At 37.5% G+C, this 72089-nt stretch overlaps 3 protein-coding genes and 1 pseudogene across 6 annotated transcripts in view; 3 read left to right on the forward strand and 1 right to left on the reverse strand.

The window, feature by feature from the left end:
• Positions 1-16643: 16643 nt before the first annotated feature.
• On the forward strand, positions 16644-19793 carry LOC102700826 (annotated as a pseudogene).
• A 20912-nt stretch (positions 19794-40705) lies between these two features.
• On the forward strand, positions 40706-43936 carry LOC102701102 (ubiquitin-conjugating enzyme E2-17 kDa-like). 3 transcript variants are annotated; one of them, XM_040527770.1, is made up of 4 exons: positions 40706-40832; positions 41013-41062; positions 42177-42394; positions 43419-43936. In XM_040527770.1, the coding sequence occupies exons 3-4, from the start codon at positions 42179-42181 to the stop codon at positions 43647-43649; spliced, it is 447 nt and encodes a 148-aa protein (XP_040383704.1). In that variant the 5' UTR covers positions 40706-40832; positions 41013-41062; positions 42177-42178; the 3' UTR covers positions 43650-43936. The 3 variants fall into 3 exon arrangements, with proteins under 3 accessions (XP_040383704.1, XP_006660503.1, XP_040383703.1); XM_006660440.3 differs by lacking the exon at positions 41013-41062 and having other exon boundaries at positions 43419-43935; XM_040527769.1 differs by lacking the exons at positions 40706-40832; positions 41013-41062 and adding an exon at positions 41080-41410.
• Positions 43937-48629: 4693 nt separating this feature from the next.
• On the reverse strand, positions 48630-53598 carry LOC102701752 (brassinosteroid LRR receptor kinase BRL1). The gene is made up of 2 exons (XM_006660442.3): positions 53246-53598; positions 48630-52839 (listed from the first exon to the last, which is right to left on the reverse strand). Exon 2 carries the CDS (start codon positions 52727-52729, stop codon positions 49091-49093), a length of 3639 nt encoding a protein of 1212 aa, XP_006660505.2. The 5' UTR covers positions 52730-52839; positions 53246-53598; the 3' UTR covers positions 48630-49090.
• Positions 53599-72041: 18443 nt separating this feature from the next.
• Positions 72042-72089, forward strand: part of LOC102722893 (peptidyl-prolyl cis-trans isomerase FKBP43-like) — a 3999-nt gene continuing 3951 nt past the window's right edge. For both annotated transcript variants that reach the window (XM_006661020.3, XM_015841031.2), the window contains exon 1: positions 72042-72089. This exon is cut by the window's right edge and continues 72 nt beyond it. The gene's annotated coding sequence lies outside the window, so the exon portion shown is untranslated.

Below are 72089 nucleotides of genomic sequence, written 5' to 3' on the forward strand. Positions count from 1 at the left end.
ATGAACATATAAAGACATTCATACAGAAATTTAAGAAAAACAAATAAGTTGCCCAGGAACCCGGTTCAAAACCTGTTTCCTGTTGCCTCTTGTTCCCAAAATTTCGTAAGTTGTGGAGCATTGTGTTGTGTGGACAACCAAAGTGTGATATTTTACCAAGACAACAGTTCCTCTCGCAGTGTCTTCTTTGTTTCTTTAATCACATTTATCGGGCCTATCGATCGAAAAAAGCCTAACTCATGCATTTCTCAGCATTAATTACTTCATCTGGTTAAAAATATGTATTCTTTATGGTCAAACATATAAGAACATAACCATCAATTCTTTTTAAAATGCTCAAAATTCTTTTACAAAACAAATAATATAGTGTCCACTCGATAATCACTACCATAATATCGTAAACTTGTTATGTTTTATAAATTATTTTAACACAAAATTGCTCGTTATAATTTTATAAGTTGGCAAAATTTGCTACAAGGCATCGAAAAAATGAATGTGTATATTGCGCGTGTGCGCAGTACCAATTAGATTTTGTTAAATGAATGTATATATTGCGCGTGTGCGCACACGCGCAATACGCGCAATATACTCATCATCAAGAACAATTAGGTTTTGTTAGATAAAAGTTAGCTACTTGCTAGTTACATGTAATTATCCATCTGACTAGGATTTCTGGTTGCATGTTACGAACCCAAACCTTTGTGAGTTAATTCAGATTTTCTTATTTAACGTGTTATTGCTAGTTCTCTATTACTTGCAGGAACTAGTACCCTCGTGGTTGGGTTGATCGTGCTTGGTCAATATCATGAACAACCTCTGGTGTTGGTGTAGCGATCCCTAAGGCGGAATGCTCACGGACAGTTGTAGTTGGGTCGCCAACTCTTCTCCATCTGATCGAATTACCACTCTCGTCGAAAGATCAGAACGCCCGAGTGCATGGCAGTTGGTCTTCTGAAGGAAGAAGCCTCTCCTAGAGAAATTCAACATTTCCATCAGCGAGTTAGGTAGTAGATATGTTTCCTGTGGCATCTTATTCCTTCCATAGATTCGAAGGTTGAACTCGAAATGTATATTTTTCTCAACTTTTCAACTAGTCAACCATAAACCGTAAGGGTATCTATAGACATATGACATGCACCAGTGCAAACGGTCCAAGAAATAGTGTAGAGCAGCTTTTGAAAGTAGCTGCTTGGAATGATAATTCTTGGAACTAAATACAAAAATGACACCGATGATTTGGAATAAGGTCAGTGTATTATTGCACTTTGAGAGTCTCTATCTCCTCCTTTTAGGAGCATGTTATAGGCTATTTAGCATTGTCACACATGGGAAATTACAACTGGGGTCTGTAGGCCCTTCGTAGCAGCGGGCAACTGTTATGTAGATGGCCTATTACGAGTGGCTAGAGTATGACATGTGGGGCAGCCCATAAGGGGCTTCTTGTCATTTCTCAGGTAACAATAGCAACGACCCATTTAAACCTTGGGCTACTTATATCTCGAGAGGATCCTTGACAGTGATATGCCTGCCAAAGTTAAGAATCAGTCAATTTGCTTCGCAGTGGTTGTGCGTGGACATTTCGACCGGCTGTGGTTTTCCTCGTTTTGTTGGTGCCCACGTTGCGATCCCTGGTTTGTGATGTGTGTATAGCAAGTCTGACATGGTAATCAGCTATGCATTTTGACCTACAAAATTTAAGAGTTCTTTAAGATTTCCTTAAACAATTACGAGTTAGAGCAGGTACAATAGCAGGCTGTAAGCATATTGTAAAGAGATAAGAGTGAAGAGAGAAGAGAGGTGAGCTACTAATTTATAGTCAGCTACACACGGCCTCCAAGACAAAATATGTGTATGACACGTGGAACCATGTATTAATGTTTTGTAGGTAACTATTGTATGAATTGGCTATTAGATTGACTATAGATAAATTAGAGCCAGTAGTTGGCTATACTATTGATCTTGCTCTTATCCATTGCTTTTGATCTAATAGATCTAATTTTGTTATACTATACACCATGTACTATTAGAAATTTTTTAGGGGTAAATTGAGATTAAGCTACATATATAATATTTGATATGTATGTGATCCCAATATAAATTGGTAAATCTATCTCACCAAAGTTTGGATTAAAATATTATCCATAATTGTATGTATAGTTAAATTTTACTATGCTACTGCTTGATATTAGAATGCATTGTACCCATGCCTAGATTTAAGGGGGCCATTGAAGAGTTTTAAGTTAATAGGGGAGTTAAGTTGTCAAATGGCCCATGGTTCTTAGCCCAGGAATTGGATTGCATGTCACCAATGGCAGACCCCGGATAGCAAAGAAATACTACCTCCGTTTCATAATATATTTTGACTTTTTTATTAATTACAACGTTTGACCGTTCATTTTATTTAAAATTCAGTATAAATATAAAATGACAAGTAATGCTTAAAGTTCTTTTGATAATAAAGTAAGTCACAAGCAAAATAAATGATATTTTCATAATTTTTTGAATAAGACAAATAAAAGCAAACAAAGGCCGCGATCGTCTTGAGGGGATAAATTAGCTTATTTCTGGCACGAAAAACGTAGTAATAGATTAGTACATGATTAATTAATTATTAAAAAAATATAAAATAGATTAATATGATTTTTTAAAACAACTTTCCTATACAAAATTTTGCAAAAAATACACCGTTTAGCAGTCAGGAAGTGTGCGCGTAGAAAACGAGGAGATAAGTTAACTTACTTGGGGCAAAGGAACGCGGCCAAAGTCAAACGTCGTTATGGTTAAATATTATTTCCAATGCAGATTTTCTTCTTTCAAGCGTTCAATTTTCTCATCAACAGTTGCTCCAAATCTTGATTCTACGAAGGAAAAGAATAAAGGATTTACATAGAAAAGATGCCAATAAAATATAATTTTGCGGTGCTGCCAAGCAAAAAAGATCACACGCGCGTAGTGGGTTTGCAACTGTACTCCCTCTATCCCATAATAAGTAAATTTCTAAAATTCAAATTTATCTTATAAAAAATATAAATATATTTGTGGAGTAGTAGTTATCTCATCAATCATCTCATATTTAAATTCCGAATATGTTTCTGTTTTTAATATTTTTTAAAAAAAATTCTGACCAACAATTACCGTTTCCAAAACGTAGCACACAATCCGAAAACCGAACCATTTTCGTCCAGGTTAAGCTTTATAACCCTTTTATCTCATCTCTGATGCCCATGTTGTGCAATCACTCGATTCGTTCCGTACTACTACCCCATTTCATAATATAAGATTTTGTAGTTTTTCCTAAATTTATCAATTGATAAATGTATATAATTTATATATATATCTAGATTCATTAGCATCGATATGAATCTAGGCAATGCTAGAAAGTCTTGCATTATGAAACGGAGGGAGTAGCGATTAGAGTAGAGAAATCTTGCCAAAACAACGCACTTTGGATTTTATTTACTCTATGCCCCCTATTTTAGCTCTATTTGGTCCCTAATTTGTTCATCGAAACAGGCGCATTCATGGTCTCCTCCATGCAGTAAATGTGTGTCGTAAGACAGATTCACCTTATGTTTATTTTTAAGCAAATTTTACTACTGTTTAGGCAAATTAAAGAAAGGTAATTACGTTAGGGATATCTCAAAATCCTAACAGGACTGAAAAGACTTTCAGAAAAAAAAGGATAATATACCGTGGGACACTTTTTATTGATATACTGTATTATTTTAGGTGAGTTAGAGGGATAAATGTCTATTTTACCCTTTATCCATATATATACAGTCGATTCTTTTGCTATCTCGCTCGTCTCTTTCGTCGGTGAAGCGATGGACATAAGGCAGGAGCGGCGGCGGCTTCCGTGGTGGTGGCCATTTGCAACAGCAGATGGGGATCTTCTCTTTGGAATTAAATTAACACTAAAGAACAAGTACATGTCTTTAAACTCAATTCAGCATTTGGTATGCCCTTCGGTTAAGTAACTGAATAAAATTCATATTATGTAACTATTAACCATAACTGGAATTCATGTCATTCATTAGAAAAAAAACTTATCCTTCTCTTTCTTAACTGGGAACTAATGTTGGATCATAAAAAAAATTAATAAACCACATGTTTCATTATCCTGTCATCTATGTCCCCAATTCGTTCAATCTTGGCCGGATAGAAGTAATCTTGTTAATTAATGCCTTCAGAAGTTACTGGGTGCAACTGGAGTATTAGATATGTATAGCTTCTGTCTTCGGAACTGGACACGGTGGAAGAATTTTTCTCCCATAACCTCATATTCCCTTTAGATTTGTTTCATATCACTACCAAATCACTACCAAATCAGATAGTGTAACACTCCAGCCTTTAAAGCCTGGCAGTAGTGTGGGTTAGACCCATGTGGTCTAGAAGTTGATATGCAGTGTGGTGATGTTTTAATACCACATTGCAAATTTAGATGGGTGAGGTCCTGCTTATAAGTCTTGGTACTCCAATCATAATATTTATATAGTAACTCTATTACGCAAGGCGAGGATGACATGATATAAAAGGTAAAAAGAGAGATCTAAACCTAGCTCATGTAGATCTGTGACCAATACCTTTATCATTGAGCAATAAAGCTCATCGAACAAAACAGAAAGCCTGCATACCATGCGTGATATGGGCGACGCAGCCCGACCGGCCAAGTCACAGGTGAGGCGGACAAACAACAGGAACACTATCAATTTATTTAATAATAGAGATTTGGATTATAGAACATATATAAATAAATTAAATATTAAATGTCATACTTTGCATCGGATTTAGATAATTTTAGTTAGAAATTAAAATAAGTTTTGAAAATAAATTATTCCTGGAGTCAGGAAAAGTAAATTGTGGTCAACACACAATTGATGTGGGAAGTGTGCGTATCAAGAAGTTTATATTTGAGAATAATGAAATGTGTTCAATATTATAAACAAATTAAGGCAGGGATTACGTAGATAAAATATTTATGCATAGATATTCATAAGTTTTGTACATAAATAAATATTTTCGTTCAGAAACTGTATACATGAATAAAATATTTATATATAGAAATATTTTTTGCTCGTCAACTTTGTACAACAATCAAAATAATCTACCCTAAAATCACACTAACAATGATTTAGTTTGAGAATTTATTTATTTAGGTGAAAAAACCTTGATGTCAAATTTTAAATCTATTGTGTCTCTATATTTGATAATAGAAAATCATAACAAATAGAACTATATAATTTAGGACTAAAAAAATCTATATTTTAATCCATAGGGTATAGTGCCGAAATAAAGAATACAATCGTGACTGCGGCACAGGGTTGGCAAAATCCCCACCGGTGGTGGGACCCTGGCAAGGAACTGACCTGACGGGGATGGGGCCAGGGGTATTTTTAAGAGAAATTCGTAAACGTGCCATTATAATTTTACAAAGCTAGAGATATGGTATTGATATCTTAGTGACATGTGAAACCCGTATAGATCAATGACATGTTGGTCAACATGGCATATTTTCAATTTTACAAAATTATAATAATGTTATTTTACAATTTTTCCTATTTTTAACCCACGCGGATCCCCGCGGCCGCCGAATTTTTTAAAAAATTAAAAAAATAAAAACCCCCTATTTATGCCTGGTCGGCTGGCCAATTATATTAGCTCACTACATAGTCCATATATTATTCCAACCCCAGCCACCCACCCCACTCTCTCCCCTTCCACTAGCGCACTCTCTGTCTCTCTCCCACTCGGCAGCCCAGTGCCACGACGCCGAGGGCCGAGGGCGCACGCTGCATCCGGCCGATGCCGCCAGTACCCACAGAACGCCGCGACGTCGTTCACATTTTCTAATTTGTATGCAGTGCGAATTGATGTTCATCTTTTGTGCTGATTGCATTGATATTCGTTGAAAAAGAAAAATAGTCTGGGCAGCAGCACTTCCAGGGTTCAACCCTTGACCTCACGCCGATGGCATTGGCCCTTATCCATCCAGCTATCCAATTTTCTTAGACAAATGTACGCAAAAAAAATTGTTAAAACATCGCTGACAGCGCGGGTGACGGGATGGTGCGGCCAACCGGCTGAGGCTGACACGTGGGGCTCACGACGCAGGAAAATCGAGCTAGAATCACTGTTCCTTTTATAATAGTATAGATAATAATAGAAAGTTATAGTCAAAACATAAGTTTGTAGATATTTCGTTGCCCGAGGGACTAAAATTTTAAAGTAGAGGATGAAGTGGGATCACTGAAATTTACTATGAATTAAGTTAACCTTTAAGGTCCACTAATTTACGCCTTACAGTTTCGATACTATTTTACTTCTAAGTAACAAGAGGCTTTGATACTGTAGTAATACTAGCATTTTGTTGGAAACGGAGTTTCTAGTCAAAGACTTGAGCATAGAAAATTTTAAAATGATTATTAACCATTTTGAGAACTTTTATATGGTGTTTGATCTTAGAGCTATTTGGAGCTGGATCAATATGGACCGTTAATCTGGAGGGGGGCGAGCACGGAATCAAAATTATCGTGAGTGATAGCAGTCGAGTAATTAATTAAATAAGCTATGGGTATTTGCAGTTTGCATTCAATCAAATACTTATTTCAATGTAGTACATGCAAAGCTACTGCTAATATTAAAGACAATTTTGTCCTTTCCATCTACTAGTAAACCATCTTACACCTCTGCCACTAAGTGAATTTGTAGTACTGGTGAATCACCATTTCGATCGGCCGTGCTATGCTCTCACTTCAAGCCCATGTGGCACGAATCATTTTATTCGATTGCTACAACAAATTCAAATTAGAGTAGAGAAAACTCGACCAATGTATGCAGTTTAGGCTCTGATTTCCTCCAGGACACCATATTTCAGCTGTCCCCGGAAACGGCATTTGTGGTGTCCTCTATCCAGCAAATGGATGTGGTACTTTTGATTCACTAGGGATGAACAAAACGGAATCGTACTAGTATAGTATTGAATTATATGAATACGAAATGATTCCTAGTTTCCAGTTGCATCTCATTCCTACTGTATTTTGAATCAGTCAGCAATACCCGGCCCTTTTGTGTTGTTTAGAATCAGTCAGCTCCTTTTGTATCTGATGTATATTGGAGTAAACGATGAGAAATTTTGCGGGAAGAATCAAATAGAGAGGGTTTTCCGTGATTGCTCACTGGACTGATAAACATTGAACGTTAGGCTGCAAAAGGCTGCAATCAACAAGTAATTTAATTTTTCTTTGACGCATGACAATTCAGTCTGTGTGTCTATATATATATATATATATGGAGAGAGAGAGAGTCTATTTATGCTGAATAGCGACTAACGGGCTACTCCGTGAGTCTATTTATTTTATTTATCTATTGGGCTATTACCTTTATATCCGTTGATTCCCATTTATTATTGTTATCCCAGGGTTAATTTGACTAGAAATAGGCTTAGACAATGCTTAGTCATACTTAGTTCAACTAACTCATCAATTATCATTTAATTAACTGTTAGACTTTTATATATCTTTCATGGTTGTGATGGTTAATTTCCCGATGTGGATTAATATAACTAAAATATTGCTTATGGTGGGCTATGGGTGCATGGTTTTGAGAGTCGTGCCCATGGCAATTAAGGACCGGTTCTCAGGAAACCGTGGAAGTCTTACACGTACTAACCACAAGCCAGAATGGGCAATGGTGAGACTCGTAATTTAGCCTGTCCCTTTTCGAAGTACCAAGGTAAGGGTGAGCGTGATGGAGTATGGACGGGAAATCGTGGTGTAACGAAAGCCTCTGCTGCTTCCGGATTCACCAAGGCACAAGAGGGGACTGCCTGACTTGGTGTAAAGAAGGGGGTGAAACCTGAAGTGCGGTGCGATTGTCTAGGGAGGGTTAGGTGAAAGGTCTTATCATGGTTTCCGTACTGAGGTATCGTGGTGATACGTTGGGGCATGGTAACATGCTTGGGAGCCATGTCTTGTGGGTAAAGTTGTACACCTCTGTAGAGTAAAACTATTTGAATAGTCGTGCCCGCGGTTAATGGGCGAACTGACAGATTCACTGGGATTAGTTGAATCTTTTATAATCTGATTAGTCTTGGAACTGGTTTGACCCTGTCAACGTGGTGTAACGTTGGCAGTGGTTTGGGTCTGTCGCAACGTGGTGTAACGTTGGGCAGACGGTTGATCCTGTTGCAGTGTGGTGTAACGTTGGATACTAGTTTGGGCCTGTTGCAACATGGTGTAATGTTGAACAGTGGTTGATTATTTTAAATGTTTACTTTTTATTTCAGTCTATTTTATCTACTGTTTTGCTAAATTACTACAGCTTTGTGCAATTTAACATTAGCCTATCCTTATACCCTATTGCATTCGTTATTCTCCTCTCTTGGGTGTTACTTGTTGAGTACGGTGGTTTGTACTCAGCCTTGCTTAATTTTTCCCCACTAGAGAAAGTGCCAGAGCAAGTGCCAGAGTTCCAGTCAGAAGGTTGTTTCTAAGGTTGAAGTGAGGTTCAGTCTGTCGTCGAGAATGTCTGTGGTATGGAGCCGTCCTCGCCAGCTGAAACTGAAGATTAGATGGTTTAGTTGTTTTTATTTTCCTTTTCCGCTGCATTTCGATAGATAATTGTTTTTATTTGTTTTTAAGTCATGGAACTGTGTATTAATTTGTCATAGTGTGTACTCGGGCTGATTCTTGGACCGAGATTTAATACATGCTATTGTTTAGAAATTTAGTGTAAATTTTTGGGCGTGACAGGCTCCTAGAGAGGAAGAGAAAGAGAGGGAGATGAGAGAAAGAGTGAGATGAAGAGAACGAGTGAGGAGAATGGAAGTATATCAGAGGAGGGGAAAAGATAAAAATTTTGAAGTGGTGAGGTGGGAAAATTTTCATTGGAAGTCTTCTATGTTATCTTTGACGGACTATAATTATGGCCCGTCAAAGATGTATCTCATCCGTTACGGGCACTAATTTTGGCCCTTCACGGATGACTCATTACATCTTTGTCGGGCCGCAGTTATGGCCCGTCACGGATGACTCATCCGTGACAGGCTTTTATTTTGGTCCTTCTCGAATGAGTATCATCGGTGACGTGTGTTGATTTTGGCCCTTCACGGATAAATCGTGTCGGGCGTAAATTTTGGCTCGACACAGATGATATGTCATCGGTGACGGGCCAGACTGAATAGAGCCATCTACAACAGGCCTTATTTTGGCCCATCACAGATGAGTGTGTGTGAGTATGACGGGCTGTTAGATTTCGTCACGGATGACCCGTCAAATTTGCTAGGTTCTGTAGTTGTGTCTCCTCTTTCTACTTTATTCAGATTGATCTATATTCTCTTCTGTAGTGCCAGCGGAATCTAATCTAATCACAGGTGGTTTTCATGATATATACGGTCTACGGGACGCCAGCGACACTGGCTGGAAACAAAGCCCTTCCAGCGGTAGATTAGTTGGCAGTGGAATTAGTGTTTATGGATGGATCGCGGAACTGAGCATCTTCCAAGTTGTACCTTTCTTTTTTAACACGCTGGTGGATCTCGGAGGTTTTTTTTCGGTTACTGTCTCTATTTCATGCTGTAAGACTTTTTAACTTATTTAAATTCATTAATTAATAAATATATATAATTTAAATATATGTCTAGATTCATTAACATTTAAATAAATCTAGATAAAGTTAAAAAGTCTTACTTTGGTGGAGTGCAGGCTGTTGTTGTTTCGTGGGTGTTTGGTAGCCTAGATAGCCTAAGATGAATTGCAACCGCAACTTAACGTTTGCCGTTATATATCGTCAAAGTCAAGACGATACGGATCCGCCGTACGTAGGAGGGCTAGGGAAAGCACAGGAAATTGGTGAGGACCTGCATTATTCACACGATCGATTCACATATATAGTATCGTAGAATGCAGTCGGTTAAAGTGGACATGTTCGCCGTTGCCACACGCTAGCTACTTTCACATGATATATACGGAGTAGTGCTGTAGCTGGTTTATTTTTTTTCCCACCAACCTGGTACCCTTCTATTTTTTCTTATTTAACGTGCTTGATTTATATATATATATAATATGTGTAAAAAATTATATATTTGACCATTGTTTTATTAAAAAAGTTAACAAAAGTATTTTTATTTTTATTTAATTTATTACCAAAGATCTTTACGAGTGACTTATAATTTTATATATTTGCAAAAAATTTAAATAGAATGTATGGTTAAACGTGAATCAAAAATCAATGTCGTCGGATAATAGGAGATTTTCTGCCTACGCGCCCAGCCCACATGTGTTCTCGGTGTAAGATGGCAAGTGCCGACCAGTTCATATCTCTAAGCAGCACTCAGGTGATACATTTTATTAGTGTCGACTAATTCATAAATAGAACCGCTACCGCTATTAATTAATTACTGCATGTTCATGGCTAGAACTGGCACGTAACCTCGACGGAAACGAGTGTTGGCTTTTCAATATAAATGTAACTTTTTATACAAACTCGGACGAATTAAGATAAACTTTATACGAAAATAGTATACCTCGTAATTTTGCACTTGACAACTTTTTCTTCGGACGTTATTTATGTGCCCAAATATATGTTGTAAATATCAGATAGTAAGGATCCGAAGGAAAAATGACATAATTAATGTGTAGTAGGTCAGATGGCAACGAGGGGGAACGTGAGGGAGATCTCCAGAAAGTTTGAATCACGCCATGACACTTTATAATTCAATATTGAAAACCTTGACAAAAGGAGTAGTAAATTCGTATACTTGGTTGTTGTGTACATGTGCTTTTGATTAATTTTTGCATGGTTGATGGATGCGTGCATGAGGTCAGCAATGGGGGGCACCGGTGACCATGGCATGACACGCTCATGGATTCGCGGATGGCAACATTACATTTAGCTTGAAAAAACAAATTGATGTCACTATCTAGGCGAGGAAGAAATCCATTTTAGAGAGACGGATTGAATAGTAGATCGCCGATGGCTTATTTGCTGGCCGCCTACAAAGATCGAGATCACATGACTGTAGCCATGAGCTGTCTACAAAAACCATTTCGCACGTTCCGATGAACGAAATGTGTAAAGTGGCCTTCTATAAACCATTTCACATATTCCAGTCAACAAGATGTGTAAAGTGGTTCTCGTTGAGTGTTATAAAACTAGTGATTTATTGTCAGCCTATCGTATATGTTATTATCAATTTTTCCTATCCACGCAAAACAGTAACACACAGTTATATGGATAGGCATCCAATGTTTGTTGCTTCTCTATATGTTGACTATCCATTTGAGGTCCGTATTCTCTGCCTTCTAGGGCAAAGGCAAAGTTTGCCATTCTCTCATCCGGCCATGCCATCCATCCTTCAATCAAGGGTGCAGGTATGTCTTGGTCCCACCTCAAGGTCTAATTATGTGGATTGGTTTAATCCCATATAACTATTTAGCAGTAGGTAATAGTATGTTCTCTCTATAAAAAGAAAATCAAGAAAACAATCTCCACGACAAAGTAGGGGGAAATTACATTATTTTCACATAATAATATTTTTTTAGCCTAATGCGGATTTATATTGATGTTAATATATATATATATATAATATGAATAAAACATCTTATAATACGAAACAACGGAGTATATAAGTAGCATCTCCTTCAACTTATAGATATATCGTATAATGTATGCGGGATGTTAGATCTAAGAAGTGACCGATCGATATATTCATGGAAACTTATCGATAATGCTTTCGCATGGGTGTCCAATCTAGGTGAAAAATGGAACGTCCGTCCGCGTCACTACGTACCCATTTGGCCATTTCTGTTGTTGTGCATGCATGCCACCGGAGGCCACTACTTCACAGCTTTGTATGCATGGGACTTATGATACACGCAGCCTGCATTCTCCCACTTATATGATCAAACAATCGTACATAGCACTATAGTAAAAATCTTTAAACATATCTTTCTTATAAACCATAAGTTCCATGTATGATCCGATTATATTGCAATGTGCCAATGTTTATGATGTTTGTAGTAATTAATTATTTACTACCAGATCTTATACGATTATATTCCAATGAAAATATTATTTTGTAGTTTTTTTTTGCAATAGGTCAATTTAGTGTTTTAGATAATATTGTTGAATGTTTTAGTAAGTATGCGATGATGTTTCACTAGGCCATTTTGAAATGTTGCGGCGAGTTTTTTGGCATTCTGTCATAGCTTTGTGCTCGACGTTTCATTGGTTGATCGAGTAAAAATGTTTCACATGTAAAAGATAAATATTTCAACCGACGATTCAAATATTTCCAATATTTTGTAACATACTTAATATAGCAGTGAAACATTTTTATAGCAGCTTTGAAACATTGAAGATTGATGTTTTATTTTTGAAAACTTAATATTTGATATCTATCAACAAAAATATTTGAGAGTGTGTTTTAACTGTGCGTTGTCATTCGAATAGTCGGAACATTTTGGAGTGAACAATGAAACATGTATTTATTTAGATGTAATGAAATAACACCAGATTTATTACAAACAGATTTGGATAAACGGTCAGAGACTGAATGTTTCATAACGTAAGATGTTTGACTTTTTAATTGCAATGTTTGACAATTTGTCTGATTAAAAAAAAAAGAAAATATCATTTATTTTGCTTATGACTTATTTATTATCAAAAGAACTTTAAGCACACCTTATCACTTTTTATATTTGGACTAGATTTTTAAATAAAACGAATGGTCGAAGATTACAACAAAATAATCAAACAACTTATATTATGAACGGAGGTAGTAAAACAGAACCAAACTTAATTAACAAATTCGCCGGTGGGGCGGTTACATCTTACATGCATGCACGCCCAGATCGAAAAACAAGCTAAAATGCAGCAACAAATAGTAGGAAGTAGAAAATGGCCACCAACTGCTTAAAATCACAGGATCCACTGGAAATGCTTTCGCCGCCGTCTGAGCTGCTGTGCCTCCTGTAGTACGCCCCGCCATCACTTCCGGGACTACTTCTGCCGCCGACGATGCTAGGGCTTCCCCCGCCGCTGCTGCTAGGGCTGCCGTCGCCGCCGCCGCCGCCGCCGCCGGACCTCGACCCGCCGCTGCTGCTAGTGCTAGGGCTGCCGCCGCCGCTGGGCCTCGCCCCGCCGCCGGACCTCGCCCAGCCGCTGCCGCTAGGGCTGCCTCCGCCGCTGGACCTAGTCCCGCCGCTGCCGCTAGGGCTGCCCCCGCCGCCGGACCTCCCCCCGCCGCTGCTGCTAGGGCTGCCCCCGCCGCCGGACCTCCCCCCGCCGCTGCCGCTGGGGCTGCCTCCGCCGCTGGCGCCCCCGCAGGCGCCTTGGAAGAAGACGGCCGCGCACAGGAGTACCGTGAGCATCACCACGCCGGGCAGCGGCGGCCTCCTCATGCTCGACGACGACCGTCCTAATTTCCTCGATCTTCTAGCAAGCTTAGAGATGGATGTCTTAAATTCCTCAACCACCGGCCGGATTGGATTGGCTGATCGATCGACGAGGTCTCCGATTAACTTGTAGCTGCTGCTAATCTCTCTCACACCTCATCACCTTCAGCTATACTCTTTGGTACACATGATCTTACCGCATGTGCTGCCAGCCTGTGATTTATCTTTTTACGCTGCTTAATTTCTTTTATAACGTTCCAATAGCTATAAAATTAGCATCGTGAAATATTTTCAAGTACGAATAAGGTGCCACATGCATGAATGATAAGAATATATATATGTATATATATTGTTAGCTCAATTGTTAGTCAAAATTTTCATACGTTGAATTCAAAGACGCTTCATATTTTTAAACTGAGAGTTGTTTGTTAATAAAAAAAATAATTGATCTACTCTATAACAGAAGTTTCCTCCCAGTATCCAAACTTTTCACACGCAAACAGCCCGCAGCAAGGTATTGGAGCCGTGGCGTAATACGCGTAATGAAGCCTGGCCTAATATGAAAATATGGTATAAGCTAAGTATACTTTAACTTAGTACTCACTACAAGAAATGTATGGTTTTTTGATGTATTTAGTATGACAATAAGATATAATATAATGTCACTGTATCGTTCATTTTATGACACTATGTAATAGACATTTCAATGTAGTGACAATAAAAAATTATATGTCACAACAAATGTCATATAGCTATTGCAATGTCACCCTATGACGATATTTGCTTATGTCATAAGGTATATTTTGTAATGTCATAAATATATGACAAAGGTTGTGTGTCATAAAATACTTAATGAATTACTGTTATTTTCTTTGTCCATGTTGGCATCACTATTGTCATGTCAGAAGTTGTTTTTTTCTTTTTTTTCTTTTATTTATATCAGCTCAGCTTGTTTCTTTTGGATCATCGCGAAGTAGACCCCAAATGGGCCAGTGGAAAGACTAACAAGTGAAGTAAATGTTAGATATATAATTTTCCAAATTAAATTATAGTTGGATTTGTTTTTAGTAAAACAACCCATGTACTAATAATTCAAATGTCCTCGAATTTTATCCTAATTAAATTCAGCCTTTAATGCATTTTTAGAAATTATTCAAAAAATGTTTATGCCCGAAACATAATTAAAATTTCTTAAGACAAAAGAAATTGTATCTCCAAATGTAATTGAAATATTTTTATAAACTTACTTGTGTCTCCAAATGCTTAAATAATTTTTACTAGAATTTTCGGAGCATTTAAACTAATTTTAGTTGATTAAAACATTTAAGAATAATTCAATAAAAAGAAAATATTTTTTTCATTCCCCTCCTGAGGAGGCCATTTATATAGTCATATTGCAGAATGACCAAAACAAAAGTTATAGATATTGATCATTTATATAACTTTGTTGTTGATAATTTTTCAATTAAAATCATTTAGTATTTGAAAATGTACATCGAACTTGTCATATTTGAAATTCAAATTATTAAAATAGTTATATAGAAAAATGGCCAAAACAAAAATTGTAGATATTGGTAATTTATACAATTTTGTTGTTGATCACTTTTTCAGTTGAAATCGTTTAGTATTTGAAAATATTGTTTGAAGTTGTCATAATTTGAAATTCAAATTTTATATAGGGCAATTAAACTCAGATTGAGAAATAACCAAAATAAAACTGGTAGATCTCAATAAGTTATATAACTTTGTTTTTGACAACTTTTTTACATAAGTTCATTTAGTAAGATAAAATTCAATTTGAAGATTTAATACTTTAAAATTAATTCAAAGGATGGAGGCATCATGGACTTCTCAGAGAGGGATGAGCAAAAGGGCTAGCCTGTAACAGGCCTTCTGGTCCTCTCTCGCTGAGAAGTCCATTTTGCCTGCTTCCGGCAATTAATTTCAAAATCTTAAACCTCCTGGGCTGCGTTCGATTGAGTAGCAGGTAAGTTAACTTATCCGGCACGGAAAACGTAGTAATAGATTAGTACATGATTAATTAAATATTAATTATTAAAAAATATAAAATAAATTAATATGATTTTTTTAAACAACTTTCATATAGAAAATTTTTGCAAAAAATACATCGTTTAACAGTTCGAGAAGCGTGCGCGCGAAAAATATTAAATAATTTTTATCATATTAAATAATTTTTTGTGAAACAATTGTCAAAAACAAACTTGTATAAATTTTTGAGATCTACCTATTTATTTTATTTTGGTATGGCTCAATCTGAGTTTGATTGAACCATAAAATTTGAATTTTAAATTATGACAACTTAAAATAACATTTAAAATAGTAAATGATATCAACTAAAAAAGTCATCAACAACAAAGTTGTATAAATCATCAATATCTACCACTTTTGTTTTGGTCATTTTTCTATATGACTTTGTTTCAAGAATTTGAATTTGAATTTCAAATTATGATAACTTCAAACAACATTTTGAAATACTAAATGATTTCAACTGAAAAAGTCACCAACAACAAAGTTGTATAACTCATCAATATCAATAACTTTTCTTTTGATCATTTCTTAATTATACAAAATAATAGTAACATTGTTCATAAAATTTACATATTTCTCTTATAGTTTATAAACTATATAAAGATATATACATTTTGTGAACAAAGTTACAAACCGCTTTGTCGGATAAAGAAAAGACCCAAATAAAAGTTATAGATCTTGATGAGTTATACAACTTTCATTCTGATGACTTTTTCAGTTGAAATCATTTAGTATTTAAAAATATTGTTTGAAGTTATCATAATTTGAAATTCAAATTTAAATTATTGAAATAGAGTCATATGACAAAGTGACCAAAACAAAAGTTGTATATTTTGATAATTTATGTAACTTTGTTGTTGATGACTTTTTCAGCCGAAATCATTTAGTATTTAAAAACGTTTTTTAAATTTGTTATAATTTAAAATTCAAATTTTATATAGTGTAATCAAACTCGGATAGAGAAATGACCAAAAGAAAAATGATAGATCTAAATGATTTCTATTACTTTGTTTTTTATAACTCTTTTATACAAATTGATTTAGTGCCATAAAAATTGATTCAAAATTTTCAATAAAAATTTTCCCTTCTCACTGCTTCAAAATTTCTATCCAACCACTACCCCCTCTCTCTCCTCACCCTGCTATTTTCCTTTTATCCTCAGCCTTTCTTCCTCTCCTGCTCTCTCTCCTCTCCCTCTCTCTCTCTTCCTCCCTCGGCGCGGCGGCGAGCGCGTGTTGGTGGCTGGCGGCGGCCGCTTCGTCCCCGTCGCTCGAGTTGCCCCCTCCGCAGCGGCGCCGAGCCCAATGATGAGTGCGCGACGATGACAACGAGTGGGCGACGACGACGACGACTGAGTGGGCGGCGACGCGGGCCTCGTCCCGCCCCGATCCGGCGGCGGCGGCCTTTGTCCCGCCGGGATCCGGAGGCAGGAGTGGGTAGCGGGAGCAGGGGTGGCCGGCGGCGGGAGCGAGGGACGATGATGCCATTGCTGGGAGCGGCGGAATGGAGGCGGCGCCGTCGGTGAAGAGGATGCGGGTGGCGGGGGCAGGCGGGAGCAGGCGCGTGCAGGCGGAGGCGTCGCCGCTACAGCGGCTCTTCTAGGCTTGCCGCGCCGTCAGCTGGCACCGTCCCGGCGCCGACATGCTCTGCTCCATGCTCGGTGCGTCTTCCTCTTGTTCGTCCTCCTCTCTTTTGTTCTCTTCACCCGTGCTTGGATATGACAGTCAGTTCATCATGCAACAATCTGTGTGATCTAAATTTGCTGCTTTTGCCATGTTCTGTTGAATTGCAGTCTTTAATTTGGTACCTGATTTTTTTTTCCTATCCTCGGGTGGATATGCCCGCAGAAAATGTTCAGATGAAATGCAGAGTTGATAATTAGATTGAATGAAATGCCCTGAATTGTTTTTCGCCACCTATTAATCACTTTGTTGCAGCTGGTAATTTTGTCGTAGCAAAAACGTCTGCCCCATGCCGTTGTGTCTGTTACATGGGCTGAATTAACTGAATTTCAATCGTTTGCAACACTATTTGCAGACGAAATGAAACCAGAAGATGTTAGCCTTAAAAAGAATTCGTGACGAGTAGAGAAGAAGACGATGGAGTCCCGCTCATTAAAAAATACAACATGTATGAATGTGAGAACTTTACGGTGAGTAGCAACCAGTGCACATACTAACTGAATTATGATGGATATGCCAAGAGAAACCACGATATATCTCCTTTTTCTTTGAAAGGAAATAAAACAAATTTACTAACGTTCTTATCATTGTCAGATGGTTATCTTCTTTTTACCACAGAACGCGGTCATCCCTCTCCACGATCACCCTGTAATGACAGGGTTTAGTAAACTACTTATCGCACCGCTGCATGTAAGGTCATACGATTGGGTTGATCCTGAGCCTGCGGCAAGTTGTTGTAATCACTGTAAGCTTTTGAGTCATTCCACACTTCTTTTCAGCCTCTACCATTATGCATCCTCTGCCTTGCTTATCTTGGTAGAGTTGCTTGGCGCAGTGAGATTGGCAAAGCGAGTGGTCAATGGTGCTTTTACAATAACGGGAGGGAACATGCACCGGTTTCGAGCTAGGGCACCTTGTGCAATTCTCGACATTCTTGGCCCCCCTTACAGAGCTGTTCCTTACTCGCGCCATTCCAGTAAGTAGCAATTTTTCTCCCAAAATTTATCAACACTTGCTGCTAGCTCATACTGCACGACTGATTGACAGCATGTACTTTATGGAACATCGCAGCATACTTTTTTAGTAATTTGGAATTTGAGCAATAGTTAGTTGGACATGTTAATCTGTTTGATGCCATGATTTATAGACGTGAAAATAACAAAGTTAAGTTTTTCTCCCACGTCCTTTGATCACTAAGACATTGGCTCATATCTGTTTCAAAAAGTTTGTTCACTGTCCTTATCTCATACTAAACACTACTGAGCTTTTCTTGTTATGTTTTCCAGGGTATTTGATTCCTTCTGGTCATCGTCGTCTTGATCCAGATCAAGTGTGATCCTGACCAGCGCGCTTACTTACTCTATAACAGAAGTTTCCTCCCCCAATATCCAAACTTCTCACACGCAAACAGCCCACAGCAAGGTATTGGAGCAGTGGCGTAATACGCGTAATGAAGCCTGGCCTAATATGAAAATATGGTATAAGCTAAGTATACTTTAACTTAGTACTGAAACAACAATATTTGCTATTTCTTATAATTTTTAACAGCATATCAAATATTAATGATAGGTTTAAGTCCGATTCACCCACTCAACTATCATAAAAATATTCGGATTAGGCAGGGTGTCATTTGTCCGCATCGTCCACTCTACACATTGAGCAGACCCATGTTGACATGGTTAACCCAGGGATATTATGGTTGAAGCACCAAGGCTCACCCACCTAAACTTTCACTTGTGGGCCACATGGGTCAAAAACACATTACTGATAGGCTTCAAATAGGCTGGAGTGTTACAAGTACAAATCATTCTCTTATGATAACCGAGGGAATAAATCAGACTTAACCCTTAATGCTAAAATAGTATGCACTACTACAGAATTAAGTCTTAACGATTATTTGTGTCGGGATGTACCTGGTGCGAAAAACCTTGCTTTGGTTAGAAAGGTAATCTGTGCCGGTTCCACGAATCGCCACTGATAACAGAAATAGTTTTGTCAGGTATATATTGCAACCGCCACAGATGCTAATAAGGAACTGTCACAAATGATTATTTATGCTGGGTAGATACTGCAACTTGCAGATACCATTAAAGAACCGACACAAATACAGTTTTACAACCAAATACAGAGCAAAAAAAGTTCAGAATAATTAACCTTGGTTCCATGCTTAATTAATTGTTTTCTCCAGCTAGCTATCTGCTTCTTTGCTCTTGTAAAATCTTGATGGAACAAGCTCATCAGATCGGTTCACAATCCATGTATGAGTTTATCTATCATCCTCTTCTACACACAGAAGAAGCATTAATTTAATTCCAACGATCTCATGCACAGCACTGCACGCAAATATAGAGAAATCCAAGAATCCCAAAACTCTATTATATATCCAGGCTTCCAAAATCCTCCAGGCGGTGCTACCTCCCGTGCGGTAGCGCATTAGCGCTAATTAATCAGCTCCCTTTCTAACACAACAGAAAGCATCTTCTGCATCTTACCAAAAATAAATGAAACCGTGTTATCCTGCGACTAGTATGTTGATTATTTTCCTTTTTTTTTCTTGCAAGAGACTGTAAGTTGATTGAAAATACACACGTACAATGATCTGTCAAAATTATATGTATCTCTATTACACATTTTATACATTTTTCTTGTATGAAAGTTACTTTCTTAATTGCACCAAGTTACTTCTATATGAGACAAAACTACTTCTGCATAAAACCTGCAGATAGAAACCAAAGTTACTTTTATCATAATCAAAGTTACATTTATTTAAAACCAAAGATCTTCTATCTAGAAGCAAAATTACTTTTATGTTAAATTTTATGTTAAATCAAAGTTACTTCTATTCAAAACAAAAATTACTTCTATCTTAAGTCAAAGTTACTTTTATCCAGAAATAAATGTTTCATCTTGTGTGCATTATGGGCGTCCTCCTCTCATTTTCCTGTTGTTCACATGTCTACTGCCTTGTTTTGATAAAGCAACAAACTCGTGAAACAGGAGTAAGAAAACTTTCCAAGGAGGAACAAAAGACAACAACATGCAATATCAAGGACTTGTTGGAAACAATGGGTACCCATCCCTAGCTGGATTTCTTACCAATTCCTTCCATTCCTATCACGATACCTGTATGCAAATCGAATTTTCATGTAGCAAAGAAGCGCTCACTTTGCAAGTCACTTACTTTTCGACTGCCTATAAAAATGGCAACATGGCAATCACATTTCGTATCGAACAGGCCACTTGCAAATGCCATTTTCGCAAGTAGCATGAGTGAATAAAGTTGCTTTCTGGAAACAACTTTTTGTAGGTGTCGCATGGCATCAGCTTCCCACAAAGATGCATTTTCTTTGGCAGCTGACACCATGTGCCGCATGAGACATCCCTCGTTCTGCTACGGCTTCTTCCTCCCGACCTTGCTTTATTTTAGAACTTCAATCCCTTTAGAAAAATCACATGATCATTGCGGGGTCCACCTATAGGTGCTAGTCCTAGGGTTAAAAACGACACCTATTATAGGCCCCACCTTAGGTGGTGGTTTATAGGGAGAGCTGACACCTATTCCTACACTCGTGAAACCCACACCATAGATGGTAGTTGATGGCCGTTAAGAACCAGCACCTATAACTGTAGGTGCCAGATGGTGATATAAGTTAGTATCTATAATATAGGTGGTGGCCTTTTACTGCAACCAGCAACTATGAATCATCACTTGTTAGGTGTTTTGTACTTGTGATTATCTGTTTGGCGGCCATATTCAACGTCACTGCCAACACGCTGCTAATATATTGATGGGGCTCATGACCTATAGTGGTATGAGCTGAAGATACTACTAGAGATAGCTTGCGTAAATAACTTTTTATGTTTTGATGTTATTGTTACTTGACGCTATGGTGTAACATTCATATTTCAACAATCCATATAAGCATGCTCTTCAGATGAGCACACTCAAATATGCATAGCACCTAACTGACATTTTCGCTCTTGCCTCATGCTCACATATGCGTAGCACCTAACTCTTATTGTGTGGATCTAACCATACAAAAATTACATAATAGATCATAAGAGATCTCTACTACTAGGATATGGTGTTGCACACATAGCTGACATACCCATAGAGAAAATTATCAACTAATTAAATAGCTAAAATACAGAATTGAATTTCTTAACCATGTACTTGCACAGATTACCGTTGAAAACATTAATTGCTCGTGAACCAGACCAAAGTTTCAGCTCATGGAGATTGGACAGCTATGAAAACCGTCTACAATACTGGAACTGGCGTGCATGTGTCACTGGATGTGCTAGCAATGACAATTGCACCTATGAGTGGGATATCATAGGAGGCAAAGTATACAAAATTATTCATATGTAGACAAATCTAGGCTTTGTATTGGCTTCTAGCACATTTGGGGATCTAAATAAAAAAGACTAATTAAGGCATTGTGTGCATCTAGCCCTTCCTACATTAGATCACATTAATTGACTGCTTTGTTCCTTACTACTCCCTTTGTTCCTTACCCCGAACCCAACCCAACTCAAAATCCAAAATCATCCCTACCGTTTAAGATGGGTTGTTCATTGGGTTGAGTGGTTTTGGACCAACCCGTGGAAACTTTAGTGTAGTCATCGTTGTTGAGACCTCTACTATAAAGGAGCAAGGATATTGATAGGATGAATCATCTTTAAGGGTTAGAGGTTAAAACTAGAGGAGATGGATTCTCTGACATTGCTTACGAAGTCACGTTATGACTATGCACCCAAAGTCAAAGGATCCATATCCCAAGTAAGAATGGTCTAGAGATATTGAGTATAGCCTGCCACAAAATCTATATTACCTCGCTCTTTATAGAAGCATACCTGCATATCCACAACATCACACATCATTACATTTCTCACTTTTTCATGTTAAAGCGCTAAACTATTTGTATAGCACTAATATCATCATAATTACATGATGGATCACATGCAACCTCTAGTAGTAGGATATGGAATTACATACGCTGTCATGTCATAGCCAAAAGTCTTCGTTGATCAACAAGAACTAAAGGATATAGCAAAGTGTCTAATTGACACCTGCATAATCACAGTAATACATGACAATGCCAGAACCTCTAACTTAAGAAAAAAATACAACATAACTCACTGAGGTTAAACCGTCGAGAAAACTAATATTTACAACACTAAAATTGGACTATATTCCTGAATGTCATGACAATAAAAATTGTATTTATGCTGTGAATATCATAGGGAGCAAGAGATATATGTTTGTTCTTAACAAGACAAATCTAAGCCTTATATTGGCTTCTAGTACATTGTGAATACTTAATAAAACTGACTAGAAATGGTATTGTGCCTCTAGCCCAACAGTCACTGGATATTTCCCCACACGACATGTAGGAGGTAATACAAGTTAAGCTGAAGTATTTCCTTGAGCCACCCATTCCCATTATACTCTATAGTCTAAGAACATTAGGATTGTGTGGAGAAGAAGTGCACACGTAGTTCTTTATTCAAATGCGTGTTGAATATATATGGTTGTAGAGTAAAAACTTTGTACAACAAGATAATTATTGAAGAGTGCATCTCATGGATACCATAAATATTCAAGTAGTTCATTCATTAAAATCTTCTATTCCTACATCGTGTTATGCAATCATATGCTTATGCGTAACATGTCATGCCTAGAAATTTATCTAATTTTTGAACTTTAATGTGTATTAAATCCTCGTCTAGAACCAACCAGGTACACAAAAGACAATTAATATAGTACCATCGTCTTATAATAACAAATATAAAACAAGTCTTAATTGTGCAGCAGAAAGATTGAACTAGGAAGTAGGGGCAGGGGCCAACAGGAAGTTCTCGAGTGTTGCAACTTACCTAATCCTCTAAAATATCTTCATTTGACTCAAGATATGCCTATGATGGAAGATGATGAAAAATTGCAAGATTGGGTACAACCACCATACTCAACAAGCCACACCAAACAAGGGAAATACACTCAAGGGGTAATTTGCATAAACAACATTTATAAAGCATTTAATTTAGCAAAAAGTGAAAAAATAGACAACTATTAATCAAGGTTAAACTATCCATGGGCCAGTGCTATACTATGCTAGACCAGGCCCAACCATCCACCAATACTGTGTATGTGCTACACCACATAGTACCAGTTTCACCCACCTATACTAGCAAATTATTAACAATGTTTATTTAAAAAGGAGTGAGACTAAGCACGATAAATCTTGATCAATTGCCCATAACCGTGGACATGACTCTTTGATCGGTTTTACTCTGATTAGAGGTGTACAAATTTATCCACAAGACACAGCCCTAAGTATGCCACCATGACATCCGACTAAGAGGTTATGATAGGACGGTCAACATAACCCACTCCTAATCATTCACACCACGTTGGCATTGCACTTCCTTCACGGGTAATTCCCTGCCAAGCAAGCCACGCACAGAGGCATTTAAATAACCCAGGGTGGCCAGGAAGTGCGGACTAGTCAAACAGCCGATTCACGTGAGAGGCAGCAGTGGTTGCGGGCAAGGAGGTGCAACAACGGGGAAAGCGACAGACGCACCTAGGAGGTCGCGCGAATGACGGTAACCATTGTCGTAGTCAGAGAAATTGTACAAACCGATAGATCGCCCCCACCAATCGTTGACCCGACGGCTAGCAGGCCAAGGAGGTGAAACAAGCCGAAAGGCCTAGCAGGCTGAAGAGGAGAGGGAGAGGGAAGAGCAAGTCGGGAAGAAGATGGGTCGAATTCTGCCTAGAGCCAACGAAGGAGGATTTAAACCCTTTTTAATTCTCTTAGTTACATAAATGGTTTTAAATACTTACAACTGCTTAATTTGATCTAAAATTTCAAGTAAAAGTGATGTTAGTGTATTTTACTACCAAGAATGTAACAAAGATATCCTTGTCCAATTTCCATTATTAATGAAGATTTTAATTTCTTTTGTATGCCTCCTAACTTAAGTAAAGAATTTCTAAAATTGTAATTCCTTTACAATTTTTAATTCTAAGGTTTTTTGGGATGTGACACAACATATATGCTATTACGTGCCATGGCACATTTATTGTAAACAGGTTATGATAGCTTAGTGACTAACTTATTGCTTTGTGATAGCTTTTGCCCTCCAAGTCACTAATATGTATCCATAGTTTTGTACCTTTTGTTTGCATTGACGAGTCCATAAAACTGACCACACTCTTTTGCATTTCGATTCACATAAATTGAAGTCAAAATAAATACCCTATTCTTCCTCAAGATGTCTATCACTTGTGCATCTTGCCAGCACAATGTCGAATGAGCCTGTCACCATTGAGGCTTGTTGTTCTCACATGCATACTGCCAATCTCCCTTAATACTGTTCCTTACGATCAAGCTCCAGCCATAGCAAATCAAGCCAGATACACCGGAGGGAGATCCATCACCTTTCTCTAAGATGTTGACAGCGAGACATAGAAAACATTTGATCCATCATCACAAATTACTATTCAAAGTCCAACTTGGTGTACCTTTAAGTTAATCTACAAGATATATATAATTTGACACGTTCAAAAATTTTATCCAGATGCATGGTTTCAATGCTGGCAAAAGATGCATTTGCAAATGACCTATGAGTCATTTTCTTCATGTACAAAGTTCTGACGGTGAAAACATCCCAAACAAGCTAGTAACAACATCATTAGAGAGTATGATTTCAAATGTCTTTATGCTTCCAAATCCTTAAAAATACCAAAAGCCTTCAAAATATCAAACTTTGGTAGAATATTAGTATTCTTCATTAGAAAGCATGATTTTTGTCCTTTGTGGCTGCGGGATACCCCAGTCGGTTATACAATGTGACAAATCATGACACAATCAAATAGTACTTCATAAAAAACAGGACAATACATAGATGATTGAAAATAGAATATTTTTATTAACTGATTTTGCAGTCGCTGGTAGGAGGTACAAGCTCTCTTCAATGTACTAAAAAAAGAGATGTATAGTGTTTGGAAGGTATGTAGAGCTATGAAGTCAGTCATTGATCTAGTGAGGGACACAGTACAAGAAAAATAATATTATAATCAATGGTAAAGGTGTAATTATATAGGTAATTCAATGGCAACTGTATTTAGTCTCAATACCTTCTACGCTGAAAAAAGTGCCGTTCATAAGAAAAATATCATCCATTCGGTTAGTGGGAGACAGAGAGGATGGTGGTTGTTTCTTGGTACACAAATTTTCCATCTTTATGATTTCGTTTGGTCGGAATAACGCAAGGACCAGGTGTTTTCTTTCTGCACAAAACTTCCATGTGTATGGTTTCTTCGTAAAGATACCATCACATATGCAATGCTTGTATGGAATCAACCGCCAATCATATTTTGTGGTGTGGTTTCAACCTACTGATCCTCAGAGACTTATATTTTACTCTTGGACAAAATTATAAATCCCAATACAACAATGCAAAAAACATGAAGGGTAAAAGATTAATCAAATTGTGAACACTATTGCATCAATATGCATCCAAACTATTTATTTCACATGACTTTTGACACTACAGCATCAACCTGCATCCAAACTACTTTTTTCACATCCCCGTGCAAATATTCAAATAACCACGCAAATCATTCGATACTTGGAAAGGAAATTCAAACTAGAGAAAATCACGCAAATCATGTTAGTACCATGAAATTATTCGATACCTTTCATTTCACTTGAGTCATACTAACGTTGTACAATTATCCTTAACAAAGCACCTCTACTAATAATTTGATACCTTTTTTATACTACCTTTCGTTATGTAACGTCGGAACCCTTCTTCGAATACAAACACCGAAAAATATCTTAAAAATATGGTATATCTTAGTCCTTCTTTAAGAACAGTAATTTTTTTCTTTATAAACTATTATTGTGCACATTTCCCTAAACATCGAAATATTGTTCTTTGGAGATGGGGCGGCTCCTGCGTGCGTGGTTACGTCAGCTTTTGTAGTCAAACTTGTATTTTAAAGAAAAAAAATCAGTTTGGCAAGAGTAGTCGATAATTTTGTATGACCCGGGAGATTTGCTTGTTAGAAGCAATATATATGTTCAAGAATTCAGATTCCTCTGTAGTATTGCTTTGGTGGTACTAATCACTATATGTAGACCTAATGACACATGAGGTCTACATGTGAGTAAATAATACAGCTAGGATCCTAGCTGTATGTTCATACTTCAAAACAGATCTAATAAATACCATGTGCATCTCTTGAATGCCTTGGCATTAATTTTTTTCTCAACGCATATAAGTACCAACGAGCTAGGAGTGATGGAGGCCTGTGTGAAAACTCTTGGGAGTGAAAACAAACCGAACCTCTACCAGAGCACTTGTTCATCTCTCAGACACTCCATCGCTACATCAAATTCTTAATGCACGTCGCTATAACCACGAATCACCTGTGTAGGAATGGAAGGATACAGGAAGGAAACCTGCACTAATTTATTTCTCCAGTCCTCTTGAGCAACACTGCTATCGAACAACTCGGTAATTAGATGCCCAATCAAGCTTCTATGTGTCAACATGCAATTATTTTGTTGCCATACGAGGGAATTAATGTTGTTCCCGCCGGATTCATTGATGTCTGCTAGAAACGATGAGTCATTCATATGCAATGCTGCCTTCATGTATATACAACCATTCGAATATTTTTTTTAATCCGGTGAAATACTATAATCATTTTATTCACGTATTTATGTCTTTTGGGTTTTTTTATCTGTTCCATGAGAGAGAAGATTTTTTTTCTAAGATAAACCATAACCTCTATGTAAAGCTAACTAAAGAAGAAAATAAGAGTTGAAACTAAAATAGCAATTAAATCCTGCTCAAACAATCGTATGAAGCACGTACCCCTTGTCTGCATACAAAAACTGACATTGCGATATTGTAGTAAAGCAAGAATACGGTGCTAATAAAGATCATGTTGATGTGTCGTTCTTTTTTGTCCTCTTAGATCTTGTGTAACACCTGCTTTAGCTACTTAAAGTTCTACTCTATCTAGTTCCATAATTTCTATGATTTTACACAATAATGTGAGCAAACTTTTAAAGTTAATAGTGTGGGCAAACTTCTAAAACTTTAAGTATCAATAACTACGTACTAAATTTTAGTTTAAAGACACTGAGACAATATGTACCGTATAGATGAATCTTAAAAAGTACCGTAATAAAAGTAAAATATTGATTTTGAAGACTATCTTGCTATCTAAAATGACCAGAGTAATTAAACCGGAGGGAGTAACAACCGTAGCTACGTATGCCATCTAATGACTAGCGAGGGCGTGAGGACATCTGTTTTGCAAACTAATATATGTAAGTAATTTCATTACCCGACAGACATGACGAACTTAAAAGGAAACTATTATGCCTTGTTCGGTTAGTTGGGATTTAATCTCGTGTTGAATATATAAGCACATAATAATTTAATCTATCGCATAAATAAATTATGACATTATAAAGCGAAACCATGATGACACATTGATCAACCAACATGAATAGATCTAATCTAAACATGTATGCGAAATAGCTACACACGAATAGATTAAATAGATGCAGAACTAGATTAAATATAATTAACATGTACCGAAGGTCGTTCTGAGGAGGATTGAAAGCGGAACGAACGACTCGTGACGTAGAATGTTGACGATGGCGAGCCATGACTGATCGACGAGGAAGACGAGCCATTGCTGACGAACAGTGAGCAGTCGCGCATAGCGTTTTCCAAAAACCTTATTCGCTCTCTCCCGGTGCAAGACTTCACGAGGACGAGCTCTCCCGATCATTGGTGCATGCCAACGGAGGGGATGGAGTAGACGACAGTGGCGGCGCAACACAGAGGAAAAGACAAACCCTAGATTGTTTTCACGTGTGTTGCAACGAGGTAGTGGTCCGGTATTTATAGGACGTGTGATCAGCATGCCTACCATATCGTAATCGAACCGGATAGACCGCGCGTAACCTATCCGGGCTCTACGCTATCTCGCGCAAGGAAGAATCCCATTAAGTTTTCACAACTAATCACGGGAATTTCTGTTTCATGTAGCAAAACAAAACTGCAAAAGGAAGCTACATCTACGCAAGCACGAGAAGCCAATTTTTATGGACCATTCATATGCATGTCGTGTGCGTGCGCCACCTGGCCCGGCCTAGCCCGAGCTAGGCCAGGCGAGACGAGCGAGCGCGCGTGTGTTCCTCTATTTCTTTCTCATATAAGTACCAACGAGCTAGGAGTGATAAAGGCCTGTGTGAAAACTCTTGGGAGTGAAAACAAACTAAACCTCGACCAGAGCACTTGTTTGTCTTGCAGACACTCTATCACTATATCAAATTCTTAATACACGTAGCTATAACCACGAATCAACAATAAACATTTCTAAAGTTTAGGTATGGATTGAGATATATATGTAGTAATGGTAGGATACTGGAAGCAAAGCTGCACTAATTTATTTTTCCAGTCCTCTTGAGCAACACTGCTATCAAGAACAACTCGGTAATTAGATGCCCAATCAAGCTTCTATGTGTCAGCATGCAACTGTTTTATTCACGTATTTATGTCTTTTACGGGTTTTTTTATCTGTTCCTTGACAGAGAAGATGTTTTTTCTAAGATAAACCACGACCTCTGTGTAACGGTAAACAAGAAAACAAGAGTTGTAAACTAAAATAGCAATTAAATCCTGCTCAAACAATCGCATGAAGCAGCTACCCCTTGTCTGCATACAAAAAGTGACATTGCGATATTGTAGTAAAGCAAAGAATACGGTGCTAATAAAGATCATGTTGATGTGTTGTTCTTTTTTGTCCTCTTAGATCTTGTGTGACACCTGCTTTAGTTACTTAAAGTTCGAGTCCATCTAGTTCCATAATTCCTATGTTTTTGCACAATAGTGTGAGCGAACTTATGAAATTTTATCTATTAATAACTACTAAATTTTAGTTTAAAGACATTGAGACAACATGTACCGTATAGATGAATCTTAAAAAGTACTGTAACAAAAGTAAAATATTGATTTTGAAGACTATCTTGCTATCAAAAATGACCAGAGTAATTAAACCGGAGGGAGTAACAATCGTAGTTACGTATGCCATCTAATGAGAATAGCGAGAGCTCGAGGACATCTGTTTTGCAAACTAATATATATGTCAGTAATTTCACTACACGATCGACTGACATGACCAACTTAAAAGGAAACTATTAATGTGTTCCCTCACCGGTTTTTTTTTTTTTTGTGTAAACTCACTACAAGCAAGTAGCAACTTGCGTGCTGAATTGAACAATGCAGTCGCTTCTGTTCAGAATATGTTTATCAGTTCGAAATCTGCTAATTTCAATAATTACAGGTCTTTAACAGACATATTGGTCAATTAGCCCAAAAGTTCAATTCTAATTGGAACTTAAGAAACTCCTATCAACTTTAAAAACAACAATCCGAACCTATCACCCTAATATTCTCCATTCCATTTCTCTTCACTTCTGCCTCGATAATCTTTTGCATCCAACTATAATTATTAATTTGTAAACGACAAATTATGAAAGCCAGATCATATTAACTATAACGTGGCCTTCACATAAACGACAGACATAATATATCTCACTTCAGCGATGCAGTCATGCGAGTCTCCAGAATATTCTCCTCCTACATATAGACCTTGTGTGAGACGATCTATGCCTCTTCCTAAATCCTCACATGCCCAGTGCATTTCTATGTGAAATTTCCAAGTGAACAAAAATGCATATGTAGCTTGAGGAATATAGCCTCTGGCTCACGGTTATCTCTGCCTCATGTTTTTGCTTCTTATGATTATAAGCCAAAAATTAAATTTTCATCTATAAGTTTGGAGTTGATTTTAAGGTTTACCTAACTTAGGCCGCCTTCGTTCGTGCTGTAAGTTAACTTATCACTCTCGTTTTTCGCGCGCACGCTTCCCGAACTGCTAAGCGGTGTATTTTTACAAAAATTTTCTATAGGAAAGTTATTTTAAGAAATCATATTAATCTATTTTATATTTTTTAATAATTAATAATAAATTAATCATGTATTAATCTAGTGCTACGTTTTCCGCGTTAGGATAAGTTAACTTACCCTTTACCCAACCGAACATGGCCTTAGTGTATTTTCTAGTATTTGTCTTTAGATTGTATTTTCTAGTATTTGTCTTTAGATTGCTAAGAATATATATATAAAAGTTTTATTTAGGGATTATTTTTTATTACAAATATGACGATCACCCAATCTATTTCCCATGTCTTCTTTGTATATTTTTCTGCGCTCCCAACATTTTCTTCACTTATCCAACCTTCAAACAGAAAAGTTCCTCATTTTTATCCGGTAGAATCCTCTAATAATCCTCCAGATCACATCTGACTGGTGGAGAAGATGAGTGAGAGATTCAGAGATGCAATGTTGCCTTCATGTGTATAAATTAAAGCATGCCTACCTTCCTTTTCTATCCGGTAGAATGCTCTAATTATTTTATTAACTTATTTAAGTTTTTGAGAACTTTTTATGGCCCTTGAGTTCCAGTTTTGTTTCTCAGATAAACCCGGACATCTGTGTTGTAGTAATGAAGAAAACAGAAGTCGTAAAACAATCATTAATAACTAGGGTACATTGTTTAAACAGGCGCATGCAGGACTCATTAAGCAGGCCCTTAAAAACATCTGCTTGGATGTTGTGAAATACTGCTTTAATTAGCTCCTTATAAAAAATCTAACAAGCGTATGGCATCATGCAAACTAGTGTCTGCAATTTCACTAGATGGCAATGAAGTGGATTCTGTACATGTGTTGACGATATGTACAGTTCCTTGCAACTGAATTCCTCAAAATATATATACTGCATCATGATTGTTTCGATTATAATAAGTATAAGAGAAACAATACTAGAAATTTGTGGGTAATTTTTTTGCTTTCCTATCATTTGAAAAGAAAATGTTGTAAAATAAGTTAGAATGAGAAACCAAAAATTAACTTCAAAATTAAGCTCTAAAATTCAAATGTTGGCTTACGCTTATATGATGGTGCCAAAATGATGAAGTTACTTGTCACCTAATATTCTTGTTGATGCGCCAAAATGAGAATAGAGGATGGAAACCACCTCTATCCTCTTCGTTGTAAGAATTCATCGTATCTACTCCTAAGGGTGGCAACATGCCGAAATTATATGTTGAATTGTTGTTTTACATGTCTCTGTGGTGCACATATTTATATTCATAAAGTTTGCTCGAGTTCGACACAGTTACAAGCAACCTTTCGAGACTTTATTTTCTAAAAGAAAATGGAAAATGTATATATATATATATATGCATTTCCTAATTTCTGTTTACAAAAGATATTTACAACCTTAGAACCAATCTGGCACTATTTTGAGAAATAAATTTGCCTTTTAACCTTCTATTGAAATCTCCTTGAATTTGTCCTCATCAGCTAGGCTCTCATCTATCCACCAAGTATGACCAAACTGACTAATGGCTCTTCAAAATTTGCTGTTAAAAGTTATCCATTTAATTCGACCCTTCTTTGTTTTGTTTTTCCACATCCAATTAAAATGTACGCAGATATTCGAGATATGAATTTGGACACTGCAAATTCTCATAAACAGGTTATCAACAAAAAAATATATAGGTTAATCGAAGTCACATTAATATGTCAAGGTAGGTTTTCTAGTCTCAACTAGCATCTTGTGCACTCCTCACCCCCTTGTTCTAGATGATGGTCGACAGCCTAGTTGTGGCTTTGGGTACCTACTAGGGTTCAGTGCGAACAGGCATAATCTGAGCCGTCCATTCCCGATCCGACAATTCCATGGGTCCAAAAGGGCTGCCACGCTGGGACACGTGGATGGTAAGATCGCATCTAGCACTAGATCAAACATACGTCAATAGTGGGATCTAGTGTGTAATTAATAAAAAGTTCAGGGACTTCCTTTCATAAAAGAAAAGCTGATGTAGGCCACGTTCGGCACTAAGCGCAAATTTCCCTCTTGCGCATGCTTACCAAACTGTTAACGGTCTATTTTTTGTAAAAAAACTTCTATAGGGAAAGTTGCTTTAAAATACCATATTAATTTTTTTTAAATTTTTTTATAATTAATTAATCATGTACTATTTTATTACTACGTTTTCCGTGTCTGATAACATATCCCAAAAGTAACTCAAATGAACATGGCCATAGTGGGGTGAATTCCCAGCGATCCCACATGGTTTAGGGAGTTTACTATGCAGTGAAAGAATTACAGAAAAGATACTCTGAGTTGGAGAATTTTTTGTTTCTTTCTGAAGATACTCTGAGTTGGAGAATTTTTTTGTTTCTTTCTTAAAATGAATTCAGATCCGGTCTCTACACACAAACTAGATATACTATACGAGAGTATATAGACTCACACTCCTTAGAAAAGGAACTCAGCATTAAAAATATAAAATGAGTACTTAGACTCGACCCTTCCATATGAAAACAACCAACCAAAACATCAATAAGCAGCGCGCAAAAGGATTACATTAAGCTTGCAGCATCTTCCTCATGTTCCATTCAAAGTTAGCCGCGTTCGGCAAAGGAGTAAATAAGTTAACTTACCCAGCACAGATAACGTTGTAATAGATTGGTATATAATTAATTAATTATTAGTTATTAAAAATATATAATAGATTAATATGATTTTTTAAAATAATTTTTCTATAGAATTTTTTTAAAAAAATACATTATTTAACAGTTCGGGAAACGTGCGCGTGGAAAACGAGGGGTTAAGTTAACTTACCGGGGGACGAACGCGGCCTTAGAGAAGTCCAGGGCCCTTTCTTCTAATAACTTACCCATTACTTCACCTTGTTGCTATCATTCTCCTTAAGTAATAATAAGGAACATTGACGCACCCAAAATATGGAGAAAATATACTCAAAGAAAATGATATGGAGTTCTAAAACTAGTTTTCACGCTTGTTCCTCCAAATAATCTTAATAAATTATAACAATGGACGATTCAAAAGCGAACTAATAATAGAGAACATTAAGATTATATACTGGAAGAAGCATGTAATTAAACTGGTTTTATATATACAACTCTCGTGACACAGGGTGGTAACGCTTGGTGGTTGCTCTAAGGGCGCGACATTTTTCTAATAATAGAAATGGTTCACAAGTCTTGCATCTGCTGATAGGCACAATGAGTCCAAAAGGATGAATAAAATGATTTGAAGTTATGGGACCAATCCCCATTTCCCTCTATATCCTAATTAGGAATGAAAATGGCTCGGAAACGGATGGAAACCACCTCCATCCTCTTTGTTTACTTATTGAATTGGAATTGGAATTGGAATTGGAATGGAAATGCTGGATGTGAAAATAGAATCAATATTGTTGAATTCAAAAATATAGCGAATACGAATCAGAGCGAATATGGTAACGAAAATTATCAAAACGTGGAAAACCTCAAAAGGAGATAAAAATTCTAAATTTTAGTAAGTAATGGTATCACATTATATCTCATAAGGAGTACAGTCCACTTAATAGATCATTTTATTAATGAATTATTATCTCAATACCAAGAAAAGATCACTATTTACAGATTATTAGCACATATCTCATAGATTACTAGAAAGTTCACATCTCATATTACAAAGTAAAGTTCATATTTTTAATGTCATTGCAATGTAAAGTGTTTGTGTCTATGTCTTAACTAGTTAGAGGCATATGGATAACTTGCTGAAATGGATCGGCTATTTGGTCTATTGTTATGGGGATTTATAGTATATGGGTCTTCGGAAATTTTGAGAAAATTTTCATAAAGTTCCTAACAATTCCAATTTCCTACAAGTGTGTTTCCTTTTTTGAGAAAAAATCTGAATCGTTTCGCGGTAATTTCCAAAAAAAAATCCTACTGACAATTTTCGGAAATAGATTGGGAATCTAGAAAGTTTCTGAACAGTTTTCAACCTTACTCTTGATGATATCCAGCTGAAATACCGAATTGAAAAAACATATATTCTTGTAATACCCTAGCCAGTTTGAAGCTCATAGTAGTATAGTTTAGACCCAAGTATCCCAAAAGGGCCATAGTGATGGCCGGTTTGTATCATCTTATAAATGTAGATAGGTTAGGTTATGCTTATAAATCATGGTTCTCCGACCATCAAGTTTAGATGGGTGAGGTCTTACTTATCAGTCTTGGTTCTCTAACTATGACGTCTCTTGATTAATCATTTTACACGAAGCATACATGGTTACCATTCTATTGTAAAAGCCTGTATAAACTATGTCATCCAAAGCGAAATTAAAAACTCTGGCTACTAAGTACAAGGGCATAGCTCCACTTGGCTAGTGACATAACTGAACTTAAAAGGAAACAATTGATGTGTCCCCTCACCAATTATTTTACCACGTATATAATGACTAGTAGGTCGTGTGATGAACAATATGTAACCTGATTGAATAATATGAATTCATTGGTTATCAGATGATAGTGCTATGAATTCTGTGTAAACAATATGTATAGTTCCTTGCAACTGATCAGAACGAAATCTATTGGATGCCTTATTATTTTTTCTTTCATGGAACCCTTCATAGCCTCTATATTTTTTAAACAGAATGCAATCGGAGATATCCAAGATATTTCTGCTTAGCATCTGACCTACGGTCCGCATCGGCGCTACCGCCCTCCCCAAGATCCCAAGCAATGATGCTCCCTTCCTAACGATGCTGAAGTTTCTCGGTAGGCCAGCAATGATGAGGTTGACATGTGGCCTCCGATCCAGATCCTAACGATGGCCATTCGTGCCCAGTTATGGCCTCTAGATCTCATCAAATTCGCCGATAAGCCTTCTAATGGGTTAGATTTGTTTGAATCTAATGGGCAGGATGTTGACTTAGATTGTTTTGGTTGGTTTGAAGTGATTTGGGATTTTATTTTGGATTGGTGTGGATTGGACTAACCACTAACATGGACTGGGTTGGAATAGATGTAATCGGACTAAACGAGTCAATCCATGGGTTAAGGCCCAAAGAGCTAGGGTATAACGTGTTGAAGCCACAAAGAACACAAGTCACGCACTCATGCATGTGGTTGCGGAGGCAGTCACTACCTGGAGGTCTGCTTGCCTTGCTCGGCTGCCAGCCTTGCTCCATCACCAGAGTCATAAGCCCGCCCACTCTATCGTCGGCGTCGTCAACCTGCCCAAAGCTTTATCGTCAGCCGCGCTCTTGCACAATGCACGGCATTGATGGCGGGTCGGGGGCGACCAGAAGGTGGAGTTTGGCAGTGACCACACAATCACGCACTAGACACAATTTCTTTTTCCTACTCTTTCTAAATTTTTGTGCTCAGTTATCTCTTCTTTCTACAAGAGGCCGACAAGCTAATTGTGGGGCTCCCTGTCTCCGCCATTGGGAGACACACCCAGTCAAACAAGGTGTGTCATGTCGACGTCCAAGTGACCAACAGGTGCACACTTTACTCCTATCTTGTCTATTTCTATCTTTGGTAGCTTACACATCTACCTGTATGTTGTTTTTTGAATAAATTTTGGCATTTGCATCCTAATGTGGCATGTGCTATTCACTAAACATTTAACTATATCTTATGCATAGAATGTCATTGATTTATCTAATTGGTGAGTAATGTGGTTTAGTTAATTTATCAAATTACTGTTCAAGGGTTAATACTAGTCATCAAGTCCCATATTTTAGGTTAGTGATATCACATTGCGGTGAAAAATGTTAATTCTAGTGGCCTCAATCCATAGACAAAGATGATATATTGTGATTGAAAAGTCTTTACTTCTTTCTTGTTGATTGCTCAATTTTTAACCCCCTATATTTGGATATTCTAAGGGTTTTAGTTCATATGTGTTCCCTTGTCAAATTGTTAATTACCATTACAAAGTATTTTTGTCATGGCCACTATATGCATGTCGTTGGTGCAATACCATGACAACCACACACCATGATCGCTGATGTGGATCTTCATATACTGTTATCCATAGAAGATAAAATTAAATAACCAAAATTATTTTGAAGCTACATATTTTCTTATGCATTATTAATAAGGGTGTTAACTGAGACATTAGAAAACTAACATACAACAAGTGAGCCCGTCTTGATCTAGACCACATTGTGCTTAGTTGGTGAAAATAACTCTAGACCATGTTTTTCCTTTTGCTTTATTTTGGATGCTCTTGCTCTATGCAGATTATTTGGTGCTTGAACAAACTCAATAATAAATGTTAGGTTTGTTCAATGTTGGCTCAGCCTAGTTAGCCCGACTCGAAAAAGCCCGAGCTTGGTCTATTTCCTAATTGTTGCAAGAAAATTGATTCTAGAATCATCATCAATAGTTGGACATGATTCAGCAATGTGATTGATAAGATGACTTTTGCCTGACTTTTTGGTAGCTGTCAATCTTAAGCTTGAATATTTGCATTGAGTCTTCAGGACACCATCTATCACTACAGCCTTTTGCTCAACTCCCATACTTTAGCTCATACGTGTTCTTCAAGCCTAATTATGAGTTGGATTGTTAGTACTCAAACCCCTCTGATATTTCTATTGACATTTATTATTAAGTTTGTTCAAGCACCAAATAATCTGAGCAAGAGAATCTAAAATAAATCAAAAGGAAAAAACATGGTATAGAGATATTTTCACTAAATAAGCACAGTGTGGTCTAGATCAAGACAGGCTCACTTGTTGTATGATAGTTTTCTAATGTCTCAGTTAACACCCTCGGCAATAATGAATATGAAAATATGTAGGCTCAAAATAATTTAGGTTATTTTAATCTTATCTTCTATGGATAACAATATATGAAGACCCACATCAGCGATTATAGTGCGTGATTGTCAGGGTACTGCACCAATGACATGCATGTAGTGGCCATGATAAAAACACTTTGTAATGGTAATTATAGAAAATGAAATGAAATGCAATGAACTCAACAATTTTATAAGGGAACACATGTAAACTGAAACCCTCATGATATCTAAATATAGAAGGCTGAAAACTAAGCAATCAACAAGAAAGAAATAGATGGATTTCGATCATAGTATATCAACTATTGTTTATGGACAGAAATTATACCACCACTGGAATTACTAATGTTCACCACAATATGATATCGCTGACCTAAAATGTGGGACTTGATGACTAGGATTAACCCTAGAACAGTAATTTGATAATTTACCTAAACTACAGTACTTACCAATCAGATAAATTTATCACCTTCTATGCATAAGATATAGTTAAATGTTTAGTGAATAGCACAAGCCTCATTAGGACTTAAATGTCCAAATTCATTCCAAAAAACACCATAGAGGTAAATGTGTAAGCTACCAAAGACAGAAATAGACAAGATAAGAGTGTAGTGTGCACCTGTTGGCCGCTTAAATGATGACGCGGCGCACCTTGTTCAACTACGGCGTCTCTCTCCTGTTGGTGGAGACAGGTAGCCCCACAATCACCTCGTCGGCCTCCTCCAGAACATGAGAAAACCAAGCAGAGAAATTCAGAAAGAGGAGGAAAAAGAAATTGTATCAAGTGCGTGACCATGTGGTCACCACAGAACTCTACACGTTGGTCGTTGCCGACCTGCAGTCGGCCCGCCGTAGCAGCTGCGCATTGTGTAGGAGCGTAACTGACAATGAAGCTTTGGGTAGGCTGATGACGCCGGCGATGGAGCAGGCCTGACGGGTCTGGCGGTGCTACGATGCAAGCACACCTCCCGGCAGTGACGGTGGACAGGCGAAGCGACCACACGCACACGCTTGAGTGTTGACTTGTGTTCTGTGTGGCTTCAATGCGTTTTACCATAGCTCTTTGGGCCTCAGTCCATGGATCGTTCCATAGATTGACTCCTTTAATCCAGTCACATCTAGTCCAGCGAGTTCGTGTTAGTGACTAGTCTACTCCATACTAATCTACCCTATAGTGCACCAACATGATTTACTCATTGAACAGATCTAACGGTTGATATCATTTGCTTCAGATCAGACGGTCCACGTTTCATCTACCCTCTTTCTGTTTATCGGATCCTCAAATTATGCCCATATTCCATCTATCTTCCCCACATTAAATCTCATGCATTCAGTCTGAATTTTTAAACTATCAATTTATTTTCTTTAAACTACAAATAACTCATGCAATAAAGCAATAAATATTTTCTTCTTCGATCCTATAGTACACTAACACAAAAGACTCATAACTCATGGGACAACTCGGACGGACAAAATCATCTGCAACGAAACGAATGACTCAGATCATACATGGGATTGATACATTGACTTTCCAGTTTTACACTTAGCTTATCCGCAGACTATGCATGCCTGCAAATCATGCACGGTATTAATTGCATGCAAATCCGGAGATCATGCATGGATTAATTGTCGGGCATACGACTAACCAAAATATTAGGAAACTAAATGCTAGCAATCAATCACATCCATCGCAGGCAATTAGCCATCATATTTTTGAAAAAAAAGTAATAAACCAAAGTCATAAAATGAATGTTATATATATATATATATATAACAACAAATGATCACCAGTAGACCCCAAATCAATGGTGTTAAATAAAAAATAAACCATATATTAATTTAAAATATATTTTATATATAATCTAATATTTTAATATACATTCGGGTTGACAAATAGGGAATAATGAGAGCTATTTTGCATATGGTGGTATTTCTAATACTCCCTCATTATTTTTATATCTCACCGCTGAATTTTGAATCATCATTTAATCGTTTGTCTTTTTCGAAGTTTATTTAATCGTTTGTCTTTGTTAAGTTTTTGTGGAAAGATAAAATATTATACGTCATTCCTATAGTCCCTTTACTAATAATGAATCAAATTCATAAATAAATAGTTTTTATATGGATATATATATATATATATATATATATCAACACGAATATCATTTATGTGTGTGTATATATATAATCTAATATTTGTATATATGTTCGGGTTGACAATACTAAATAACAGGATATATTTTTCACACGGTAGTATTTTTAATGCTCACTCGGTGTTTTTTAACACGAATCAATCAACGGTGTCAAATAAAAAAGGAATGAGTATAAAATAATTTTTATACTATATACGTGTATATATTATTTAATTATAAATATGTGTATGTTCATATTAGCTCAGAGGCAATTGCGGGAGCTATTTTTTTGACACAGTAGTATTTGTACTACTCTGTCCGATTTTTTAGACGCCGTCAAATTTCGGGCTTAAGGTCGACCGTTTGTATGTTTCAAATTTTATTGCAAATATAAATATCATAAGTCATTTATAAAATAAATAAACAACTTGTTTGGGTCCAAATTAAATTATTTATTTAATATACTCATGCTAATATTATCTAAACTATAGTGCACCAACTGGTGTGACTGACTCATTACCTCACTAGACAAATCGAATGATCCAGAATTATCTACATCAATCGAATGTTCCATGTCGACTCTACATTCATCACAGCCATGTATAGACAAAAGATCTTTTTATATATTAGAAACTTGCTATAAAATATAAATTTATACACTTTCCAATTATATAGCTCCTATAATTATGCTATATGTATATATACACGCAAGATTTATAATAAATTCTATATATGATTTTCTTTTATTTCTATTAGATTGTGATAAAAGTACGTTGTTCACTAGGATTGCACAAATTTATCTAAATATTTCATTATACATGAATTAGAAGATAGATCTCAATTGCATTATATCAAAGTCGATGCACATGTGTTCAAAAAGATGTCTATTTAGTATATCTTTAATGTAGACATGCCTTAATAGCATGATAGATGATACACACATGACATGAAATTCATTTGGTTGAATATAACTATGGATAGATAAAATTATGCACCGTCTAAAACATAAACTTTATTTTAATCCTTCGATTTTTATTATCAAATATCACCGTACTTAGTACATGTACATATTTGGTATATGACTTGAATCGAATTAAGGTGCAATTTGACATATTTTAGAAAAATTAATTTAACTAACGAAAATTAAATAATGTATGAATAAAAATGACACCGTAACGTTAGCACGGGTATATTGCTAGTCCAAAATAAAATGTCAGTCCACTTCAAACCAACCAGAACGATCCAACTCAACATCCCATTAGATCCAAATTAAATAATGTACAACCTCCATCCCAAAATAAACGAATTTATGAGTTCTTCTATAAAATTTTTGACTATTTCGTCTTATTTCAATTTTTTTAGATTAATACTTTTATTGTTATCACATGATAAAGGTGTTTTATGTGTGACTATTTTTTTCAACTTTTTCATAAATTTTTCAAATAAGACGGATGGTCAACGTCAAACCTAAAAAAAAATATTTTTTTTGACAGAGTAGTAATACGCTATCTATCAGAAAGCGGTACGGCTGCTAGCAACGCTACCATTTCGTGCAAAAGTTTGGCAAGCCCTGGCCTAATAAGCAATTAAGGTGAGAAAGGGAGGTGCAAAGTGTAATTTCACTAAAAAGGTAAAATAATAATTACCAGTGGCCAACCGCACACAGGTAAGGAACGTCAAGACTCGATCCAGGTCTCCCATGCCTAAAAAGCCCTCATCCTGGAATCCCCATGGCCCCATCGATCCTTGCTACAACCGATTGAGCATACAGCCACTTCGAGCTCTGTGATCTACAGGTAATCTTTCGGTTCGTTCCAAATCTTTCCTGCTCGCTTCATTCAAAATGTTGTTGTTCTTGTTCTGGTTAGTTTCCTTTTTCTTGTCAGAGGATGGCTTGGGGTTCTTGGGGGCGGACGCATGTTTCAATACAATTAGCTTTTGTCTGCTTAAGACTGATTTTGGTGTAGAGATCACAGGAACTCAGGATGTTTCTGCTAGCTCCATGCATCCACCCCAGAAGAAAAAGGTTTGGTCCCTATTGGGGTTGACTTGGGGATGAACTAGGCGAAAGAGCTAACTGCATTCCTATGCTGAAATTTCAGTTGATTTTAGTGTTTGAGCTTCAGTATTTTCAGATTCTGGTAGGGCCTTGCTAGATTCTTGAACTGGATATGTAAATCGGATTTGTTAGTTGATGTGAGAATGAAAGATGCATAGGCAACATATGATGGATAGATGAGTGCGCTGCAATAGTTACTTGTGTTGCTTGTTGGTGGTTTTGGTTTCTTGGATAAACACTTTGTGAAGCTGGTGGGCAAGTCTCTAAAGAATCTCAGTCCAGACAAATATGCCAATAATTTGGAAATTTTGAGAGGTGTCTTACTTAACCTATCCTTATTGTCTGTAATTTTGATGAATTTATTTCGCTAAGTGGTATGGTGATAGCACTATGGATGCAAACTATTTGGATTCTGAAGTAATCAACTTGTGCTTCACTTGACTATTCCATCTGGTTGCAGTCTGTTCTATTCGTTCTCTTACCGTTTACATAAATAAGGCATCTTAATCTGTTTATTAATATTAAGGCCCTATTTAGAGGCATTTGGAATGTCAAATGGTAAAAGTTTTAGGGGCAAAAGTTTTGAAATAGCATTTTTACAAGTTGGTGTTTAGAGGCATGCAAAAGTTATTATTTTTTTTTGCAAAAGTTGTGCGTTCATGAGGGGTGGTCCGTGTCCCTATGCACTTTTGGGCAAAATTTGCTAGTTCAGACTGCCAAATACAAAGTTGTCATTTTTCTACCCTAGTGTTTAGATCCATTTTGCCAAAAAGTGCTTTAAAATAGCAAAACTTTTGCTATTTTGAAATATCTAAATAGGGCCTAAGTGACAAAAGGAATATAGTGTCAGAGATGGGTTAGCTCCTACAAACTTCAGTGAGACCCATTTTATGCCAACCACACGGAATTTCTCTTGGATACTTGGCTGTTGATTCACATGTGCCAAGTGAAAACGAAAGAAGTAGACTTACTAGTCATATCCAGATTCTGAGACTATAATTCAGTACTTGTGAAAATTTTGTATGAGATGCATAAGTGCATTATTGTCTTCATCATTATATTCTCTCTTCCACTTCCCCAGATATGGCAAGCAAAAGGATTCAGAAGGAACTCATGGATTTGCGGAAGGATCCACCAACATCATGCAGTGCTGGGCCTGCAGGAGAGGATTTATTCCATTGGCAGGCCACAATCATGGGCCCTAGTGACAGCCCCTATGCAGGTGGGGTGTTCTTTGTTAACATCCATTTTCCTCCTGACTACCCTTTTAAGCCTCCAAAAGTGAACTTCCAAACAAAGGTGAGTTGTATGCTTTACCTGTATCTCCTTTTGTTTATGATTATTCTATTGTTGCTCTTAACCTTATTGTTGATATGCTACACAAGTAGTGTGTGGTCTTTGCGAAATTTCTGATGAACAGTCTCATTTTTAAATCAGTCGGTGTCAGAAAAAACTTATTTCCTGATGCAAAATGTAAAGTACACTTTGCCACAGATCAGCTAAAGTTGCTGGTTCTCAGTAATATCATTCTTAGTATAGTTAAACTCATACTGAATGTTTATAGTCATTGTTTGCAGTTCTCATTGTCACATAGCTATTGTGGTTATCTCTTTTTATCCCAGATAGCAGGAGATCTCTTGCAGATTTTCACTAAGATAAAAGGCATAGGAAAATAAGTCGAAGGTAGACATATAGGTTGCCAACAATGGTCAGAAACAAAGAAGAAACGGGGAGGGGAGGACTGATAAGAAAATGATCTTCCAAATTATATTATTATAGTGCCTGTTAGTGTTGCACTTATGACAGTCTACATGGGCAAAGGATGAAAGAGTTATCTTGATTGAATGTTTTACATGCTTCAGAAATTCCATGTAGCAATGTTACTCCAGGTGATTCCCAAATTGAAATGGACAAAATTGTAACTTGCAAGCCAGTTGGTTCTTCACAAATTGTAATGAACATGGAGTAGGTACTTGATTGTTTTGATCTGTCTGTCTGCATTTAGCAATGATTCACTACCATTCCCAGCTATAACTGCAATATGTTGATTCCCTAGAATTTGTCCAGATATTATAAGTTCTCGAAGGAAAGAGTTGAACAGAGAATCAATAAAATAGATGTTCAACAGTTTGTCGGTATCTTCCAATATATCAGAGTGGTTAATCTATATTCTGTTTTAATTATCCGGAAGGATTCAAACAAGATACATTATACTAATTCGCTAGCTAGTTGTTAGAATATTATAGCTCTGGCACAAAAAGCTAAATCATTTTTCACCACTACTGCCATAAGTTCTGAATCGTTTCACTGACGATGCACGCAGGTGTATCACCCAAACATCAACTCAAATGGAAGCATTTGCCTTGACATCCTCAAGGAGCAATGGAGCCCAGCACTTACCATATCAAAGGTCCTTCTGTCCATCAGCTCACTTCTCACTGACCCCAACCCAGACGATCCCCTCGTCCCAGAGATCGCGCACATCTACAAGAACCAGAGGCCTCGCTATGAGGAGATGGCAAGGGCCTGGACCCAGAAATACGCAATGGGCTAGCAGCTATCATGCTTAGACCATTGTTCCATGCAACAATCGAAATTAGATGGTTGTGTCCTCTGAACCATTGCTTGTTTATGTACAGTAGTGTCAAAGTTGCATGATCTGTAAATTAGATGTTAATTCACACTTTGGTTTATACCTGAAGAGCGTTCATAGTCATGACATTTGTGCCTGTAACCTTGTCAAGAATCCAGTCAGACTTGTATGGCTCGATACGTATATGTTCATAATTTTGTGGTGGTTTGGTCCATTTCTATCTGATGCCTTTATTGTCATTTTCAGCATCAATTGGCTATATGTGCATTATCTGCACTGTTCGATCCAAATTAAGATGCTGCTTGCTCTTAGCTCAAGTAAGTAAGGAAATGAACTTTCTTCAGCACATTCATATTGCAACCACTGCTTAGATGAGAATACATAGCAATTGTCCAAATGGCAATGACTTATTGCTGACTATAATTGTCAGTCTGCAGCCTTGCTGATATTTGTCAAACCTCACTGAATAGGGTCAGTGCCTGCCAATGGTAGTGAGGTCTGTGTGCTTTTTTACAGCTTATCTCTATATTATTCATTGCCTTTTGAGCGTATGTTTTCCGAATTGCTAAATGTTGTATTTTTTCAAAAAAAAAATCTATAAGAAATTTATCATCTCACATTTCTAAAGTATATTTTAGCTTTATAGTACGTGATTCAATTGTTTATACCATTAAATAGTTGTCACAAAATCAGATAATCTTTCATCTAAAAAGAACACATCTCATGTGGGTGCCCATGCTTCTTGAATCTTATATGAATCTTATATAGAGCTGCTTTTTGGGGGCAAGCCTCTCTTAGCTTTCTTGTGCAGAAGAAGTAGAAAGTCACTGCCTGCACTTCCCTTTCTTTGAGAGCAACAGACAAGTTCTGCAGTTGATGACCTACCAGCCTGTTTGGTCATATCAGTTCTTCAGTGCACCAATACCTGGTCAGCAAGTATGATCCTGATACCACAAGAGGAAAAAGAAAATATTAGAGTAGATTTCAGTTAAAATTTGAGTGGATGTTGCTAATAAGGATTAAAGGTGACATGGTTTAGACTAAAGTCTCTCTTCCACTCTCATTTTTCTTTTCTGTATAAATAAACAATGTGCAGTACTTTATTTGGTATACCTGTAGCCACCATGTAGGGAAAAAAGGCTGTGACATTTGTATACTTGCATTATATACTCCTGCCTGCAAGATGATTATACTGTCACCTGTAGCTGTCTACAGATGGGGTTGCCAGGCTGCAGGGCAACAGTCATGGCACCAGTAGAGCCACTCCTTGTAGCAATAATGCCTCTTCCATGGCACTCCTCTTTGTCTACCAGAGAATACACAGAATTGCATTTATAAATTTTTAACTGTTCATGATAATGGTTTCAAGCATCCAATGAACAAAGGAATAAACAATCACAATTCGCAGCAACAAAAAAAATGGTTGCTTGTTAAGCATCAGGGGAAGTTCTGATTTATAAGAAAATTTCGCACCAAGTATAATGAACCTGTTTTTTTTTTTGGTGCATCTGTGAACTCTTTAGTAAATACTCCTAGTTATGTTCGTGCCCGTACGGCTCATACATTAATCCCCCCGTTTTATTTGTCGCAACTGACTAGCTAGTGTTGCTTCAACTTTGATCACCAATAGTTTTGAATTATCGTATTTTGCTAAAAAAAATGTATGCTTATATTTAACATTCAACATACTTCGATAATATGTTACATTTTCAAATATTTATATACTTGTTGCTAAAACAAGAAAGGCCAAAGTTTCTGCATAAACAGTGTCCGGTCATGAGTATTTAGGTACTAGATGCCGTCCTTGTTTTCTAAAAAAAATGTACCCCTAACTAACAATTTCTCCAACTTTGATATCTCAACTAAAAAAGATCCAAAACCCAGTGGAACACGCAAAATTATGTTTGACCTTTTGGCAACAGACTTGTCATCTAATTAGGCAATAAGCTCTATATCTTTTTCACACAGGCACCGAGCATAATGGGCAGTGTGCAAAGAGACCCCTTTTTATGAGATGCAAAGAGTTGATGACATCAAATTGAAAATGGAAATAGCAACCCAAACGACAATGCCATGAGAATTGTCTGTAGCCAGCCACACTAAGCAGAGCTGCAAAGCAATAGCATCTTGGCGATTATGTAGGTTACTGCTCAAATGGAACACACATGACTAACGGCCTGTTTGGAGGAGCCTCTCTCAACTGTAGTTTTTTCTAAAAACTGTTTCTGTCAGAAGCTACTCAAACGATCCTACAGATTCTAGAAATGAACTAAGAGAAACTGGGTTTAGGAGCTTTTTCAGATTTCTAAATGCTGACTACCATATAGTTGTTTCTCAGAATCTAAAGCTCCCTAAAACAGGCCGTAAGACACATGCAGCATGAGGGAGCGGATCCTAATATCCCTGTAACATGATCACTACCATACGAGCCATGGATGATGAGGCCTATATGTCACTACTCATGTCCCTTTTACTTTATTACAAGATCCCAATATGTAGCATCAGACATTAGAGTGTATATTTAAGAGTTTAAAGATCAACCATAGATCTAAGATCATGACTAAGATACTATTAAAAGCACTTTCATATATACACATAAACATATATACATACATGTAATTGTGAACACCACGCCTGTGACTGTGAGCACTAAAATCTCTCCTCCAGTTGCGATCAAAGTTAACAGCGGAATATCTTGAGCACTAGAATCTCCTCTAGTTGCACACAAGGGAACCAAAAAAAAGTACCACCTCCAATCCAAAATATAAATATTCTTAAATCATTTAACACAGATGATTGAGATGAAACTTTATGGTGTGCTTTAATAAATGAGGAATAAATAGGAATGCGAGGACAGGTGATGATAAAATAGGTGGAATCTTGAATGAGAATTAATTGATAGGATAAGTAATGTTTATATTTTAGAACAAAATTCAAACGGTAGATATGGTTATATTTCGATGCTAGTGGGTAGAATCTAAGACTAGAAAAAGGTCTTGGGCTCGTAAGCTCGGCTCGGCTTGGGAGCTAAACGAGCCGAGCCCGAGCCGGCTCGCAAGCCGCTCGTTTGGCTTGTCAAGCCGTTAAAAATTATGGCTTGGGTCACTTGCCCATTAACTTAATGTAAACCCAAACTCCTTATGTCTGTCGCAAACCCTGCTTAAATGAGCCAGCTAGCAAAAGAAGCTATTTGATGTAATTTGATGCAATTTGATGTAAACCCTGCTAGCAAAACAAGTCAGCTCGAGCTTTCAAACGAGCCGAGCCAAGCTGGCTTTTTTTGCTCGTTTTCGCGACCGAGTCGAGCCAAGTCAAGCCTCTTGATGACCGAGCTTTCACGAGCCAAGTCCAGCCTTAGTAGAATCCCAGCCATACACATAGAGGACCCCCAAACCCCAAGGAAGATGTGTAGAAAACCAAGGAGGGTAGTCGCTGTCCCAAAAGTCATAAGTTTCCTGCCTAATCCTGCACTAATCAGCATGAATGGGAACTCTAATTTAGACCGGCAAAAAAAATAAAAAAAAGAGGACGAACCATGGGACGCACACGTGCGGGCGCACGCGTGCAACGTATCCTCGCTTATCCTGCAGTGCAGGTCAGCTACCTAATACCAAATCCGTTGAAATTATTGTGTGATTATTTGACAGCTTTGCTACCTTGATTGCTCATCTAATCTCTCTCGCTTGGACAATCAGTCCGACAATAAAATAAAGGTTGCTGCTCAGTGAGAGTTACTCCATCCGGTTATTTTTATCAGAGTTCGTTAACTCTTGAATTTAAGATCATTTGTCTTATTTAAATTTTTATGTAAATAGGAAAAATTATAAATCATATAAAATATAACACAATAATTAATAATTATGTAATTTTTTTAATAATATGAATACTCAAATGTAAATCTAAAAATCAACGACATTAAATAAAAACGGAGAAAATATTAGATTTGATATTGGGAATAATTCTGATATGTGCGCCAGTTATATATGCACATGATATTTAATCGTATATATCGATTAGTATTTAAACCCTGATGTATAAAATCATACACCCGAAACTATACAGCCATACCGAAGCTGGTCTAGGCTTGATAATACAGTACTACCATTTGGTCCTAAACTATAATCAGAGGGAGTCAGTGACCAACATGAGTATTACAAAGTTGAAAGGGTGTAAATCCAAGCGAAATTGTGCCACTTTTGACAGCAGAAAAGCGAGTGTTTCTGGGTGGAAAAGGGAGTGTTTCAGGTATGAATGAATGAATGACATGCTAGAACAACTTTTTCTTTTGGGCACACAGATGATTCCAAACTTCAGCAGGTATGAGAATGCTAACAGTATAAACTACACTTCCATCACATTCACAGCAATAAAGGCAAGAGCACAAAAATCTTCTTACCTGGCTATTATAAAGTATAGCAAGTTGTCACAGTGGATACATCTGTAAGTTGCAAAGCAGATTAGCAGCTGCTAAATTCTCAAGAGGAGATGTCAATCCATTCTTGTAAATTCTCTCTCTTTTTTTTTTTCCTTCAGAGAAAAGGTATATGATCCATTCAATATTTTCTGCTCAGTTTGTCCACAACTGCCTGTTGGAAAAGTGGACTGCCATGGCCACAAAATCCATTTCAGACACTGTCAGCAGAAGGAATAGATTGCAATATGGTACAAGAGTGCAGAACTGAAAACTACTTTCTGTTGTACAGTTTTGTCACCACAACAATCATTCAAGAAGCAGACAAGAAAACCTCTGTAGTACTACACCAACTTGATTCAGGTACTGACTGTCCACAAAATCCAGTAGCTGGATTCTCTGATATTGTCAACACCCCTAAGCCAATGTGGTGTGGTAACTGACAACATTAGCAACATCATTACAACTTAGTCAAACAAAGATAGCCCCATGCTGGAAATTAATCCTAAAAACAATTGCAGTTTCAGTCAACCATACACAATAAAAAAAAAGGAAATGGTCTTGTCAGAAGCTTAAACATCCTGAATTCTCTTATGTTCAGAGTAATTTGTTCTGCAAGATATCAATCAGAAACCGACAGATACAAGAAGCTCGACGGAACAAAAAGTCAAAACACATGCAAGTGTAAGAAAAGCTAATATCTATTACATTGTCGACAAGATTGATGCTGAAATGCAAGGAATTCGATTCCAAGGTACATGCCAGTCTCTCCAACTGAAGAGAACAGCTTCTGTCTGAAATTAAAACCTACCATCGCGTGCCTCTTCTTACTTTGATGTATTATATACAGTGATTCAAAACAAAATTACATCTTTTCCTACTGAATGGGAGGATGCTACCCTTTTTTTCTTCTACTTTTGAGCCAAAATGGTTGAGCTAGTCTGATGTTTTACCACTTTGGATGATCAAAATCTGCAAGAACTAGACAGCGTTACATCGATTTCTCTGCGGATTCATCTATAGTCGACGAATTGATTGAGAAACCATCGAGGATGTCACTGTCCGAGTCAAGCTGTAGCTCTTTGAACATTGCCATGACCTGAATCATGGTTGGCCTTCGGTTGGGCCGATCATCCAAGCACTCGCAAGCAATCTTCAGATACTGATAGAGCTCTGCTTCCCCTGATTTTCGGTCCGTCAGTGTAGGATCAAAGATCTCACTGCTCCTGTTCTCTTTGACCATCTGCTTCACCCAACCAACAAGGTTGTTGTCTCCAAACTCAGTTGGGTCAATTGGCTTCTTCCCTGAGAGGAGCTCCAAGAGCACAACACCATAGCTGTAGACATCACCTTTTGTTGTGCACCTGAAGCTTTGGTAATACTCAGGTGGCACATACCCAGGTGTGCCTGCAAGTGTGCTGACACTCAGATGTGTGTCGAGCGCGTTCATCAGCCTTGCCATCCCGAAGTCCGATACACGGGCATCGAGGTTGCTATCAAGAAGAACATTGCTCGACTTCATGTCCCGGTGGATGATGTGGGGGATGCAGCTGTGGTGGAGGAAGGCGAGGCCCCTGGCTGAACCAATTGCAATCTTCTTCCTTGCTGACCAGTCAAGCTTCACACTAGCCTTGGCCTTGTCATGGAGAACAACATCTAGGCTGCCGTGTTTCATGTACTCGTATACAAGGAGCCTCTCATCACCAATCTTGCAATACCCAAGCAACGGTACAAGGTTCCGGTGCTTGATCTTGCCAATGGTCTCCATCTCTGCGGTGAACTCCCGATCACCCTGGCCTGTGAAGTGAATCAGCTTCTTGATGGCCACAACGCTGCCATCCTTGAGCTTGGCCTTGTATACCTCACCAAATCCACCAGAGCCGATGAGAGTCTCAGCACTGAAACCATTGGTGGCCTCAAGGAGGTGTGCAAATGTGAGCTTCCGCAGCGGCTTCTCGAATGTCGCCACATTGATGCTTAGTGGCTCACGCACACCTGACAGCTTCCAACTTGATGTGCCAGACGTTGGAAGGCTTTCAACATACCCAGTTCTCATCTCTTCAGTCTTCTGATTCATCCTGAGCTTGCAGAGAGTGACCAGCAGCAGTAGCAGTATGAGCACAGAGAGTGCCACCCCGACAAGAATGCTTGCCCCAATGACCTTTCTCTTCCCATCAGGTGAACCCCGTGGCCTGCCTCCCCATGGGGGATTGTGACCACAAGGAGGCAAAGGAATGCCACAGAGACCAGGGTTGTGATCATACCGGGTTGGCGGGAACGTGGTGAGCTGCCCAGATGAAGGGATTGGACCACTCAGGTTGTTGTTGGAGACATCAAAATCTGCAAGGAAATTCAAGCCACCAAGCCCAGCAGGGATGCCACCACTGAGCTGATTGTTTGAGAGGTCAAGTGCACCGATCGATTTGAGGTTTTGAAATGCATCCGGTATTGTGCCATTCAGCTCATTGTGCCCCAAGTTAAGGACTTGAAGATACATCATGCCTCCAAGGCTTCCTGGAATTGCACCGGTGAGACCATTGTATGAGAGATCAAGAAAGATCATACTCCCATTGTTGTTGAATGTATAAACCGTTGTGCCGGTGTAAATCCTTGTGGATGGGCACAGGTGAACCGCAGGAAACTCGGCCAGCCGCTCTGGCCTGATGCCGAAGAACTCAAAGAGCACACCAGCACCAGGGCATATGTTGCCTGCCTCATTGCGGAGAAATGCAAACTGCTTCCCTGATACAATACCCCCCGGAACAAGCCCTGCCTGACCTGCCAACTGCGACGGTATTGTCCCGGTGAAGCTGTTGCTGTTGAGATCAAGCCAGATGAGGTTGTTGCAGCTGCCAAGCTCCGCGGGCACATGCCCAGAGAGCAGGTTCTTGTTGAGCTGCAGAATGGCAAGCTTCTGAAGCTTGCCAAATCCACCAGGCACACTCCCAGTGAGACGGTTACCGGAGAGTGACACCCAGATGAGATTCACACACTTTGTAATGGACCTAGGAATGCTTCCAGTGAAGTTGTTGTAGCTTATCACCAATGTCTCCAGTGAAGTGCCATTTGAGCAAAGAACATCTGGTATCTCACCGGATAGGCCGTTCGCCCACATGACAAGATCAACCAGCTTCGGCATCCTGATTATTTCTGGTGGGATCTTGCCAACCAGCAGGTTGAAGCTGAGATCTATGGACTCGAGATTGGCGCAATTGCCCAGCGAAGGCGGCACGGTGCCATTGAGGTAATTGTTCGGAAGGAGAAGCTTCCGCAGAGAAGGCAGCGATGAGCAAAGATCCACCATTATCTCCCCTTGAAGCTCATTGGACCCAAGGTCGATCACCTCCAGCAATGGACACCCCGCTGCGAGCACCGGCAGCGGGTTTACTCCAGTGATGTTGTTGAACGACAGCCGCAGCTCACGCAGCGAGGAGATGGTGCTGACGACACTGGCCACAAAGTCGCCGGCGAGCTGGTTGCCACCGAGGTCGAGCACCTCAAGAGACTTGCACTTGGCAAAGCTCGCCGGCAAAGCACCAACCAGCCGGTTGCTGGACAAGTCCAGCTCAACGATTCTGCCGCACAGCTGGCCCAGCTCCACCGGTATCGCCCCGGCGAACTCGTTGCCGGCCAATGCCAGCCGCCGCAGCGACGAGAAGCCCACCAAGAAGGTCGGTATTGCGCCGGCGAGGAGCTTGTTCCCGGACATGTCCAGCGTCTCGAGGCGGCGGCAGTTGATGAGTCCCGGCGGCAATCTGGTGCTGCTTAGGCCATTGTAGGACCAGTCGAGCACCGTGAGGTTGGCGCACCCGCCGAAGTCGTACCCGGAGACATCGCCGGTGAAGTTGTTGCCGGCGATGCTCAGGTACGTCAGGTTGGCCGGCGCCGTGGCCACGAGCCCGGCGGGGAGCGCGCCGGACATGTGGTTCCACGACACGTCGAGCGTGGTCACCGCGCTGCACGCGGCGAGCTCCGGCAGCCGCCCGGCGAAGAGGTTGGCGGAGAGGTTGAGGTAGCCGAGGCCGTGGCAGCCGGCGAAGGAGTAGTTGAGCAGGCCGGCGTCGGCGAGGCGGTTGCGTGACAGGTCGAGCGACCGCAGCGACGGCGCGAACGGGAACCCGCCGCCGACGAGGGCGTTCCGCGACAGGTTCATGGACCGCAGCGCGCCGCACGGCGCCAGGAACGACGGCGGCAGCGTCCCGTTGAAGGAGTTCGACGAGATGTCCACCTCGACGAGCGCGCACGGCGGCGACGCGTGCGAGAGGTTGCCGTAGAAGGCATTGCCGCGGAGGTTGAGTCGCTTCAGCGCCGGGAGCGCGAGGAGCGCGTCGAGCCGCAGCTCGCCGGCGAGGCTCATGCCGCTGAGGTCGACGGCGACGACGCGGCCGTCGGGCGGCGGCGCGCACGTCACGCCGTCCCACGAGCACGGCGCGGTGGAGTTGGCGCCGCCGGCGCCCAGCACCCAGCTCGCGAGCGAGCCGTCCGGGTCGTCCGCCACGGACTCGCGCCGGAAGGCGAGCAGCGCCGCCGCCTCCTCGGCGACTGCAATGGCGGGCGCCGGCACCCGGAACAGCAGCACAGCCACCACCAAGAACACCGCGGCCGCCGTGAAAGGCGGCGAGGCGGCCATGGCTTCTCGTCCTCGTCGATTCTTGCAACAACCAAAATGGCTTCTCGATTTCTAACCAATTCTTGGATGGGCTTCACATATCGATCGAGAGAATTCCAACTGCAATTTCTCTGCAAAATCATTCAAATTTTCACTTCGCAGTCACTGTGGCAAACAAATTCAACCCAAATTCGCGGCATGAATCGACACAAAAAGATCAAAAAAAAGGGAAGAACACAAGGAATCTTTGCAAGGGAAAGCACCCAACAAAAAAAACAGTACGAACCAAATGCAAAATTTCTCGCGCAAACTACGCACTTATCCCTCAAAACCAACACAATTCACACAACCCGCGAAACCAAATCACCACATAAAACAAACTCCAATTCGAACCCCAAAAATAAAATTTTAAAACAGAAAAAAAAAACCCGACCACATATTCCACCAAGAACAAAGAACCCTAAAAAACCACCAAGAATGCAAGACTAACTCCAAACATTTCAAAAGCTCCACCCAACAAAGAAACTAATCCCTCACCTTGGCCAGGACAAGAACTGCCCAAGAACCCAAAACTTCATCAAGAATGGAGCTCTCTCTCCCCTCTCTCACACAGAGCTCCAACAAAAAATCTTCTTGCAAGAACTGAGACAACAATGATAGAAACTGGAAAGAGAGGAGAGAAAAAGGGAAGAGAAGAGAAGAGAGAGCAGCAGGTTGATTACTGCTACTGGTAGTAAAGCAAAGCAGAAGAACAGAGACGAAACCTACACTTTACTATTTAAGCAGGCAGACGAAGAAGAAGCAAGCAAGCATAGCAGTGCACTGCACTGCACTGCACAGGGCGCTACTGAACCGCCATTAGTTTAATCCACCATAGCTCCCATTTTCGCATTAACAAGAACACCTTGCCGGGGTTTGTTTGATTGCTTGCCGAGGCAATTAGCACCCCGGGAAAGAAGGGGCTGCTGTTTAGTAATATTTAGCTTCTCGAGGGGCTTTTCTTCAAAAGAAAAATCATCTTCTTTTTTATTATTTTTATTTATTATTTTTGGATGGTTTGTCCCTCCCAGCATCGCAATTCCCAAGCCTGGTCAAACGAGGATTTTATTCTCCCGAGCCCGGCTTTTTGGCATCTCACTCACATCACCTCTTCTCATCTCCTCTTCGGCTCTTCCTCCCTGGCATGCACCCACTTTTCATACAAATTTTTTTATTAGGTTTTGGTTTTCTGAAAATAGTTTTAATTCATGCAATTATAAAATTGTTTTTATATATTTAGTGGTTATTAAAAGATAAATTAATGATGCAGAATGTGTAGTAACAATTACCCTTACTAGTTAAGGGCTATACTTCAGGTTGAGTTGTGCTAGTTTATTGTGACACCGCATGTATTATAACTTTTATACTAAAATTAATTTCTTCTTGGAAGTTACTTTTACTGGATTGGCATGTAGGCCTAAGACGTATTGCCAAAATAACAAAAAAATTGGTGCAAGAATTCAGCGTTTTGCTTGGTTAAATTATGGCTAACGGCTAATAAGCAATAGAAAATTGAAGACAAATATTTATGGATAAAACTTTTGCATTATGTTTAGCGGTTTAAAGCCAAAGTTAAAAATAGATCAATAAAAATTTTTAACTCTAAAATTAAGTTTGAAAATTCAAACCTTGGCTATGGTTCATAAGACAACAAATAGATGAGAGCTTTGTACTTCTGCTCTGGATTTAATTCTAAAGTCAACTTCTGGATTTGAATTTTGTTTGGGCCACTAACATTGTTGCTACAAGTATTAAAGTTGTTGATTTTTTTTCCAGCTAGATAGCACTCCCTTGGTTCATATTTGAAGGTTTTCTAATACGACTCAAATTCATATAAATACTAATAAATTTGGGCATATAAATAAAACATATACATTGATTCTTGAATGAATCTAGATGGAGTATATCAGCTTGTGATTTACATTAAAAGAAAATATTGTCAGAAAAAATCTCAGTACTAAATAGATCATAGATCTGATATGTATAGTATATAGTACCAATCTTAGTAATTTGAGACAAAAAGAGTCACCTTCAAAATATCTAAAGCTAGCATCTAGGTTTGGTTAAAAATATGAAGGGGAAAGGGGATCAATTACTAGGAGTACTGGGAAGCTAAAAAATAAAGTATAGTTAATGTAAAAGGTTACCATGGAGCCACCAAAGACATTTGGACGCATCTTCCAAGTTACAGCTTAAAATTCTCAAACATATACAAGTAAAAAGTTACAGCTTAATTACAAAGAATCCAGGGCATCTAACCCTATGGTTACAAACTCTAGTCACATGCTCGTGTTGTTATTATATATTGGTGGAGTATAAAGATAAGGGTTAAAGTAAGCTATTACAAGATTTAATTAAGACTCCTGGGAGTGTAGGGAGCTTTGGAAGTCAAGAATATATAGGGTTTTTCCCCCTTTTTTACCACAGCATGTGAAGCAAGCATGAAAGCAAAAATATTTTTTTTTCAGATTAACTCCTCCTCTCTCTTTATTTTGCATAAGAATTAAGAAGATAGAATTTTTTATCAAAAATAAGAAAAAAAATGTTCAGTCTCATGATTCCAGGACAAGTTTAAGTCACACGCAGGAAAAGATGCAGATTCTGGTAGTGTTCTTCCCCTCTCCTGCCAGGTGGTAGCTTCTGCAAATTTGAAGGACTCGAAATTTTTTATTGTCAGAACTTTGAACGGACGGCCCTGTATCGTTTTTTTTAAAAGAATTCATGGCACAGACAGATTGAAATTAGTCCAGAGAATTCAGTAATCAGAATTGATGAGGCTGAATTAAAAATGTTCACATGGATACGGCTTCTTGCAATTTATTGCGCACGTCGTCTGTGCCCGCTGGGAAGGAAGAAGAATTGCGCCCTGCTGATGTTCTTATTAAATGCATTAACATAGGACTACTGTTACTTCCCTTCCCTAGCTGGAATTGAGATAGGTGCAGTCACTTGAAAAAACTGCGCGCAATCTGGGTCGTGCATTCTGATGATCACGGTTGTTGCTACAGTAATATTATCGCAAGTAAAATTTGCTACAGTATTTTTGAACTGTGTGTATCGCTGATTTAGGCGTCTGATCTCTGCCCTATAGTGACAACTGCAACTGTATAAGTTGCAGTTAATATTGTGACTACACAGGATCCGGATTCCCCTGCCTGGCTCAGGTTTTTTATTGTAGAGCTAGTGCTGGAGTCGTAAAATACGTAGAAAAAATAATTTATATGTAAAACACGTATATAAAAATATATAAATATGTGTTTCAAAGAAAAGATCGAAAATAAATTCTGAAATTAAGTTTCAAAAGATAAATTTTGGGAGCAGTTGGTAAACGGTGTATGTCTTTTGGGAATAGAGGAAATTGCATCTTTGGAGTGAACGGGTTTTTATATGTTTCGTAGAGAATTGGTATCCTTGTGAAAATTTTCGCTCTTTGCCTCTTTGGAACAAAGAAATAGGAAATAGGACGTCAAAAATTCTCATGGATTCTTCACATATACTCCCTCCATTTTCGCAATATAAGATTACGTAGATTCGTATAAATGTTAATGAATCTAGACACATATATATAAATTATGTATACTCATCCACGAATAAATTTAGGCAAGCCTAGAAAATCTTACGATATGCCTCGTAAGCATGAGTATAAAACTCATGTTTTATTTTTCTTTTGTGGAGTCCAATGCATTTCCTCTCTCTCTCTAATTTTTTCTCTCTACCACAAACAAGTTCTTTTAAATTTCCTTTCTTTATTTACTTGGAACCATCCGAGAGCTAGCAGCAATTCTAGTATTTATGAGTTTTGTAAACTTGTATGACTCTACCAAGTGTGACCTTCTATTTTTAATTTTCCATGCTCATGCGTTTTAAAGTTAGCCCTAAACGAATTATTGTGAAATTCATGTAAAACTCCTATGTTCCAAATTGAAGGCCCTAATTATAAGCTCTAGTTAATTTGATTTATACTCCATTTAATAAGATGGATTCTTTGCTATGGCAATTTAGGACATATCCAGCAATGATTGATACCCTTTCCACTAAACAAAGTTTAATTAAGGTAGGTTCACTTTGCTTGCTGTAATTGTCACAATGCTTAACACCGAGGATATATTGCGTTCAAATAAAGCGTCCACCCTCCCCTGCTCCCAGTGGAGGCCTTCTATCAATTTCCACTGTCATTTTAATTTATGTAATTTATATATAATATATATATATATAAACCGTACACATTAATTAAAATTAACCTTATTTATATCCTTGACAACATTGGAAATTAGTACTCCCTAGTAGCTAGCTACGTACCAGGCTACTGCAGTAATCCACTGATTGATCTGTATTATCTACAAACAAGTTTAAACAAACACAGGGATATATCTACTCATTTGGACTGCTGTGTGCGATGCCCACTTTGTTAGATCAACTAACATTCACCAGGATATAGACTAGTAATTAATAGACATTGTATTAACAAGGCCTAAATGATTGTCAGGAGTCAAATCACCCACCCTACGTAGGCTGTCTGCTAACGTTAACAATGAACAGTAACTAGAACATGCAATTGCAAATTAAAATTGCATACATTATATATTTTTTTTCATTGATGTGAAAGTCCTACAAAATTTGGCCATGGCAACTTAGCAAAGTCCATATAACAGTAGTTAATAATAATAGTGTAAGCATGTCAGCGAGTGCAATTTTGTTTAACCATATTAATTACCCCAAGGTCACCTATTCCGAAATGCATAGGTATTACAGGCTTTTCATATGATTCAGTTTGATTTTTTTAAGCCTTTGGAAATCCTTTAAATCCTACACTTGGAGAAAACCAATTAATTACTACGAGGGGTCTGGGTAGGAGTGAAAATATATGAAAAATCTCAGCTGTATTGATACTATTTTCCGTAAAAAAATACATCACTTCCTACCGTACGTTTTCATTTTTAGCAGGTGTAAGATTTATTTATTTTTTCTTATTTCTGTCAGGTTCGTATTGAGGTGACACTAAAAGTAAATTTTATAAATATGAAAAAATTTGATCATTTTCATAAACATAATATAAAATTGATATGTTTCAGATGGTTTTCATTTCTTAGCTTTGATAGAAAAAAATTGTACGTCCAAGGCAATTTCAGCAAGGGCTGCATTATTTTGGATCAGATCATTTGTTGACTTTTATACACATGCTTCCTTAAATCATTATTTTTTAGAAAAACAATATATATATATAGGTTCAACATATCATTATTTTTTAAACTTTATGATAAATTAATTTTATAAGTTATACAATTAAATAGCTATAAAAATATTTTATATTTAAACGCTACTCAAGTATATACAACAAAAGCGGCCGCAGTGGGGCGCACAGCCGCACGGGTGCGTGCACGGACGGGAGACCTTCCCCTGGGCCCACTCTAACTACCTAAGATCCTGAAGCAACCCACTGACATCGGGGCCCGCGATTCATGAGCCCACAGGTCAGTGTGTGAATGGGCCAGCCAAAGTGCAGTTTGGTGGGGTGTGCTGGCCTTTGCCCATGGAGCTTCCACGTGTAACCTTTCTCTCTCTCTCTGCTAGTCTGCTACCTATACTTGGATCCTCTGCGGATCATTTCATGGCCACAGTGAAATTTTTTATTTTAAAACCTTTTTAATAAATATTTTTATTACTAAACCTTCGGAAAAAAAAATTTCATCATATAAATCTTTTGGTCACGCCACCAACATTAGCGTGACGAAACGGCTTACCACGCCGACCAAGCTGCGTGACAGTCTTGTCTTGCCATACCACCAATGCTGGCGTGGCCAAAAGGTTTAGTTTTAGAAAAATTTTGCTCGGTGGTTTAGTAATAAAATTACTTGCTAAAAAGGTTTGTTTAATAAAAAAATTTTGCCTCTTGTTGGGTTTGAATTGATATTTCTCAATAGTCGTCCTTGCTATGGATGAAAATATATTGCGATTCCATATAAATATGCTTTTAGTAAATATGTTGTCACTTTCTTAAATCAAATATTTAAATGTTCTTAATATAAAAAAGTAGCAACGACTAATTTATAGAAAACTATAAACAACAGTGATGGAGGCAGATTCACTCATATATATTTGGAATAAAGGGAGTAGACATTGATAATTTGTGCGTATACGTATGTAAACTTAGTTAAGTTCCACTCGAGACCATGAAAATTGCAGAAATTAATTTCAATAGAAGTTCCACATGAGGGTCATCTATTTTATTTCATAGACAATTTGTTGAAATCTTTATCAAATTTGTAATATGGAAAATTTACGGTTTTTGAGAAATGTTTTGAGGTGTCAATTTTTTAATATAAAATTGGGTATCTAGAAACACATGAAATACATAGTATCTAGAGGTATCTTAAGGCACCATTTTAAGAATAGTAAAAAGGCTCATGTAATATACCAAAGACAGATCTAGCATAGGGACAGTGGGGGCTCAAGCCCCCACTATTGAAGTCCCACAAAGATCCCCTAAGATTTTATGGCAAAAATCAATAGAAAGATGGATGGGGACTCTATCAAACTCGTTTTATATCTCTAAACACAGTTGGCTAGCTCCATCACTGGTAATATATATTATAGTAGGTGGATTACTACTCATAGTAATAAAAAGGCTCACTGGAATTTTATGTATAGCAGTAGTGTTTTTGTGGTGTGTGGATTTTGTGTGTTCAATTATATTAAAAAGAAAAAAAGTTTACTTTGCTACTTGCATGGCTATTAGTCAGAAAAGATGAATTTACAATAATTGGTTTTGAATATACACTACATATTGGGGAGTGATTTTTCATGCTTCTCTTTAATGTGGATTTTGATTTGCACTTACAGAGCTAGAAAACAATTTATGCTAGCACATCAACAGCTTAAAACGAAGAAAAACCTCTGCAGCTAAAACAGAGGAGAACTAAAGCTCAATCATATCTTTCCTCCTATGTAGATACACATCAAGAATCGATATAATCGTCACCCGACAAACAAATCGTCATCTGAAAACTGTCGAGAAATTTCTTCTTCTAAAAGCCTTTTTTATTTATCTCATTGAGATCATGACAACCATTTTTTGTTATATATTGCTTAACAAGCGTGCAAGTTGGGTTGGAACGACTTGCAAGCAACGATGAGGCAAACATCTCACTCCTTTTCATGATCTACTTGTTAATTAATTAACTATATATATATATTGATCATGAATGCATGCATGATCAAGTTAAGATAACCTGGCCCTCCACACACGGGTGTCCCTCATGTAATATTGTTCTTAATTAATTCAACATCATGCATGTAATCCAACATATGGAGTTTGATTAAGAAAATTATATGCTTGTATGAACATATAGCTCTATTTAGAACATTAGTTGTATGTTTGTATCATGCATGCGAAATAAATTTGGTGCCTAATTAGCGGAGTATGCTTCTTTAGTTTTAGTGTACTTGATGGAGATGCCCGTATTATTTCTCAACAATCTATAATCTATCTGTATATACTTTCGCCACTCCAGAAAATTCTCGCATTTATTGGAGAAAATAGTGAAGAAAAATGGCCAGATAAATAAATTTTGATCGGATTAGGTAGTGATTTTGAATCCCAAAATCAATTAATTGAAAGTATTAAAAGTGGGACTCAAGACAACTACAACCGTTAACTTGGTTTTTATTAGTGTAATTGCTTTGTCCTCGATCGAGTAGTTCTTAAGAACTTCAACAAAATCATACAAAGTAGTAAAGTAGTATAAATTAAATAGCCAATGCAAAGCAAGGGTTATCAATAACTTGTGAAAACTAGTTGCCTAAAACTGTTATTTCCCTCTTTTAATAAGGGAAGTAGTACTCATTCAAATATTTTGCAATGCAAAAAGGAGCATGTATATATGATAAAAATGCCAGTATTACATATATGTATTTAGTTTGGTATTAGTACAAGAGGTCAACACATAGATGGTCATGAGAACTTTAAGAGATTGATCGAACCTTCATCAAAACAAAATCAGTTATTATTTTTATAATATGCAATACCGGAACAATATATACTGAACCATGCCCTCCGTTCCACGTTATAAGACTTTCTGATTTTGATTAGATTTATATGCATGCTGATGAATCTAGACACATATACAAAACATATACATTAACACATGGATGAATCTAAACAAACCCAAAAAGCCTTATAATATGGAACGAATAGAGTAATTCATTTTTTCCCTAAAGCCAGAAGGCCATAATATCTTTCTAGCTACTGGACAAATTTCTAGAAATAAGGTTTCGATGATCAGACTTGGGTAATACACAACATTGATATAAAACTGCAACATGTGAGCCAGATAGCTAGCTAAGAGATTAATTAAAAACCCTGCATGGTAGCTTAATTAATTAGTATGTACTCGCTTGCAAGAATTAATTTATATCTAGTTCCGAATCATTGATCTAATTGTGTTAGAAAAAAGTTTATATCTATTTCTACTATATCCAGATGATAATGATAGTAAAAATATGGAGGACGTAACGATCGATAAAATATAATATAGGATGGAGAGATATAAAATCATATATTTCCCCTGCGGACTTGTCGTCAAGTGCAAGCTAAAGCGTACACGTATATAGCAACGTATGCATACACATACTACGACATAATATATGTATATATATAGGGTCACGGCTCGAAGCTAGCTAGCTTAATTAGGTTATATTATATAGAGAGAGAGAGAGGCATGAATGATGCGTGATGAGCGGGCGGCGACAAACGCCGGCATTTGAGCTCGTCACTCACGCCACAAACGCCTTAATTAATTAATTAATTATCTGCTTAATTTATTTCCAAGTTTGGACCGTTCGTCGAGCTCAGGCTATGTGCCATACGTCGAGCCCGGCGCTGCTATACTTGTAACGATTTTTATACAGTATTTACACGATAAAGCATTTCTATTTGGTTTTTTAGGGTCCATAAAAATCGTTATATTTTCTCTTACGTTCTCCGCGCCGTGACGTTTAATTCGCAAGAACAACGGAATTAAAGAAAATATCGTATACATAGCATTTTGCCGTCGTCGAGCCACGTATTCTCACGTACGTTGTCGCTAGTTTGTTTTATCCGGCTTAATTATATGGGGTCTTGCGGCAGACCTCTAAAACAGCTAACAACTCAGAGCTAATTAACTGAGGTTACAATGGCTAAATTATATAGCGGCAATTTATATTCGGAGATTTTAAATCTTGGTATATATGCGCTCTGCTAGCTACTCCTGCCCAGTTAGCATTATGCTTATATATGAGTGCTTTGTTTTAAAACATAATTAAAATGATTTCAAAGGGCGGGATAAATGTGAGTATTCTTTTTCTTCCGTATATATATCAAGTATAAATGTTTTTTCGCCGCTCATGTCCGACTAGACAGTCGAATCCATCGAACTGAATTACACCACCAAAATAATATTTTTAGGCACAGCCGAAAACTCATTTATACACGTGTACATTTAGCCAACTGTCTACTATGCAATAAGGCTTATAGAAACAATTTTATATAGACGTACGTACGGATAAAAAGGATTTCACGGTTGTTAACTATATATAAGGCCCTCTCACTGTTCATATATACCAATCTTTTTTATAATTCACCCGGCCTGTATAGTAAAATGAAGCCATGAAAATAGTTTTTTTAGTGTTAATTAATTGTGCTGGGGACGTTTGAGAACCCAATTTTTATAGGTAGTTCACCAACTCGGACTGACTATCTTGAATATCAGAAGTAGTAGTTATAACTCAATTAATTATATGTGTGTATTTATATGTAAACATAAAGTACATTTATTTAAAGTTATGTTTGAAAATATTGCGTGTAGGTTGATCCATGGGAGGTGTAGCAAGCAATGCTCAGCAGTTCTGAATTGAATAGACTCTAGGTACGTTCCGATCTTAATTAGATACCCCCTCCCTATTTTATTTTACACAATTGACTTAATTCTACACTATGTTTAACCATTCCTATTAGTATTTATGTAAATATGTAAAATTGTAACTTCTACTTAAAATATATATAATAATAAAATAAATCATAATAAAATAATTGATAATTATGTACGTACAATTGTCAAATAGGATGGAATAGTTAAACATATATAAAAATCAACTGCGAAAAATAAAAAAAATTGAGGGAGCTTATAACTACTGCTCTAGCCGTGAGCCTTTTGTGACAGGTACACTCATGCATGTGAAAACAGACAGTGACATTCTTGTAGTTTCTACGACTTATTAATTCAGAGTTATAACGTACCATGACAAGATATATAGAGTTTGTATGTACAAGATATTATATAATTATATATATTTCACGTCCTTTTTTTGATCGGATAGGATAGATAGTTAAGAGAGTTATGTATACAGGACCGTATCAATTTAAGTGGGTTAATTAATTAAGTGTGCTATTTCTTATTTAGAGATGGTACATTTTAGACATGCCATGAATCTGCTGGGCCGGGCAGCCTCGATCATATATATATATATATAGTTTTGTGTAAAATTCCCTCTTAAGATCATATTATTAAGTGGATTGAACTGTAGAGATGATATTTGCTATATATGTTAAAAGTGAGCCAAACATGAGCTTAATTAATTATGTCATCATCAATTTCTTTTGGCCAAAACAAGAAATTAAAAAAGAATCATGGTCAACGTTTGTGTTTGAGGAGGAATGCGTCGCACGTACGGCGAGAGAGCGATCTTAATTAGTTTATGGAAAGGGCGGCTAATCCGATTGGGTATAAATGTTTGGTGGCCAAACTTAAGTAATAGTATTATCATATCACTGCATTCTCTTCAACGTGAAGCTACATGCCAATGCACTACATTTACATAAACTGCATGCGTTTGCGTTGCGTCCGAGTCACGGATTCCCACAGATATATTTGGTCTCCGATTAATTATTGACAAGCGAAAAAAAATAGAGACCCTATACATCTGTAAATTACTTGGAGGAGGCATTGATGTCAATTAATTAGTGCCACTAATAATCTGATTAGTCTGAGATAAATAGTTTTTTTAATTAAAAACACAGCACAAAAATTAAGCATGCACTATGTATATCAGTAACACGCACGCACACCCTACTTATATGAGTAGCTTCGAAAGATTGTCATATATAGTCATTACGAACGTTTCACTATTGACGGGTATGTATATTAGTTTACCTCTTAATAAATATATTAGCTTACTTACGAGCATTTTTAAATGTTTGGAGAAGTGAGTGGAACTCAACCAGTTAGGTTCCATATATATGGTGGCCATAATTGTTCAAATTCTAAAGTTAACAAGTATGTCTGTTTTTATAACTAATTATTCTTTCGGAGATATGTGATATATCCGTGGACAACAAGAGATCTCACATGTGCCGCCGGCGAAAGGAGAGGGGTAGGGGTAGTTTGCAAATGACAAGTAGCTGAGAGGGGAGAGGTAGATATAGCAAAGCTAGTTTTTTTTTCCATTATACCCATTAATTTTCCTAAATACATGTCATAGCCAAATAACATTGTATACAGCACAAACAAGGCACCTTAATCCATGGAGCTGTTGCCACAGAGTAGACAACACCCTGGGGAGGGGGGTTGAGACACTTCATAACTACTACTAAGCATTATATATTTCTTTTGGATACGTGGACTCCTTTTCTTATTGATCACTTTGTGTTGCTCCATATGATATGAAATCTTGCACAGGGCTTGCTGCTTCTCCAATGCATTTCATCATTAGTTTTCCCCCTTTTTGAGGAAGCATCAGACAAAATATTCACTTCTTTTTAGTTTTTTTCTTTGTAGGGATGGGACCACCAAAAAATTATAGATAACCAAGATCTATCCAAGTACGCATCCATGCAAAGTAGCTATTATGACATTTACAGTGAGGCATATTAAGGCGGTCATCGTTTTACTTTTCGAGGAAAAAAGAGAAACGGTATATCTGTAAATAAAAACTAATTTACGAATTAAACTTTTATATACATATTCTTAGCTATCGAAAGAAAACGCTGCAGAATAAATTACGATGAAAAAAAAACCAAAATTAACTTTAAATTTAAGATTAAAATTAAAATATTGGCTTATAAGCATAAGAAAAAAAACAATAAAACGAGACCGTAAACTGTTAAAAGATCAGCTGGTCTAACATCGGAAAACTCAAAACTCATGACTTAAATCAGGATGCTATATATCAAAGTAATAGTAGTTTTCTCTTTTGTTTTCACACACACATATATATATTAAGTTTTTTTGTTTTTCGTTTTGCATATACTTTTTATAGTTCTTATAATTAACTAAATATTATTCTTGAAAGCGTTCTACAATAAGTGTTGAATTTCCATGGTGGGAACTTCTAAAAAACTAGAACAAAATTTGAATTTCCATGGTGGGAACTTCTCAAAAAGAAAAGTCCATTTTGGACATATGGGGTTTGGCTTGTATAGGAACGTTTGCATGTGTTTGGGTGTGATTGGCAGCAATGCTGGTGCTCCCGGAGACATATCCATCAAAGTAGATGAATTTAGGGCACCAATATGTTTGAGCTCTGTGCAAATATATAGATGGCTCCTTGGGCATGAAACAAAGCAAATGCTTCACCTTTTCAACCTCTTTCTTCCAATAGAATAGGAGCATAAATCCAAACTGGCCTTGTAACATGTGTGCGTGTGTGTCTTGAAACAAGGATCTAAGAGTATCATTTTAATTTCTACTCAAAGTTATCTATATATTACTTGCACTGTTAGTCATAAGCACTCTTAGGTTGCTAATATATAGGGGGTGGTAGATAAAATTGAGTAGCTTTGGACCTTTTCCTCTTAACTACTCCATGACAATTAATTAATATGGCATATATACAAAGTTGTACTGCATCTTCCAATCCAACATTCTGTTAATGATAAACTTGACCATTGAGATTGCATCCGTTGAGGCTTACTAGACTCTTGTCATTATGAAAGGCATAAATAATTAAAAGCAATTGGTCTCGCAAATCTAATATTTGCATTGAAATTTGGCCATCTGGATTATATTCAGTTTGGACTTATATATGCAATTTATTTCTTGGGAATTATGTTTCACAGAACGATAAATACCCCACCCATGTATAGACAAGATATATAAGGCTACTCTTTTAGTAATTAAGTTAACTCACCTACTATTTGGTTATATTAGCTTTATTTCCACTTTACTAGCTAAAACACCAAGCATTTTAATTCAAATCCAAACCATTTTCCAAAGACATCATATTATTTGGGATAAATAGGACATAAAAGTATCATTCTGCATCAAAATTGTCCATCGTACGTATTGTATATATATAGTACACCCAACGGGCCAATAACTCTTTCTAATTTTAACCATGTAATCAAATAAAATCCCATTGTTCAAATAAACTGTAGATACTTAACTGTTGGATCTCTCTTTGATTGTTACTCCTAGGTTGTGCCAGATTAATAACACAATAGGGAGCATATATGAATACAAAGGCATGTTTGTATGTTTAAGACTTGAAGACTAGCTAGTTTCTAAGTGACTACCATCTAATGCACTAGGACAACAAGTCCAATCCAAACAAACAAGAAAAACAAATGTACCTCTCCCTAATCCCATACATCCAAAGTCAAATTGGTGTAGTTAAAGATCTTGTCATGAATGGAGATCCATGATTTTGGCCACTGCATTAATTCATAATTAAGTAGAGAACCAATGACAATTAGCAAGGAGCAAGAGTATGGTTAATGGTACGTAATGGCCTCCAGCTTAGGGACACAGTCGTTGAGGTGGGCCCATGCATCTTGATGTCCCTACGCATAATTAAGTGATGACAAAGAATGTGATGGCATCCACTTCGGCGCCCCCAAAAGAAGGAACAATATATACTCTCTGGTGCACAAAACATGTATACAAACTAGAGACAGATATCATGGGAAATGGAAATAAAATGCATTTATCAGGGAGAGAGAATAATTAACAAAAATAATGCTGCTACCTACCTGGGAAATTATTTGTGGTTATTAATCTCTTAATAGCATGGAAACTCTATTCTACTCATACATGTGTTTGCTGCGCTTTAATTCGTTTTTCCAAATCACGGTACAACTACAGTTTCTTATATTTACATCCACTCACCCCTATAAATACGCTCACACATTATCTAAAAATTAGTTGGCACAACTTGAGATCGATGAAGTCACCATAAACACTTCAATATAGATGGGTACATATATATAGCGTACCATTGAATGAACAATTAGCTCTACATATAAATATCGGTAAGTCTAGAATTTAAACTTAAGAAGCCATGTACCATGAGTCTACATGTTCCATCCTAACGAGTCTAATGAACTAGGAACAAGACCATCTAACTTTACTTTTCCCCTAACATAGGGGTTGATATATGAGTCCCACGACCATTGGACCCACATGCTAACTATTAAGATAGACAGTAGCTATGTCAGAGGAGTTTCGTCCAATGATCTAAGCGTCGACGGTTAGTAGTTCAGCTTAGGGCATGTTTATTTTCCAAAAAATTTTGGAAGAGGTGTCACGTCCGACATTTGACCGGATGTTGGAAGGAGTTTTTAGACATGAATGGAAAAAACAAATTTCATAGCTCGCCTGTAAACTGTGAGACGAATCTTTTAAGCCTAGTTAATCCGTTATTACCATGTGTGGGTTACGGTAGCATTTATGGCTAATTAATCATGGGCTAATGAGGCTCAAAAGATTCGTCTCACGATTTTCCTCCGAACTGTGTAATTAGTTTTTATGTTAATGTTCTGTTTAGGTGTCTAAAGATTCAACGTGATGTTTTTGAGAAAAAAATTAGGAACTAAACAAGCCTTATTTTTGTGACATCCCGCAGTGGTACGATGCAACATCGTGTATTTTTACGCATATACATGTCATGTACATCATTCATGCACAAGTGATGAAACCCAGTCATCTCCATGCTAAGTTATCCAGAGTCTCTCGCTTTCCGCACGCATGCTTTTCGAACTACTAAACGGTATATTTTTTAAAAAATTTTCTATATGAAAATTGCTTTGAAATATCATATTAATCTATTTTTAATTTTTTATAATTAATAATTAATTAATCGTGTACTAATCTATTACTACGTTTTCCGCGCCAGATTACTTAACCTAACCCCCACCCCCAACGAAAAACTGATTTAATCTTAAGCAAATGGCTCTTAATTGGCAGAATCTACATATGTACTTAATCCTACATGTCAAGCTGATACGCTGTCTCTGATCGAGCTAGACAGCTTGTTAATCGTCAACTGATGTTACCAACTCCTCCTAAAGCTAAAAAGGTCTCTCCAACGTTTAGTTTCAGATGAGAATATATGCATGCATGTTTGAATATGCATATCATCCCACATTAATTATTTAATTTGTTCAAGGTATCTGTTAGTTAATTAATAATTCCTTGTAAAAGAAAAATCAATAGGTTTGTTGTTCGCCAACCAGAACGACTACTAGCTTCGATAGTCTCAATCTACTGCTGAAAGCATGGTGATCCTCTCCTCAGACTCTTAAACCATTTTTTACTAACTAATTTTGCATTTTTTTCACTTTGGACACCCTAAACAACTGTGTAATTTGTGAATGCGCATAAAAAAACTAGTTTATTTAATTAATATTTGTGATATCAATCTATATTTAATACTCCTAATTAACGTCCAAACATCCGATGCGACAAGACAAGTCCCTGGTCCAAACAACCACTGGTGAGAGCCTTTAGAGAAAATAATTCAACTGTCGCACATTAGAGAAATAGCAGGCCAAATAATTTTGCAATAATGGTATTGCTTGCACGTACGGTGGTGGAACACTAATTAATTAGTGTCCAATCATGGGAGGTTGTACGTGTGATAGTGAAATTTTGAGAAATAAAAACATGTATCAGCCGTCCATTATTAGTGTCACCAACTCATGCAGATGGCCGGCCGGCACCGCAGCCTGAGAAATAAAAACTGTTAAATTACATGCATACAATTTTCTCCTTTTTCTCGAAAAGGACGTTTTTTATTATGAGAAATAGTAATTGTTAACTAATTAAAACTGTTAATTTGTATTACCATACTCCATTGAGGTCAAATCCTTATTCTTGACTACTACTAGATTGGACAAGTTAACCTACAATATAAATATATATTCTGGTTAATATCACATCATCTCATGGAGTATGCATGGGACTATATTATTTAAGATGATACATGTAATGTTATAAAATATATATATATGTTGCACATGCAAACAATGCATCACAGAATTCAAGCACCTTGATTTCGGTTGCTTCTGTTGACTTCGCTGATTGAGATGTCAGGATTGTTTTATGCCAAGGCACAAAGAAACTTGACGCTCTTATAACTTGTTCTCTTCCTATCTGTTTCAAAATGCAGTCACCGTAGCAGCCCAGATCAGAAGGTGACGAATGGCAATGTATACATCTAACTGGAGCTACGTACGTGTAGTTTCTAGGCCCCTGCTAACAACAAATTAAATATATATATGCTTCAAGCCTTTAATTTAGAGCAGGTACGACAACAGACTTAAACATATTTTAAGGATATAAAGAGAGAAAAGAAGCACCAGACTATAGATTTATAGTCAGTAGCACGACTCCAAGACACGTGTGTGTATGACAGATGAGACCGAATATTAATAGTATAGTATACGTTTATAGGTAATTATCATATAAATTAACTATTAAGTTGGCTGTAAACAATTTAGAACCAACTGTTGGCTATACTATTGAACTTGCTCTTATGGTTAGGTTTTGTGGAGAAAAAAAATAATATTGAGGCTTTTGTTAGTAGAAATGCAGATATAATTCCAGTTTCATACCATAAGTCACTCTAGATTTATCTTAAGTTAAACTTATTCGAGTTTGACTAAAATTATAGGGAAATAACCCGCAATAAATATATCATATTTGGAGGTAGATTTAATGAAACTGCTCAGCATCGTAAATGTTAGTGTATTTTTTATACACTTAGTCAAACTTAAATATGTTTGATTTAGGATAAATCTAAAGTGACTTGTATTAATATAAAACAAAGGAATAGCTAAAACTCAGTTGTATTTGTTGTTCACCATATACGTATAGAATTATTTGTCAGCATAATAGGGTGCATATCGTTCACTTAAAGACCTTCACTCTATTTTTCGGACAAATATACATACAATCATATATATAGTATATATTTTGGTGAGTCTCATGGGTTCACATCGTAGTCTTCTCAAAAGTGAAAAAAAAGGTTTTATGACAGAGACATGCAAGAACAATAAGGTGAAAATACTTCTGAGTTGTGACCAAGCAAAGAGTCCCGTTAACTCAGAGTTAATTGGAATGCTCCTGTTGCAGTGGGTTCTGTAAAAGAAAAGGGATTTCTCATTTGTCTGATATAGAGATGGCAAACGAGACCCGTGACCCGAGATCTGATGGGTATTTATTTTATTAGGGTACAGGTATGAACTAAATATAACACTCATGGATAAGTAAATGGGCAATACCTTCACCCGATAGGTATGCGGATATGAAAGCGTTCTTATAATCCCCATACACGTTTACCCATAGGTAATAAATATCCGCAAGTTTAAACGCATATCACGGTCCAATATTAAATTTGCCTAGCCCAATCAACCAAAACCATAGATATTTGAACTATCCATATCTTTTTCACCACACTATATGTATGTGTGATGTCTCAAGTATTAGTCTCTATTGTAATATACTATATGAGAACTATACAATTTAGATTCTTTTTAACTGTTGCGGATATATGGGTGACCCGACGGATAAAATTTACCCAAGCGGGTATGGGTCTGGAGAAATTTTTTTACCTGTGACGGGTATAAGTATTTTGAAGATATGAAATTTTGCCGTGAATATAGATTTGGAATACCAATACCTGATGGTATTTACCCATTGCCATCTCTAGTCTCATCCATGCCGATGCAATTGACTGACTGATTTATCGCTTTCATTTATATAGAGTAGGATCTTGTCAATTGTCACCATCAAAGGTATATTTAACCAGAGAGATTTATTTACAGGAAATCATGTCACAATTTCTTCGCGAAACTACACTTGGCCCCCTTTTAATTATGCTTTACTTACAGCTGCTTGGTGTCCATCTTTTCAGTATACAGCAAATAAAAACTTATACATAAATAAAATTTTAGTGATCTAACAACCAAAACTAAAAAATAAACTAAGATGTAAAAACTTCAAAATTAATATTAAAATTTAAATTTTAACTATAGGCGAAAAAGATAAGAGTGTTAACTTTGCATGCAGAACAAAAGAACACAACGCGACGAGACACACCCAAACATCCAAGCGAGGTGATACATTGATGGTCTCTTGCAGCCACATAAATTTCATATTGGAAATAACTAGATTATTATAGGAGTTAGAAACTAAAATTATCTCGACGCCTAGCCAGACAAATCTCGAAAACATTAGTATTAGCTGTGCATCCTTAGTTCAATTAGATAGTGACGCATTTCTGATGAAAATTTGGAAGCTGCCGGTGTTTATTTTTTAGATTGTATCTTGTCACCAAAAGATGATACTCACAATGACCAACAATATTACAACATTTCTAATCATCCAGATTCATGGCCAAAAGTTACTTATATTCTGAGACGAAAGACAGTAGTATTTCATATTGTTTTGCCGAGGATGAACACTCATCGTTCCCACAGTTGAAAATTGCATGAAATAAAACTTATAAGTACAAAAATATATGGAATCACATATAAAAAAAAATCAAATTACTCAAAAATAAACCAAACCAACATATAAGAACAACTTAAGGTGAAAACAAACTAAAATTGACTGAAATTTTTCGGCACCTGAAATCCATCAACTCCCAGCAAATAAATTCCAATTTTTATCTTTTACTTCCTCTGTTTTGTTTTCTTATGTTTCGATATATTGCTAAAGTAACTTAGAGTATGATTTATAGTTTTGCATATTTGGTGAATAAGACGAAGGGTCTAATGTAAAATCAAAAATCAACTACGTCAATTAAAAAAATTAGAGGGAGTATTTATTACTGCCATCGCCAATAAAAAGGTTTGATTTCTCTTTAAAACGAAGATTTTTCATTAGTTCGAGGAGTTAAGCCAAACTTTTCTAACTTGCAAACACAAAACACACAAAGCCCAGCCCACGAAGCTGGGAAGTCGAAGTGGAAGAGACGGCCCAGAAAGGGCCCACTAAGGCAACAAGCACAGACCTATTTCAAGCCTCCTCCGACCGCCGCCGCCGCCGCCTGCGGAGCGAGCGAGCGAGCGGTAGAACGAGCGCGC

Source organism: Oryza brachyantha, chromosome 9 (assembly GCF_000231095.2).
Source record: "Oryza brachyantha chromosome 9, ObraRS2, whole genome shotgun sequence".
Lineage (NCBI taxonomy): Eukaryota > Viridiplantae > Streptophyta > Magnoliopsida > Poales > Poaceae > Oryza > Oryza brachyantha.

Coding starts and splice junctions, on each gene's coding strand:
- LOC102701102 (XM_040527770.1), top strand. CDS start 42,179: ATGGCAAGCAAAAGGATTCAGAAGGAACTCATGGATTTGCGGAAGGAT. Junction 42,395..43,418: donor AAGTGAACTTCCAAACAAAG/GTGAGTTGTATG, acceptor CGATGCACGCAG/GTGTATCACCCAAACATCAA.
- LOC102701752 (XM_006660442.3), bottom strand. CDS start 52,729: ATGGCCGCCTCGCCGCCTTTCACGGCGGCCGCGGTGTTCTTGGTGGTG.